The sequence below is a fragment of the Lotus japonicus genome, chromosome 6, assembly GCF_012489685.1.
Source record: "Lotus japonicus ecotype B-129 chromosome 6, LjGifu_v1.2".
Taxonomy (NCBI): Eukaryota; Viridiplantae; Streptophyta; class Magnoliopsida; order Fabales; family Fabaceae; genus Lotus; species Lotus japonicus.
Genome location: NC_080046.1, coordinates 24,658,451 through 24,712,848, shown reverse-complemented (window position 1 = coordinate 24,712,848; position 54,398 = coordinate 24,658,451). Strand labels below are relative to the sequence as shown.

Below are 54,398 nucleotides of genomic sequence, written 5' to 3'. Positions count from 1 at the left end.
ATTCGGTGAATACGGGAATGGTTCACCAAGGGATGGAATAACCGGGAATGGTTCATCCAGGATGGATTTCATCCAGGATGGATAACGGGAATGGTCCATCCATAGTGAAAATGCTTCACTTGTGGCGAACGGGAACGCGTCACAAATCCGGATACATATTGTGCATTTCACGCATACATTCATGCTGACTGAGATTGTGTGTTGTTTGTTTATTGAAGCAATGTTAGAGCCATAACATGCTAGGATTGTTTATATGTATATATATCAACATATATCTATACCCCATATCACATGTTGAGTGTATATCTACTTATTGCTGTGAGTTGACCCTAGCGCCTTGGCTTTGTTTGTATGTTTGTGTTTGGGCGGTCGGCCTGCTGCCAGATGTCGATGGCCGACTGGTGTTCGATGTCTCTCCCTCGGGGGGGATCAGATATGAGCTTGTGGATCGGGATGCCCCCACCGCTTGGGTGGTCGATGTTGTGGGTCATCGAGCGACGTACCGGGGAAGGGTCATGGAGGACCGGACTGACGAGTGTGAACATCTGACGAAAGAAGTTCTACGACGCATGGAGCTGAGCTTCAACTTGCCGTCTTCAGTTCGCCGAGGACTCGGATGTGTGAGCAGTTATGGGTTGGTAGAGTTAGGCAGGCGTCATATTTGTGTAGAGCTCTGATTCGTTTTGCTTTTGGGACGGGGTAGGTTCCCGACGCATGGCTTTTGTGTGGTTCTCTTATTGAGGGATCACAGTGAGTCAGTCGGACTATAGGGGTCTTTGCTTAGGCCATTTTGAGGCCGACTTTCTCCCAGTGGATTGTAATTATAACCTTTTCACTCACACTTCTGGATCTGTAACTATTTGCCTACGGGCACACTACTTTGGAGTCACTGCGAGTGCGCGTGACATGGGAGTGCAGCTGAGGCTGTACATGTGTAAATATTTGTGTGTTGGTTGGGTTTTGTCTTTATTTTCTATTGCTTGATTTAAAAGGTATCAAACGAAAAAATTACCTGTTTTCAGCGTAAAGTCTATTTTTGGTTACTAAAGTGACACCTGGAAATCGGGGTGTTACATTGTGGTATCAGAGCTTAGTCGAGTCTTTCGGGAGTCTTTGGGGAATAGGTCTTCTGTGCTAGGTTGTGTGACTCTGCAAAGAGTGAAAATTGATTGTCTGCAGAGCGATTTTCGCTCTAATTGCTTGCGTTACTACTCAATCGGATTGAGTGGTTTGTCTAGTGCTACCGTATGGTTAGTACTAATCGGACGTTCGATGGGATATAGGATGGTGGATCTTAACCGGATGGCGGAGGCTACACGTGAGCATCATCAACGACTGATGGCGACAGCAATGTATCAATAAAGAGGAATGAACCGAATTGGAGCTGGGGGACCAATGAGGTCAGGTTCCCAAGGCTACAACGGAAGGAAGAGTTACCATAAGTGGGGACCATATCAGCGTTCCGAGGGAAGAAATCTTATCTCAAGAGAGTACAAACCGACGACTGCTGATACTGGGGGGGAAGCCAGTTGGTGACAAAGGAGTGACATGTACTCGTTGCAGAAAGTTTGGGCATTTTGCTAACAAATGCTCAGTGATTGGACGGAGATGCTTCAAGTGTAACCGAGAGGGGCATCTAGCTGTGAACTGCAAGACCAAAGAAAGTCTATGCTTCAATTGCAACCAACCGGGACATTTCTCCCAAGATTGCAAGGCACTCAGGGGCGAATCATCAGGGAATGTTGGGAAAGGAAAACAACTTGCTACAGAGGAAAGGATTCATATCAAGGGAGGAGCAAGAGTTGAGGAGTCGAACGAGGAAGAACGTGGGAACGATGGTAATATTTTAACTGTTCTCGTATTCTAGAATAACTTACTCTTTTATATTCAAGCGAGTGTGACGCGCCTAACTTGTATTTACTACTTAGACTATGATCCTATGATTATTATCCCTAGTAGGACCTTATTCGAAGTTGCTCGTGATTTAACTATAGAGGTTACACGAGATCTAGAATAGCACGCGGAGCTAGGGAGTTGTTTTACCGAGGCGTTGATAAGGAAGCTAGGATCTCAGGGAAATTCCTTATGGGTACGAATCGTAGGATTTTAGGGCGTTTAGTTTTGAAGCGGATTCGTTAGAGGATCTTTCGGCAAAAGGGATTCATTCGACCGAGTGTTTCACCATGGGGAGCGCCAGTGCTTTTAGTCAAGAAGAAGGACGGAAGGTCGAGATCGTGGGTGGATTATCGACAATTGAACAAGGCAACGATCAAGAACAGATACCCGTTGCCGAGGATAGATGATTTGATGGACCAACTACGAGGGGCTACCGTATTTTCCAAGATAGATTTGAGGTCAGGCTATCGTCGGATCAGAGTGAAGATTGAGGATATACCGAAGACTGCTTTCAGGACACGTTAAGGACACTACGAGTACCTAGTGATGCCGTTTGGAGTGACGAATGTACCTGCTGTTTTCATGGATTACATGAACCGCATCTTTCAGGAGTTCTTAGATCGGCGTGTGGTGGTGTTTATTGAGGACATATTGATCTATTCGAAGGACGCGAATAAACATGAAGGACATTTGCGCCAAGTTTTACAATTGTTGAGAGAGAAAAAGCTGTATGAGAACCCTTCCAAGTGTGAATTCTGGTTGGAGGAAGTCAATTTCTTAGGCCATGCTATCTCGAAGGAGGGCATAGCTGTGGATCCGGCGAAAGTGGAGACTGTTTTGGCTTGGGAGCAACCGAAGATGGTGACAGAGATCAGAAGTTCTGTGGATTTAGCTGGATATTATAGACGCTTCATTGAGGGATTTGCCAAGATTGTTGGACCTTTGACTCAATTGACGAGGAAGGATTAATCTTTTACATGGACTGAGGGTGTGTGGTTCCGTAGCGGAATCGTTAGGAACTTGATATCAGGATAATTGTGGTTACTGGATGTTAGGATCTCATTGTCTGTTCCAGTGGGTTTTTCTAAATTTCCACCTTCGATGTATTAGGCCTGATCAACCTAATATTGAGGGGGTGATATTCGGAATCACAGCTGGTTATGGACTTTGATAGAAGGACGGGTAAGATGAATTTGAATTGATTGAGGATTAGTCGGATTTGGGAGGAAAGTTCGTGTTAAGCATTTGATTGTACAAGATTAAGATTTGAACCTTTGGAAGTTGATGATTTTCGTATAGACATTGATTGGTTAGTTCGTGTGATTACTCCAAGTAGAGGTAGACTAAGCCAATAGAATTGATGTTGGAAAATCTTTAAGTATTTTCTCGGAAGTTATGAAGTCATAGGTTATGTGATTTCTGACGTGGGATTATTAGAGATTAGATAGGTTGGATTTAATATCCGGTTATAGATGATTGTTTGATGGTAGCGAGATTGAGAAGAATTAACTCTGAACTAGATTGTTATAGTCGAGTTCGAGGAATAAGTTTTGCTAAGCGTTGGATTAATATGTGGAGACATTATAGTCTTAAGAGATGAATTTTCGCTTGAAAAGTGTTGAATTAATGATTAAGTTGGAGAAAGAAAGTTTTAGCATAAGTTGAATACTTGAGGTTGGTGATATGGATTCCAAGGTAATATGCTGAGATTACTAAGTGAGATTTACTAAGTTGGATTGAAATCTTAGGGTTAAGATTGAATCTTGAGAGCCGAGAATCACGTACGAGTAGGAGATCTTATGGTTGTAGGTGTGACAATAGGAGTTGAATCTTAGAAGATTGAAGACCTGAAGGTGAGTTTCGGGTTAAGACCATTGAGGTGTAGTATAAGAGAGATCTTGAAGTAAGGGAATTCTGGGTTGTGTGGAGTGTTAAGGTTGGTGATCGATTGATGTTGATTATGAGGTTGCGGACATCATGACCATGTGATAAGATTTGAATGATGTTAGCATAATAAGTTATGATTATGGATAGCAGGATCAAGTGGTGAGTGTGGAAGCATGACGACACTTATCAGGTCGTTTGGGTAAGTGAAGGAGTTATAGTTTTAAGGAACGGATATTCATTTAAGAAGTATTGAAGGATTAAATGTTATTAGAGGACCAAACTTGGTGAAGGTGTAGGTTTTAAATCTATGAATGTCTGTCTAAGGTGTAGGACTCGAAGTTTGTCAGAATTTGATTGAGAGATTAAGAAGTTGATTGACGAGATGGTGGTTGAGTCCCAAAAGGAGGGTGTTGGTGTTAAGATGAATACTTGAAGTTGTTATGTTTGGACAAGTTTCTTAGAGCTTAAGAGTGGATGAAACTTTGTTATGGATTTTGATGATGCATATTACGGTTAACAAGTGAATTTTACTAAGGTTGAATGAGAATCCTAGGGCTAAGGTTGACCTAGTGAGTTGAGATTCATGTACACATACGAGATTTAGTGGTGTTAGCGGTTACGATAGAGTTAAATCTCAGAATGTTGAAGGATCGGATGATAAGATGGCTAGTTAAGTCCCTTGAGGTATAGTTATGATGTAATCTACTAGAGGATAAGTCTCGATTTATGCGAAGTGTTAGGGATTTCAGTAAGTGTAAATAGGTTTGAGTGAGGGAAGTTCTAAGGAAGAAGACGATAATAATGGATTGTTAGATATTAAGAAGAGGATTATCTTATAAGTTGTTGGTAACTTGATGTTGAAAGGGATAAGATTAGTGAAGGACAAGAAATAAGGACATAAGTCGATTTTTAATTCGAATGGTGACTAAGTAGGAGATTGATTTCATTGTGCGAGTGATGATAGTTACGAAGTTGGATGTGACGTTAATGGACTATTAGATTCCAACGCAATGTTTCGTCTAAGAGTTATCGAACGAACAAGTGATGGACTGTAGATGAAGATCACGAGGACAAGTTGAGTATCTACTTTGAGATGACAGAGAGGCACTGAGTTTAAGAAGAATTCCGGACGACCGAAAGTAAAGAAGTAAGTGGCTAAGGTTGTGCGACTGCACGGAATGCCAACCGGTATCATTTCAAGCAGAGGTCCGACGCAAGTAATCGAGTCAGACGACATGAGGTTGAATGATGTTTTGTCTTTTGAGACGCCGATAGTTAGCAGTGGGGATAGAAGAGTGAAACAGTTAAGGGGAAGGCAGATTGCTTAAGTAAAGATTTTGAGGAACAATGACACAGGCACTACTACATGGGAATTGGAAGATAAGATCAAGGAACTGTATTCCGAACTTTTTGCAGAGCTCTGAGTTTCGAGGACGAAACTTTCTTTTTGGAGGGGAGTATTGTAAGACCTGGATTTTCAGAACAAGTTAAGTTTCCGACTCACACGTAGAAATAGTGTAAGCGTGACAGGAGTTTGACATTTGAGAAAGATTAATGAAGAAGAAAGTTCAGGAATTGCTTGAGGAATGTTGCGTAGCTGTTTTCGGAGTTAGTGCGAGTCGTCTGCACACCTGCCTTATGGCAAGCGTGTCCAGAATAGGCTATTTCGCTCTTAAAGCAACGTTTTGAGTGAGATTTCGAACTCTCGGAAAATTTAAAGATTCTTTTTATTTTTCCATCGACCAGCGTTTCATTTCGGAACTCTGGACTGTACGCACGATAGGTTTCACTTTTCGGATGTCCGCCGACGCTAATTTCTTTGCTTCGAAACCCTATTTTCGAGCAATGGATGAATACTTTTTCTATTCGGGACTTCTAACGAAGATTCCGTCCGCGTTGCCAGACTTGTTTCGACGTTTCCAATCTTTCTTCAGTTGGAAGTTTTGTCGTTTGAGCATCACAGCAAAAAGTAGTTTTTCGGGGCAGATTAACCGACACCGCTTTTGAATTTTTCGATATCGTTTTTCCCAAATCCTAGATATTTGTTTTGAGTTCTGGAATTCCGACGCCAGAATCTCTCTTAGAATTTCTCGGTGATCGTGCTGCAAAAATCGGAATCGCGAAATTTTCATTTTCCCGCGATTTCACCCGCCTATAAATAGCGCGAAAAAGCAAAATCCTCTCATTTTCTTTCCATTTGTGGCTGATTTCGTGGAGAGCAAGGGGGGAGGGGATTTCCGCGAAAACTTGACCAATCTTCGTGCAGTTCGTCCCTACTTCTAGGTATCGAGGTAACTATCATGAATCCTGCCTCTGATTTCTGTTTCTGCTGAGTTTCTGAAGTCGTTTCTGTGCTCTAAGTTTTGAGCTTTTTCTAAAATTGTCCGATTTCTCTGATTTCTCGCTTGGGTTATGTTCCTTATGTTCCCCTGAGTCTAAAACCTCTGTCAGTAAACTCTGATTGCGATTCAGTTGTCCAGGATCTGAAAAATTGACTCAAAACTCTTTTTGTCTCACATTTCGAAACTTTATTGTCGAAAAGACTTAATCTGACTTCGTGCCTTTAGGATTTGTTGTCACGGATATCATGAGGATCGTTGCTGTCAAATTTGTTTTCAGAACTGATAACTTTGAAGTTTTGAGCCTTTATTTTGGACCAAAATGCCCCTGCGTAGTCGTATTTCGGCCCGATTGTCCGAAAATTGTTCTGACAGTTTCTTTGCCTTAGTTTTACCCTAAAACTACCTTGTAAACTGATTTGATCGAAGAAAAAGAGCCGAAGCCCTTTTCTCCTTATGGCCGTGGGTTTTTCCTAAGGGGAGGGGAGTTTTTCGTTTTCGAAAACTTGTCCTTTCGTACCCGTTTGTCGTATTCTGAAGCTTTGATGCTTTGTCTATCGTTTATGTATTGTATTGCGATCGAACTAATCGATTTTGTGTGGATTCTGCTTTGTTTTTCCTCCGAGGTTCAGTTGAAGGAACTTTGGAAGTTTCAAGGCATTCCTGTGAAGGAGATTTGATTTGCGAAGCTGGATCAGCTCGAGGTTAGGGCAACTTACTATATATTAGCTATGACTGCATGATAGGCGTCGATAAATTCGACTTATGTTTTATCTGATGTTGTTTTTGATGATGAGTTGATGTTATGATGCTTTTCCATACTTGTGATGTTGTGCTTTTGTTGGATTGAGCGTTTTGACGCAATTTCGGAGTGGAGATTCATTGATCTGGTGATCTTTGATATTTCGGGTTGGATGAACAACCCTAGGCAAGTCCAAATGTGGGGTTTGAGACTTAGCCATATGTTGGAATTCTTAGACTTTCCCCGGGAAATGTATTTTGGGTGGTTGATCTTTGAAAACTTAGAATGATAGAGCTTTGAAAAACTAAAGACTTGGGAAACTTAGACTTTGAGAAATAAACTCATAACTTGACTAATTCGAATTGAAACAATTTTTATTAACGTTTAAGCATAGGAGAACTGAAGGGGAAAATATTTACGAAAGACGGGGAAAAGTCGACTTTGTTGTGGGTTTGGAGAGTTATCGGAATTGGGGGAAGCCACTAAGGTGAGCTATGGTGATGATTGAAAGTCACCGAGTACTCTAGTACTCTTGGGGATTGTTGTGGAGCCGTGTTGTATTGACCGACACCTAGTGCTCTTGTTGTTTGGGCTGTGTTGTATTGACCGACACTAGACCCTTGTGTATTCTGTGGATGGAGTTGTGTTGTATTGACCGACACTTACTCCGAGTTGTGTTGTATTGACCGACACTAACTCATGGGTTTGTTGAGATTGGGTTGTGAGCTAAACACTTTCGTGGTAAGGACGATTCGTTGTTTGGCTAACCACGTTGCATTCAATCGGGTGAATAACGGGAATGGTTCACCTGTGCATATCATGGTGAATAACGGGAATGGTTCACCTTGCATTAATGATGAATAACGGGAATGGTTCATCATTCGGTGAATAACGGGAATGGTTCACCAAGGATGAATAACGGGAATGGTTCATCCAGGATGGATTTCATCCAGGATGGATAACGGGAATGGTCCATCCATAGTGAAAATGCTTCACTTGTGGCGAACGGGAACGCGTCACAAATCCGGATACATATTGTGCATTTCACGCATACATTCATGCTGACTGAGATTGTGTGTTGTTTGTTTATTGAAGCAATGTTAGAGCCATAACATGCTAGGATTGTTTATATGTATATATATCAACATATATCTATACCCCATATCACATGTTGAGTGTATATCTACTTATTGCTGTGAGTTGACCCTAGCGCCTTGGCTTTGTTTGTATGTTTGTGTTTGGGCGGTCGGCCTGCTGCCAGATGTCGATGGCCGACTGGTGTTCGATGGTCTCTCCCTCGGGGGGGATCAGATATGAGCTTGTGGATCGGGATGCCCCCACCGCTTGGGTGGTCGATGTTGTGGGTCATCGAGCGACGTACCGGGGAAGGGTCATGGAGGACCGGACTGACGAGTGTGAACATCTGACGAAAGAAGTTCTACGACGCATGGAGCTGAGCTTCAACTTGCCGTCTTCAGTTCGCCGAGGACTCGGATGTGTGAGCAGTTATGGGTTGGTAGAGTTAGGCAGGCGTCATATTTGTGTAGAGCTCTGATTCGTTTTGCTTTTGGGACGGGGTAGGTTCCCGACGCATGGCTTTTGTGTGGTTCTCTTATTGAGGGATCACAGTGAGTCAGTCGGACTATAGGGGTCTTTGCTTAGGCCATTTTGAGGCCGACTTTCTCCCAGTGGATTGTAATTATAACCTTTTCACTCACACTTCTGGATCTGTAACTATTTGCCTACGGGCACACTACTTTGGAGTCACTGCGAGTGCGCGTGACATGGGAGTGCAGCTGAGGCTGTACATGTGTAAATATTTGTGTGTTGGTTGGGTTTTGTCTTTATTTTCTATTGCTTGATTTAAAAGGTATCAAACGAAAAAATTACCTGTTTTCAGCGTAAAGTCTATTTTTGGTTACTAAAGTGACACCTGGAAATCGGGGTGTTACAAAGCATATAAGTCATTATAAAGCATATAGGTCGCCAACATGGCGTCATAAACATACAACCCGCCGCAAGGGGACAACTAATAAAATTAAGTGCCAACAATGGCTTAATAAATATACAACCCGACAAAATGGGCGACTAATAATCATAAGCGTCACCAAACCGTCCACGCCTGAGGAGGTGGTTTGCCAAAAATCGAGTTTGGGAAGTATCTGACCATCCCACCAACCATTCATATTCATATTCATCTTCATCTTTTAAACTCACCTGAAAAAATCCAGCAAGAAAAAGAAACAGAAAACCCAACAACATCAACCCGACCCTTCCTCCTTCACGCTCCCAAACCCAACCTCTGAAACCCCATCAAATCATAAACATGGAAGAAAAGAAATGAAGGAGATGGTGTGGATAGTGCAAATCAAGGTCAGAAACATGGAAGAAGAGAAACGAAAGGAAGAAGGGTAGACCTGGTGCGGATCGAGGTCCCTGTATGTTCCCGTTGCTATGAATCGCGAAGGAGGTGGTTGGTGGAGAGGGGGAGCTTGAGGATGATGGAGGGGGTTTGAAGGAGATGCAACACCATCTCTTTTGAGACCGACGCGGCGAGGATCTACAGTTGGCTTTGATTTTTGGATTTTATGTGTTCAAGTGTTTGTGTTTTTGTTTGGGGTGAGATTTCAGGCTTTGGTTCTGGTTCAGAGGCTTTAAAGGGATGAAGAAGAACAATGTGGGATATGGAAGCTTGTTTGAGAGCTTGAAGACCAGATATGAACAATTTGAGTGTTACAGGGGTTGGTTTTTTAGGTTTGTGTTGGTGTTTTTAATACAAATCTGGGTCATGATGCTCGACTTCTTAAGAGAGAATTATCATAAATTTGAATGAATTGTACATAATTATTGGCAAGGTGATCCACTGGATAGTTCCATGGATGGTGCTCATGCGTATGAAAAATTGACAGCAGGTGGTGTTTGTGATAGAGTGGGTAATTAAGGGTTTTTTTTTGTTAATTTGGGGATGATATTTTAGAATTGAGGGATTAATTTTCTTTTTACATTTTATATTGTTAATTGATTTTAATTTTTCGATGATTCAAATTTTTTTAACTATAAATTAATATGTGTCATTTAAAAGTTAATTAAACTGAGGTGAATAACGTCACATAAGAGAATTTTCAATGCTAAGTTCCTTTTGTTTTAGAAAGATAAAGATTTACTAGCTAAAGGCTTGAGAGCAAGAAACTCAAGCAGAGATTACAATCAACCAGCGTCGGCGATAACAACAAGACCACAGAAAACCGCATAAAAGACCCATAGCGCTCAACAAAAAACCTGAAAGACCTAAACCGGCTAAAAACCCAGCAAAAGAAACCCAAACCAAAAAGAGAGGAAAAGCCTATAGGAAAACTAAACCAGAGCAGAACAACCCAAATGCAACGCCTAGAAAAACACCAAAGAAACCACGCCAATCCCTCAACAGCTAAAGGACTCCAACGAGCCGCGGATGGTTAGCTAGGAGAGGATCAGAAAATCTCTGAATGACTTCTTCCTCATAACCAATGGCGACAACTCCAACCTGTTTGGCTATCAAAAAATCCCTACGAGCTCTCGTCAAAGCCCCAACGACACCACGTGCTTGGGGAAGAATCAGAGACGAGTCGGGCGAAGCCTGGATTGTCGGACTCACGGCGACCTCATCTTGGATCTTCTGACTCATGGCGACCTCATCCGTAGGAGCTCCTCGAACCACTGGTTTTCCTCTCTTCCGGCGCAGGCTCCTCCACAGCCACCAAGCCCACGCCATCTCCATCGCGGGCCAGAGAAGAGGATGAGCAAGGTATCCCTAAAACAACCTTTGCAGCAGCGCCTGAGGTGTCCAACTCGGGAAAAAGGGCCTCAATTGAAAACCTCCCCTCTTCCACCATAGAGGAAGCACGCCGCCCCTACAACTAGAGTCAATAGTCTTAGGGAAAAGAAGCTCTGGCGGGCAGCAGAAGCAGGGAGGAGCACGAAAAAGCCCAGAAAGCATTTCCTCCTCTGTAAAGGTCTCGACCCGGCGTAGCTTCGCTGCTCTCTCACCGGAGCCAACCTCTTCAGGGGAAAAACCTATAACGTGACTCTGCCTTGACCCCAAGGCTCTAGGATACCTGGCCAAGGCAACCGTAAGAGTCGAGCCTCCCAGCAAAGCTCCATTGAACTTATGGATAGCGAGTGAGGTGAGCTCCAACGACGGGTATCTCACAAACCTGAATCGGGAAGCCCTCCCCATCCTTCGTCGGCGCTGCACAAAGACTTACCCAAGCTCCCCACCTGACCAAAAAGACCGCAAATCAAGAAGTAGTCAGCCACCTCCGGGATCCCGTCGATGAACAAGGTAAAGCACGATTTCACCAAGCCTCCTCTGTCGGAACCTCGATCAGCGTTGTCACTCTCCCCCGCCGACTCGTCGTCGTCACCCACATCATCTGCCCGAGCTAGGCCGCCGCCGGACGAGGGCTCTAGCCGTTGCAAGCTAGGAGAAGGGTCTGAAACCCTAGCAGAGTTTTGGGAAAGAGGAGAAACAGAACGTGTCATTTTTTGAACATGAAAAAGTTAAATGCTTTAATAAGTTATTTTCTATGCCAGCAAGAGAGGAGGGGCTAGGTTCTTAGAGCATCTCCAATTGTCGTATCTAATGTTAAATACATACTCATATGAGTATCTATTACCATTGGAGTACATATTCAATTCCAACATGGCAAAGATGAGTATGTGGGAATAGATACTCTACACTAGACTTGAAAAGTGAGCTTGTATTTATTACAAGCACTTACAATTAATATAATTAAATTAAAATGGAGATAAATAGTAAAATATACAAATGTGATGTTGATGGTGGGATCCACTATAGAGTTGCTGGGTTTGAGTAAAAAGTTAGTAAATGTAGATGATGTGGCATTATGGAGAATTGTAAAAAATGAAGTGTAGATATTTTAGTCAGTATGATGGATGTAGATGCTCTTAACTGAACTAAGCAATATTCATGTGGGCTCGTACTGTCACATGTGCTTAAGAAACTCTTTGCAGATTTTGCTCCAACCATCAGTTCTTAGTTCTTAGTACTATTCATCTGGTCCCACAATACCATTATATTACTAATAGTTTTTATTTTCATATAATTTTGCTTTAAATTTAAATGCTAATTCAATACTTAAATTAAATCAATTGATGAATGAAAGAAAAAAAATTATTTTTTTATGCTAAGAACTCAAAAAGTAAAACTCCTTATATAAGAACTAGTTCTTATTTTTAAGAACTAAGAACTCCACATTAGCTCCCTCCAATGGTGAAGAACTCAGTTCTTAGTTCTTAGCTCAGAAATAAGAACTAAGAACCTTGCATTGGAGATGCTCTAAGCGTTCGCCTGCCACTCAGCACACTCGTTGGAGCTCCACCCTCCAGCGAGGACTAAATGCAAACTTGCTGCAATCATGGGGACAAGAATCATAATATTTTTCGGCAAGGGATCAAACTCAAACGACCTTACAAAGACAAGGACCAATTTGATGATTAACCCTGAGAAATATCATCTCTTAACAATAGGTACAGTAACTAAGTCAACAAAAAGCTAGCAAAAACTTAACCACTACAGCATACACCACCCAAAAACCTCGTAAAGAACCCCACAAGTAAAGCCCAACCAAAAACCTCAAACACAAACCCCACAAGCACGCAAGCATGCTCTAACGCCCAACAAACAACCTCATTCTACGCCACCTTGGGAAAGTCTTCATTTGCAATCGAAGAACATGCGACAAATCAAACGAAACTTATCAATTGCACAAAACTTACCAGAACAAGAACCACCCCAAGCGTCCAAACCAAAGACCTAACAACAAGAAACTAACAAAACACCATAGAGTTGAGACCAAGGATGTAACTCCCCAATTTCTAAATTAGGGATCACATTAGTAACCTAACAAGTCTAGGGACCAACTCGAATATTTTTTCAAAAAGGTAATATAAATTTCGAAAAAAGTTCATTGTCACCCAAGCAATAGATTTGAGAAGTTCCCAAGAAAGTGAGGTACATCTTAAAAATTTACTTTCCTTAGACAGAACAACCCAAGATTCAACTTATTTGTTAACCTTCACTTGATAAAAACAATTCAATTTTAAATGTTTTTGAAATTCTAGTTCCCTTACAGTTGATGTCCTACGCAATTCTGGAACAACAGGCACGATAATCGATTAACAGTAAACAACAACAAAAAACTTAAAAGCATAAAACACAACACAAGAGTTGTTAACCTAGTTCGGTGAAACTTCACCTACGTTTGAGAGTTTTCACCCAAAGAAAGGAAATCCACTATCTCAAGATATAGGAACTACAGATACTCATGAACACCACAGCTCATAGTTCTCTTCCTAATCTACCCAGTGTATTTCTACTTAGTATTTCCCCCTAAGTATGAGAGCCCCTCTCACTTTCTCTCAATCACTGCCACAGTGATTGGTAAAGACAAACAACGATCAAAGTTTTAACACTCAACAACACAGAACACAACATTGTTTTATAGAATCAGTGAGCAAGGTTTGTTCACAACGAAACACGGACTAAGACCAATAACAATCCTAAAACACTTGATCTTTTCTCTCTATACTTCAGTCAGTCTTCAGGTTTTAGGTCTTCATATTTATATACTTTAGCAGCGGCACTAGAGTTTGCAGAGGCTGAAGAAAATAGTCCAACAGCAACAAATCCAAATGCAATCTTCCACAGATTTAATTGCGTTACAAATCAATCCACCATTAAAACAATAGAAACAAATCTTCAATCAGAGTTTGTCTCAACAAATATACAGCCCACATTAAATGCAATCATGGTACAACTACTTGAACCGCAAGTAACCACAAAACAAATCTTAACAAGATTTTTCAGGGCACACATAAGCACTCCAAGTAAGGGACTAATGTCTTGTGTTACACGTGGGCAGATGGCACAACATTTGCTTCGACGTCATGTTGTTTTTGACAAAATTCAAGACAACCACAAGAACAACAGTTTTCAAAAACCTTATCATATCGCAATAAATATATGACGAACGCACCTTCGCGGGTGCGTGTCAAAGTAATCCTGCAACAAAACTGATCAGTGCAGTACAAGGTGTAACACCAGTATCGTTCTTACCAGGACTACAGTGAATTATAAACTGAATTTAGAGATAAAAGCAAGTAAAAGGGGTTGATTGGTTGATTATCAAGCAGGAAAATAAAAGATTGAACTATCATATAAGAGAAAACGTTAGCCCTTTGATTATAACATTCAAGTATAACAAACCTTCACTGATCACAAAAGATTAATTCAACCTTTCAACAAGCCTTTGAGTTGAATCTCAACTTACAATCGGGAGATGGAAACCGTGATTCTCCACTAAACAATCGTTCATAATATGATTCGTTAAAGTTAAGAAGCTTGGCAATTGCCACTTCAAAGTACAAGAACTATCTATGCCCACAGCATCCTCACAGCTAACAAGCGATCAGCGTTAGAGATCTACGTTCTTAGAGAACGAATTCACGATCGCTTCATCGTCCCATCATCAGTTAAAGAATCCTCTAACTGACTCAGCTGCTTGGATAATAACAATTAAAATGTAATTACTCTGAATTTGAAAATCTTGAAAACCAAAATAATATTCAATACAAGCAAGAGTTAAGAACGTAGATCGACTTGAATAGAAAGATGAAATTTATTAAAAACTGAACCTCAGGTTTGCAAACACAAGAATATTAAAAATCCTAAGACTAACTAAGGAATTTAGCAACTCATAGTAGAAAAGAGGGAGAGATGAGGTGGTCTAACAAGAGCCTAAAACACACTTATTTATACTAATAGATAAATTTACCCACCAAGTATCAATTTCTTGTTCTCTAAATCTTCACAAAATCGGGCACAAATAAAGTATTAAGCTGCTGAACACTCAACATTCGTGGGTCCCTCAAAAAGGTCGAATCTTTAATTGGGATAAACATGAGAGTTGTAGCTCTTTAAGTCAGCTCACAGGACTTCAATGGTATCTTAATTCGAAGTTTTGTAGCCTAAGCTATGATCATTTTAGTGCAGACTGTTCCAGACTCGTAGGATTAGCGACAGCAACTTTGTAAGGCCATTATGACAAAGTTAGAGGTATGTTATGCAATTTGGCTGAACATGAAAGTTGTAGGGCTTTGAGATAGCTTTCCAAATATATATATATATTACAAGCCCCATTCGGATGACTCTAGCTCCATATTCGACCTGTTCTAGCAAAAGAGTCATAGAAACTAAAAGTATAGAATTAAGCATTTTTCCATGAATAATCCAAATAAGCACTAATGGTCAAAACATGGCTAAGTCATAGCTTAGAAAGACACATATAAAGTGCATCAATTATGCTCTTATCAATATAATACCCAATTATTATAGCGTAATAATACCCCAAGTTAAAATTAAATAGAAAACGACAAAATCAAAATAATATCTAAGTCAACGATGAAATCAAAATAATATCTAAGTTAACGAAGTTTCCAAAATTCAAAAATCTCCTCCGCCTTCACCGCCTCAAACTTCTCGTCGCCTAATAGAACCTCCATATGTAACCTTCGGCATCGCCACGTCAAAAGTTCACGTATCAGACTCAACGTTCTTGTAAAGACCAAGCTTCGCCACTTGGTTCTCCATTGTTTAAAAATTGACGATAGGCACCGAAGTAGAAAACAGAAAGAGTTAACTCAAAGCGAACAATCATATCATCAATTCAAAATTTAAGGACAAGAGATAAGATAACCCACAATTCAATTCCAAGAAAGATAAAACAACAACAATTCAAATTTAACAAGAGAAGATATCAACAATTCAAAATCAATAAGATAAGATATCAACAATTCAAATTTTAACAATTCTCAACAATCAACAAATTCAAATATGACAACCGCATCAAGGGCTAGTCAAAATATTGTAACCCTCTAGCCACATCAACAAGTTCTCAACTTTCCAAAAATCAAGTAGATATCATCAATATTCCGAGGAAAAATTCCAGCAACAAAATCAATCCCAAGTTTTACCCAAAAGTCACATGCTCATCACACAAAGGGTAGGGAATTCCACAAAAATTTCCAGCAAAGTTTTACTTACCAAATCCATCCCAAAATCACGTTTTTTTTATAGCAAAAGACAAGAACAAATTTTGCAAAAATTCCATCCAACAATATAGTGATCGAAGCTTCCAATACACATCCAAACCCGCTGTCGCGACTCATGGGAAATCATTAAACCAAAAACCTATAGGAAACAAGCCGTTGAGGTGGGAAGGGAATCGTTGCCTCAACAACCTCCACAGTCGCATTGCACCCCACAACAACCCTAATGCTCAAAACCACCATGTCGGACCTAGAAGGAGAGCCCAACAACGTCGCCAACCCGGGGCACATTCCCCAAACCCAAAGTGCTCAGCAAACGCGACCCCAATTTCCTCCTCTACCACGACTAAGGACCGCCATCGCGACAATGCATCACAGGGAGCAAGAAAGAACCATTTGAAATTCTGGTTCACGCGAATAACATGCACGGGATAAGTCACAGCAACAACAACAACAACACAGTAAAAATAGAAAAACAATAACAAAGAACACAGAGGATTGGTAACTCAATTCGGTGCAACATCACCTACATCTAGAGGGTTTTCACCCGAGAACGTAAATCCACTATTAGTAATATTGGTACACCCAGTCTTAGATAAACAAGCCCCTTGTTCAAAGTCTTCCTACCTAATACTACCTAGTGATTTATACTTAGTCCATCCCCCTAAGTATGAGACCCCTCTCACTTTCTCTCACAATCATTGCCACAGTTATTGAAATAATGAACAACAAGATAAAGATGAAGAGATTACTACTCAACTAAACAAACCAACTCTATGCATAATGATTTTCAATGGAGGCAGTAGAGTGGTGAACAAAATAACAATAAGGACTCACAAAACACAACCCTAAAAACACAATTATACGGTGCCCAACACACACCCAACAACTAGGGTTAACACTCCTTAAATAGTCGTTCTTCTACAGGCCTTGATCTTCAATGAGCTTGAACGAATATTGAGTTCATAAAACAAATCTGGAACAAATCTTTTAAACCAGTAACAAATTTTATCAAGTAAGATTTGAACACAAAAAATATAATCTTCTACAATTTAAACCAAATCAAATCTTCTTCAACAGTTTGATTACACTTGATATAATTCCCGAAATATATGCGGAAGCTTCTTCAACAACCCTAGCTTGTTGATAGCACCAATCAATCCAAAGCTTCTAGAACAAACACGCAACACACAACAACTGCGCAGGGACATATGTTGCACAAGATCCTCCAGCATCATGTCCCACATATTGACAGACAAAACATCTTAGCTAAAATGTAGAAACTAAGAAAATAAGAACAAAATCATTGATCTAATCAAATCTTTCCAATGCAAGAGAAGTGCGAGCATACCCAACTCGAAAAAGCTCATGAAAAGCGACCCCTAGGTCCTCACCTTCCACGGTCAAAGGCCACCACCGTGACAAGTATCCACACCGAGTAAGAAGAGTAATAGATCTGACAGAGTTTGCAATAGGAGAAGAGCGAGCACATCCAAGGGTAAGGAGAGGCACAGACGACGACAGCCTAGCGGTGCGGGATGAGATGCAAATAAGTAACACAAGAAAGGGGGTTTGAATTGTGTACTTGAAATTTACGTTTTAAAAACTTTGTTTTATGAAAAGAATATTAGTTCTTTTAAGAAAACGTTTAAGTATGACTTTTCGTAAACTGTTCGGTGTAGCGGAAGTTAAACAGTAAGTAAGACAGAACGATCAGCACACAGGGATTTATACTGGTTCACCCTAAACGATTGGGCTACGTCCAGTACTTGGCCACCACCAAGATTTTCACTAGCAAGTTTCAAGGACTTCTCCAATACAAGTATTCTCAGGGACTTCTCCCGCAACAAGTATTCTCAGGGACTTCTCCCACCATGTATTCTAAGGACATCTCCTCCAACGTATTATCAGGACGCCTCCTTAAAAGTATTATCAGGACTTCTCCTAAAACAATCTTTTGCAAGATGTTTTTCTTCTACATGATCTCTTCTTACAAGAGTGAGGTAGACAGTTCGGCTCAAATGAACTACAAAGTGTTTTGGACAGATTTGACTCTTAGGCAACTTTGTGTTCTAGATCTAGAGAGGCTTGAGAGAGTATTTGACTCTTTTGGATCTGTGCTCTCTTTCTAAGATATGACTCTTAAGCTCAATACTTTGAGTGCTAAGTACTTGGAGAAGATTCGAAGTTTGGTTCTCTAGTACATGGTTGAGGAGAATAATTGTTTGACTCTTAGCTTTTCTTCAAAGGATGAAGATCACTTGAAATGAAGGATGGCTGGAATGCTAAGTGATTTCTCCATTCTTTTCTCCTCTCCATCTACATTGTGCCGCACTCTCTTTCTTTTACAAGTCTTCAAGTCTTCCTTTTATATCTTCAAGGCTTCTAGTGGATAGTGATGTGTTGGCACATTGAGAGCCTTTCAACATTCTAACCGTTGTTCCAACAACTCTTTTCTTGAGCATTAAATATCTTGTATCTGCTCCCCTTGACTTTTTGCTCAAAGTGGTACTTTCTCTCTCTTCCTTTTTGTACTTTTATGACAATATTGTAATTCGTGCATTGGAGAGTGTGTAGAGATAGAAATCACGTGAGCTTCTTTGCTTCTTCTCTAAGCTGATTTGACAAGTCCCCTTTTTTATCAGAAGATATTTTCAATTTGAATTTTCCCGGTTCGTTGTCCTGAACGGTAGGATGATGACAGTACCCATCGGACGGTAGTCATCAGACGAATGAAACTTTGCATAGTGTAGTCTGAACAGTCTAGCTCTTCCTTCGGACAGTTTGTGATGATGCCATGAAATATCTTTCACGCTTTAACTTGAACTATTTGGCGAGACTTGTCTTCGGCTTCATTTCTACTAGCTTGATCAGTTGACGATGATGATCCCATGGCAGTGCTTCCATGCTTATGACTTGAACTATCTAGCTCAAGCTTTATCACTCTTTCTTCTTCTTCCTCATTTCACAGTGGCTTCAGATGATGCACTGAAATTTCTTTCATGCTTTAGCTTGTACTGTTTGGCTTGATCCTTGATCTCTTCTTCACCAAGTAGTCTAAGATATTTCCAAATATGAAGATGACACTTAATCTGTAGACTTCGCAGCTTGCTCCGTTGGATAAACTTTCTTTGGTCCTTTAGAAGGTCCTATTGCTTTAGACTGTCTTCTTTCCTTAGACGGTCTTCTTTCCTCAGACGTTCTTGTGACTAGACAATTGACTTTGGCCAACTCTTCAGGGTTTGAACTGTCTTGCAGATTTTGCACTTTTGCTTGGACAGTACACATAACAGGTATGGATGATAAGACATGATATTTCCTGAAATACACAATATATGAAATTTTTAGTATTTCATTTATACCCTTGAAATTGTTATCATTCAAAACATGATAAACGATATGATGAGTTTGAACCTTACACGGGACGCCGAAAGGAAAGGACGGTGGGGCACGTTGGCGTCTAACGAACACTGCAACAGGGAGGAGAGATTAGAGAGCAACGAAACTGGTTGCCCGTCATTGAAACTACACAGGGAAAAGGATGGGAGACCCAGGGAGAAGGAGAAGAAGGGAGAAAAGAGTTTCCGCCACGAAGAGATGCGGCGCAGCGACCTCTGAGCCGCACCACTGGTGTAGATCGTGAGAGAGAGAAAGAGAGAGAGAGTTAATGAGGGTAAGTTTTTAGAGAGAGGATGGCTTAATGTAAGATTATGATGGTTGATGGACATGTTTAGCACACTCTCGTTATTAACTGGAATTGATGTGGTTTCAGTCACTACTTTAAAATATCCATCTATTAACTAGTGATGTAGCAACCAAATGACCACATCAGGATCGACATATGTCTAGATAATCATATGGTGCTTACTTTGATCAAATCACATCAATGACCAGCTCTTTCTACAAACAAATTTCATCTTATGTAAGATTATCATTTTTCAGTATCTAGGATTTTTTTATTGAGTGGTAACTATTAGATGTGACTTGGAAGTAAAATTACTCTAGACACATATAATATTAGTCACATCACCAGGTAACAATGTAATATTATAAAATGAGGATCATTATCGAAGTTATTTATAAAAGTAAGAACAAAAAGCATTAAAGCTAGATGGTAGAGACTAAAACTAATTTTGAGTGTAAAATGAAGCTGTAAAACTTATTTAAGCCTTTATCATACTATTATAATATTGTATCCGATACATTTTTCATACATCCTCTAATTATGCATAGGTTAAATATGTTTTTGGTCTTTGACTTATACGCTCGGATCTAAAAATCTTATATTTTTTCCTTGAAAAACTTTGTTTCATATAAAATAGTCATTATGACGTCATAAATTTTGAAATATTTTTACTCGGTCAGTAGCTCATATGGCAGACCTAGTCATATTATATTGATGTCCACATGTAATTTTCACATCATTTTAATTTTTCAAAACTCTCTTTAATCATTGTTTTGCCTTTTTCGTCCCCTTCTACCTTTTCCCCCTCTCCTTCAATATATATACTTTATAACTCATAATTGTTGTATAGTGACGTTCATTTGGACTTTTTAAATAGGCATGAGTTTTCCAAGTAACAATTTATGAACCTTGATTACAATGACATAAATCCTATTTAGAGACTAAGTTTCAGCTGCCCTGACAACGGTCAATTAACTAGACTTACACATCTATCCCTGGTCCTGGGTTTTCATTTCCCACATGTCTTGACTTTGAATTCCTTCAACTGCCTAATTGCAAGCCGAAACTCATATTCTTCATGTTACATCAAATGGTTCCTATGCATCAAATTTTCAACTACACTACCAATTAGAAAATTCATCTTATTGCCATAAGCTTGAAAAAATGATCTTGTCACTACCTTCCTAACTTAGCCAACTTGTGACTATTTACATGCTTCTTAATCAAACTGTCATTCTTTCTCCTATTGGCTTAAATCTAAGCCATAATTTACACTCAGTTAAATTTCAGGCTAAACCTGAGAAGGAGAAAGGGAAGAGGAAGAATGGGAAGAGAAGGAACAAAAATTATTAAAGATAATTTTAAAGATATTTTTTTGAGTACTAAAGCTGATGTAAAAGTTACACATGGATACCTATACATGACAAGGATTGTCACATGAACTCGTGACTGGGTAAAAAATATTTTAAAAATGTTTTATGATATCATAAAGACTATTTTAAATTGAACAAATTTTTTTAGGGATAACACTAAGATGATTTTTTTAATTTTAGATTCGAATGTATAAGTGAAAGAAAAAACAAAATTTAACTCTCTTTCTATGTATTTATTTTTGTTTTTATTTTTTGAGTTTCACAATAACATAATCAATAAGTTTCAACCTTTCGCATTTGTTTTCATGTTGGAAAACTATTGGAAATTGTTGAAACTCATTATTTAAAAAGATTAATGAATATGCACGATTATGACTCGTTTGGTGGACAAGATATGATAGTGTAATCATATCCTACTCTTATCTGTTGTTTGTTGCGCTGGCATGAAAAGATATCACAATCCTGCTTCCTATCCTGTGTATCATGTGTAAAAATTATTCTGAGAGAGAGTTATGATAAACTATTCTGACAGGATAGGATAACAATTCGGTAATTATAATAATATCAATTACTAGTTGTTATTGCTTAGTTAAAATTACTATTGATTCCGCACCATATACGGATGGAGTAAGAGTATGAATATAATTTAACTAATAATATGACATATTTCTATGGCTGACTATAACAATCAATATTTTTTAATTTGAATTAAATTTTGTTAAATTTCTACATTACTTAATCGTAGAATAGTTATTTATTTATTTTTTAATTATATTTAATTCAAAATTATAAAATAAAAGGGATGTATGACATCATATTACTAATTTTGTGATTATTCTAACGAAGCTTCAAATTTGGGTTCGTCAGCTTTCAGGTCAAGAAAGATGGGCAGTGAGCGATTTCTGAACTACACCAGAAGAGGTACAATGGGGTCTACTTAACAATGAAGATCGCCAGATTTCCTGAGCAAAGGCTTAGCAGAAGCGGGGAGAAGAACATACACAGAAAAGAGAACAGATGCAGAAAAGAGAAGGTGTTGAGTCAGGAAGGAAAGAAGTGGACGCAAAGATGGATTCCCAAGAAGAAAACATCCTTCGAAACAAATAGAGATAAGAAGAATCAAATGGAATGGAGGAAAAAGGATGTTCAGACTAATAACCAAAACCCAGACCAAAATACTGATTTCACTTGGAAAAAAGGAGAAAGTTGGGAAGAATAAGAATATAGCAAAAATGGAAGTTGCTGTGCTAAAAGATATGGAACGAAGTTCAATTATTCAGCAACATGTTGAAGAAATGGGGCTTAGAGGAATGCAAGTCAGGCCTTTTGGTGCAAAGGAAAAAAATATGAACTTTCAATCTGAGGAAGACTGTCAAGAGTTTATCAATCAAAGCAAAGGAGAAGTCAGGGACTTTTTTGAAACAGTGGAACCAATAGATTCATCGAGAGTACCTAACAGGTTTCTAGTTTGGCTAAAACTATGGAAGGTACCAATTGAATTTTGGAATGTGGATTTCTTCGGCAAAGTAACTAGTAGCATAGGGTCCTTTGTTTGCATGGATCCGCAAACAAGCAAGGAGACAAGATATGATTATGCTAGGATCTTGTTGCTTTCATCTGATCCTTTGTTGGAAAATGTCAAGATTTCGATTAATGTGGAAAATAAGGAGATGGAAGTCCTAATAGACTTTGACAAGCCTTTCTTGGAATATCCTTTGGAAGAAGATCATGGTAGGTCTGATTTTGTGCTGTATGAAAACTGCTCGCCGGAGAAGTCCTGGGTAGAAGATTCCATCGCCGACGTTTCGCCGGAGATGGTCGGAAAATTAACCCATGAGAACGTGGGCAGTGACTCATTGGAAGTTGGGGGATCGTGAACTGTGGCGGTGCCTCGGGGAATGCTTTTTTTTAATGATTATGCATGCTCATGACTTAATGAGTTGAGAGGCACGAGAGAACTGAATGCAACTGACGGGGGGCCTGGTCAATTCAATGAAGGTATGAAAAACACTAGAAAGGGGGGTTTGAATAGGGTTTTGCAATTAAAACGTTTCCTTTTTAAGTTTCACGTAAAATACTTGGCAACAAAGAAGGAAGGGTGCAAAGGATAAGAGAAAAGCACAAAATGATTTTATCCTGGTTCACTTGAACAAATCCTCAAGCTACGTCTGATTTCTTCCTTCGATGAATGAAGACAATCCACTAATCAAAGGTTGTTACAACTGCACTAGCACAACTTGCTCAGTGACTAACACACCTATGAACTAGCAACCACTAAGACACACAAGTCTTAGTCTTCTCAAGGATCTTGACCTAACCGGTCCCTTAAGGAATACAAACAATATGATCAAAGTTTGGGTTTACAAAGAGTGCTTCTAGAACAAGCAAGGTGTAAACAAATTTAGAACAATGAAGAAAATGTTTGGTAAGGTATTCGCTTGAGTGTAGGTTGATTGGAATAAGTTTCTTAGCATTTTCTTCATTTCTTCAGCTTTTAAATACTCCAAGCCTTGAGAGATTTTTCCGTTGTGAAATTCTATCCGTTGGAGGGTACATCTGGAATTTCCAGATCGTACAATGGATGATCCTCGTTAGGTGGTGGTCAGGATAGTACACTGCAATTGTATTATTTGATAGTGACCTTTGCCATTTACATTTGAACTTGTGAAACTTCTAGCCAGAGTCACAAGGATGCTTGGATCTTTAGAACTTCAAGTCTTCAGCATCTGGACTATTCCCTTCAAAACTTCTGGTCTTTAGAATAGAAGCACTTGGTCTTCAGAACTAGCTTTCTTTGGGTCTTCAAAATCTTCAAGTCTTTAGAGTCTTTGACAATTCACTCAGAACTTATGATCTTCAGAGTCTTCAGCACTTGATTCTTCAGAACCCACATCAGAGCTTTTATCTTCAGAACATCTGAAGCAATAAACTATTGTTCATCAGAACGTAGTGAGTGCAGAAGCGGTTTGTTGGTCAACACTTTGGTATTTGACTTCTGATGAATTCCACTTTTAATCATAATCAAAACCTGTTTGTCAATTACACAAAAGACAAACGTTAGAGTACCAAAGTTATTCATACACAAAATATATACTTGTTATCATCAAAACCTAGAGATGTACACAAAACCAAATCTTGGTCTGACATTCAATTGGAGACAAGTGGACGAGAATGATGACTTTTTGAATATCAGTACTGCAGCTTCAAGGAAGAACTCAAATGTGACAATATGGAAAGTGCGAATATTAACTGAATGGTGGAACTTATTTTGGTATGGATGCAATTTTCGAATCTTATACTTGTTGGGAGTAAATGGCCCTATTAACTTGAATCAGATTGGAAATAATATCATAAGATCCTGGATCATCCTATCAAGTAATGAAGGGCTCAAAGTCAGCAACTGTGGAACCTTTTGGACCTGTTTCATATGTCGAGAGTCCAGTAGCTATTGAAGGACTAAATTCAGCAATTGTTGAACCTTCTGGGCCTATTTCATATGTTGAGAGCCCAGTAGCTATTAAAGGTCAGAATGCAGTAATTGTTGAACCTTCCGGACCTGTTTCTTATGCTGAGAATCCAATAGCATTTGAATCTGAGAGAACCGATTCAGTCGAGGAGACCCTTGTGGACCTAGAATGTTCAGAGGATTTTGATGACTCCGTCTTGAACAACCACCTTCAAAATGCTGAAAAGGGTGTGAATAGGAGCCACAAACTACAGACCCTGGCTGATTTAGCCCCATTAAAGGCGAGGAAAGATCCAGAGAAGAAAAAGCGAGAGAGGAAGCCAAGATCGAAGGTTGGTCCTTCAATCTTGAGAGAGGTAACAGAGTATGCTAGAGGTCTTGATCCAACAATACCATTGCTTCAAGCTGCTGTGGAAAGCACTGGTTCGGGAGGTTATATCACGAGGGCTACGAAAGCTTGGTTCTTGTGTAAGCCGGCTGGACTTTCTTTCCCAGGAAGTGACAAAGACGCAATCAGGGGCTTTGCTGCTGAATGGGAAGAAGATAATCCGAGGAATCTGTTAGGTCAATGATGGGTAGAATTCATAGATCCGTCTTGGAATGTAAGAGGGCTTGGAAGTGATGAGAAAAGAAGGTCAGTGAGGGTCGCGATTAAGAAGGCAAAGCTGGGATTATGCCTCATTCAGGAGACAAAGTTGGATGAGAATAAACGAAGAATTGCGGAAAATTTGCGAGCTCCCTAAATATGCAATTTGATTTTGGTCCTGTTAGTGGGAGTGGGAATGCTGGAGGACTCATCTTTTGCTGGGATCCAGCAGCTATTATTGTGGAAGAGACTTTGAAAGATCTTCGTTTCTCTAAAACTGAGATCAAAGGTTTCTTCTCAAAGAACATTGGCCTTGGATTTTCCTTTGAAGCTGAAGTATTTGCTATACTTGAGGCTCTCAATTTATGCCATCAGTACGTGATTCATAATATCATCATTGAGAGTGTCTCCACTCTAGTTGTTAAATGGGTTAATCATAACAACGATATGCCCTGGAAGCTGCGGAATGTACTGAATGAAATAGATATCCTTATCAGCTCAGCAAATAAATTCGCTAAGCGTGGTTCTAACAAATTAAATGATTTGTATTTCTTAAATATCAGCATGTGATTCTTACTTGGAGATTTCCTCTCTGTGATCATGGAGCATATCTTAAGCCTAAGGAAGGCGTGAAGTGGGGCTGGTTAAAAGCACATGCATGTCATAAAGGCTATAGCTGAATTAGTTGATCTTCATGGAGATTTTCTTTGTTGTGATCATGGAGCATCTCTGCTTTCTAGGTAGTCGTGAAGTGGGGTTGATTTCTAGCATAAACGTGTTTTGATTACTATATCTAATTTGGCATGAATCTCTTAGTGGTGCAGATCCAAATTACTATTGGAGCTTGGACTTACTTTCATTTGTATTTTGTAGCAGCCACAAGATGATTCGACTACCTATTGCGTGGCATTATTTTCCAACTTCTGTTATTGTCTACTTTGGGTGTTGGCGTGGGTTGAGTACTCTTTTTCCTCTCTAGGGTTTTTCCCATTGAGTTTTTACTATAGAGGTTTTAATGGGGCTCTTCAGTAGCTATCCTAACCACCAAAGTAGTGCGAGGGTGGCCAAGGCTTCTAGTTGCTTTTGGCTTGGCATGGGTTGTTGTCTATTGTCATGCTCTTTACCCGATCTACATAAGAGGATTGTTCTCATGATCTTTCATTTTTAATTAATATATTCTTCTATTTCTCGAAAAAAAAATAGATAATGATCTTTGATTCCATTTATAAAATAATAGACATATATGACATTGTATAACTAATTAAATGAATGGTTCAATAGCATCATATTCAGTTTTTATAATTAGTTTAAAAATTAAATTTATATTTAATTAAATTTTAATTCATCAAATATTCATAGCTATAAAAAAATTGTAACTTTTTATATTTAACTCAAACATTAAATATAGATTTAATAAAAAATGTCAAATACATTTAATGGTAGAAAAATTACAATTGACTTTTGTTAATTATTATAATTATAATATCATTCATAACCATTAAATGTCATATTTATACTATAGTTATTTTCAAAAATATGGAATTTTTTAATATTTAGATTACTGAAAAATAAAAAATATAAATATAATATCATCTACTTAATACTCAAAAAAGACAAAACATGAGGGGAGCACTTGTCGGAATTACCACTATTTGGTTTCAAAAATAGTATACAATATAAGATAAGAATAATCATAAATTTAATTAAAAATGAACTAATTTATTAAAGGTGGAAATATTGAATTTACTCTGATAAAATAATTCAATTATCATCATCACTTGCAACTACTTAGTTAAAATTATTTTTTATTCATATTATAATAAAAATAAATAAAATTATTATTCACTAACAGTTAAATAGACTACTCACTTATAAATATTGATTTATTAGTAATAAATATAAACTAATTTTATAATTTATGTTTTATTATTTAAAATTATTTCTCTACTTATGTAATAAAAATTTATAATTTAGATATGAAGTACTCCTGAAAAATAATATTCTTAATAATATTTGTTAAATTTAATTATTTTTTATCACTTGCCACTATTAAGTTAGAACCAATTGGTTAAATATATATTTTTTACATTTAATTAAAATAGGCTCCCTATAGGAAAAAAATTAAAATTGACTTAGCTGGCGGAATTCCAACTTCGGACGCCATTAAAATAAAATAGGACCCCATTTATATTAAATAGCTCCCTTTGGACGCCATTAAAAATTCCAGTTTCTCAAAAATTAAAATTGGACGCCATTAAAATATATACTTTTTTTTACAATAAAAGGGAATATTATTAATAAAAAATGGATCATGAGAACAACCCTCTCATAGATAAGTCATTTCAAAATACCCGCCGAAGAAAGAAATCTCGTCTAGCATTGTGCCTCATTATAACCTCCCTAGGAAAAATCCAATTAAGATAAAAACTTAGGGTAGGAAAAAGAGTACACCAATTGCTGAAGTGCCTCAGATAAAAAGTTATGTATTTATAAAAATATAAAAAGTTAAATTTAATAGAATAATCACTTTTCAAAAAAAAAAGTTAATTTAGAAACTTAATTTTCAAATTTTTTTTTTGTATTTTTATTCAAATTGATATAGTTTTCACTGTTATATCATATCTTATTATTATCATGTCCACTTCACACGGAAAATAAGATAAGAGTTTATCCTGCTCGTATCATATCTTGTCTTTATCCAACTCTCTATTATATACTGCTCTTATTAGGGATGTACAAGATCCGGCCCTACCCGCCAACCCGTCCCGGCCCAAGCCTTTAGGGCCGGGTTAAACCCGACCCGATCATTAAAAGAGACCGGGTTCGGGTTGATCATTGAGTTGTTCGACTTCGGGTTGACACTCGGGTCACCCGGCCCGTCCCACATATATATTTTATAAAATTTTAATTTGATATAATGATTAAAATGTGATAGATAGTGCTCAAATTTATCTTACCATGTAGATGAGATGAAAATGTTTAACATCTACCTTATGAATTAAATAAATGTTGGTCAAAAGATGGATACTTTCATGCTCTAACAAGAAAAAAATCATGCATGTGCATTATGAACATGTGGGACAAGTGAAGAGAGATCAAACAAAGTGAGTGACGTGTGCATATAGATCAAACAAAATGTAAATCTCTCAAGTACAATAGATTATGCAAGAATTGGATCCTTTCAAGTTATTTCTTCTAAAAAATAGTTCCAACTTATGACTCTTTTAGTATGTTATTATCTTTAAATTTTACAATTAATATCAAATAGTCTTAGACTTGTCCCTCGGGCTAACCCGGCTCTATCCTACATAAACCCGTCCTAAATTGGACCCGCATATTGTCGGGTTGTTTCGGGTCTAGGGACAGGTTAGGGTCTATAAATTGACCCGGTCTATATTTAGGGTCGGGTTAGGGTTAACCAAAACCCGTCCCAACCCGTCCCTTGTACACCCCTAACTTTTATGCTATCTAGACCACCAAACAGACTCTTAGTGTAAATAAGTTTTACACTAACATTCAATCATATTATGTCATATAGGATTAAATGATTATATTAATTTTTTAATTTTAATAAAAATAAAATAAGTTTGATGCTACACAAATCAATTGAATGCATGTATATTGACAATGTACCAGCCATTTTCTCTTAATTAAAATAGAAATTTATGCAATTGGTTTTTTTTTTTTGGAGTGATAGTCAAACTTTTGATATGAAATGAAACCTCATTCAGTCATTCCACTTGCACACCATTCTAAACCTCCAATCCAAAGCCCAGTAGAGTTCATTTTTATACTAACTTGTATTCTATTCTACTACTTCTAGCTAGGTTTTCTTTCTTCCCCTTCCTTTGGGATACTCTATCTCTACAACAGTCTCTTACCCTTCAACCATTTCAAAAGAAGAAGAAGAAGCAAAAACTCACACACTCACCTCAATTTTCTTCTTCTTCCTTCGATTCCAATGGCGTCCAAGTTCGGCTTAGCTGGTGGAATTCCAGAGCGCAAGGTTCGTCCCATATGGGACGCCATTGATTCTCGCCAGTTCAAGAGCGCTCTCAAGCATGTCACCACTCTCCTCACCAAGCACCCTAATTCCCCTTACGTTCTCGTAAGATCCTCAACCTTCAATTCCTTTATCTCTTCTCATTTTCACATGTTTTTACCCTTTTTGGTGATGATGATGATGATGATTTCGGTTTTCCTTCATTAGGCTCTCAAAGCTCTCGTTTTGGAACGAATGGGGAAGCCCGACGAAGCGCTTTCGGTTACCCTCAATGCTAAGGAGCTTTTGTATGCCAAAGAATCTCTCTTGATGGATGATCTCACTCTCAGCACACTGCAGATTGTTTTCCAGCGACTGGATCACTGTTAGTGTTGTTCAATTTGGTTTTAATTTTTGGCTGCTTGTTGGGTGTGATTTTGTTACATGCAGTGTTTTGTTGTTGACTGAGTTTTGTTCATTTGATCAGTGGATTTTGCTACTGAGTGTTATGAACATGCCTGTGCTAAATTCCCCAATGACAAGGGATTAATGATGGGGTTGTTTAACTGCTATGTTCGCGAGTACTCATTTGTGAAGCAACAACAGGTTTGGCTTTGTGTGTGTTTATTTTATTCTGTTTGTTATTTTTATGATTTATGCTTTGTTGTTTTCTGATTGGCAGACAGCTATTAAAATGTACAAGCTCTTTGAAGAAGAAAGGTTTCTTCTTTGGGCAGTTTGTAGCATCCAACTTCAGGTTTTCCACACTTCTTGTTTTCTCTCTTCATGTGCAAGTTAACTTGGACAACTTGAAAGTGATATGTCATGATATGGTATATAGATAGAACTAAGTCTTAGTGTTTGTTTCACTAAGATATGATGATTGCAGTAGCTCAACAGTCTGGTCTGGTTTCAGGTTCAAGTAGTTTTGGTCTCATTAATAACAAAGTTGTACAAGTATATATATGCAAGGCAGTAGTGTCTTTTGCAAAAAGACTGAACAGTTGCTATTAGGTGAATGGTGATAAATTATGTTCATGTTGCATTGCCTGCACATCAAGGAATATCTGACTGAAGGGTTTGAGGCTAAAGCCTTCTACATCATTCATTAGATTTAATATGTTACTAAGATATAATCTTGAGTTCGGCAGTTTGTAGTTTTTATGGATATTTATAATGATGGATGACTTTAGAACTTCTTCTGAACTAAACTCCTGAATGCTCGTGACTCCTGTGCCACTTATTTGTTACTTGCTTTAAAATTTTAAAACATGCCAGACCTTTTTCATCTAGATTCCTAGTGAAGCTTTCAGCAATAGTTCCTCACTGACATTGAAATGTTTTTCTTTTAGATGTATGGAATTATTCATTTCATGGTGGCAGGCTAGATATAAATCTGTCTAAGTCGTACTCAATTGACTTATTATATTGGAACTGGACTTCTGATAGGTACTTTGCAGCAATGGAGGAGATAAGCTATTAGTTTTAGCTGAAGGCTTACTTAAGAAACATGTTGTTTCACATAGCTTAGATGAGCCTGAAGGTGATCTTCTAATTTTTTCTTATCTATGATGATTATAATTGTGGTGATTATTATTATTATTATTATTATTATTATTATTATTATTTTGACGAAGAAGAATTTCAATTATATCATTAGAAATACTAATATGAAACCATTTGGGTGTTTTAGGCCAACAGTTTTATGTTTTTGGGAGAATTGGTTCATGACATGGTGTCTGAGCTTCTATGATCAAGTGGTCTAGAGAACCTTGTTGCTCCTATTCTTCTAAAAATAGTAGAGTTTCATCATAAGGTGGGTAGGCCTGGGCAGTGTCTATGTTATAAGTCCAAAGGGGTTTTGATGAGAGGGCATGTTGAAATTAATAATATAAAACCATTGTATTTTGACATAAAAATTTAGGCTTTTGGGATAATTTGTTCATGATAGACAAAAGAATATATGATTTGATAAGAGATCCTTAAAAAACCTTATCCTCCTGACAAGAAATTACAAACAGAAGAGGTAAGAAACATCTATGAAGCAAAGCTACCCAGTCCATCTTGATGTATATACGGGAACTCTAACAAGCCACTAGCTTTACACCAAGTAGAAGCCAAAGACCATGCCCTATCTGTTAGAAGCTTCTCACTCAGAGCTCTTCTCAAAGATACAAGAATTACACATCAACCAAATGCTTCAAAGAATAGCACAAGTGATTGGCTTTTAACTATCAACAAAAACCAACAACAATGCTTATTGAAAACTGGTCCAGGGACCTAGCACTCGCAACATTTTCAGAAGATGCTTAGTAAAGAAATCCATTAAAAAGCACCTGTTGATAACAGTATAGAATTAGGTGCCGAACTGACTCTGAGTTTGCAATACACGTGGCATCTGTATCAGGTAAAATAACCTTGTGTGTGGCCAACAAAGTTGCATGTCATTTGGTATTGATTCTGATATGGACAGCTGCACAAGTAAAAGACTTGATCTTTAGATGGAACTCTAGACCTCCAAATAGGTTTATGAAGATGGAATGAAACTGTATTTAAAGAATTATTTACATATTGGGAGAACCCAGGATCAGGAGAGACCTCTGCTCATAACCATTCCATTTCATTTTAGTTACAAAATAATGTTGTTTCCAAGATTGGAATCTTGATCACTTTGGCTCTGTTTTTGAGTTGTATTTTGGAGGAGAGGGAAGAGAAATGGGAGGCTTATGAGAAGCCCTCCCCTTGTATGAGTGTTATTTAATAAGGGGGAAAGGGTTTGGGGGAATTTCCGAAAACCCTCCAAGACCCTCCTTCAGTTATTTTATTGAGTTCCCCTGAATTGGGGGTTTTGTGAAATTTTAAACTTCCAAACAAGGAGAGGGTTTCCCCTCCCCTTCCCTAAAAACTTACAAGCAAAGCCTTAAAAAAATTGTGGATTGGAAAATGGTCTAAGAAAAAGATGACAAAATGTCAAAGTTAAATAGGAGCATGAATCTCCTATTTAGTGATTCTTTGTTATCTATGAACAACCATAATACTCTACTGTTTCATTAAACAAACCATAACTGTATTTTAAATTTCCAATTCCAATATTGGTTGCAGCTCTTATGGTCTATATTTCCATATTGGAACGTCAAACTAAGTTTGGGGATGCTTTGGAAATTCTTTCTGGGAAATTGGGATCGCTATTGATGATTGATGTTGACAAGCTACGGATGCAGGTAATCTCTATAGTTTTCTTCTTGTTATCTAACTTCAGTTTAACTTTTGAGTTTTGTATTTCACTTGTTTTGAATATAAATGGCCATCCAATTAAACTAAAAGAGTACTGGTAGTGGGAGAGGATGCTTGATCAATGGTAGTTGTGGTGGAACTCATGGTTATATTAATGTATGTTCCAAAGTTAGTGGAAAATCTTGCATTCCTTGAAGTAATTTCAGGATATAATATGCGGAAGTAGACTCCTTATTCACACTCTTTCTAATGCCTACTGTGAATAACTTCAAAATTTGTACAGAAGTGCATTATTATTTAGAGTTGAATCACTGATGCACTTTTGAAAGTGGATCTTTTTGAAGGAGTGTTAAAATAAGTGTGCAGCTGTTTTTTAATTAAAGAGACATACATGTATCACAATTCACATAGCATGAAACAAAGATTTGTTAAATATACAAAAATGCCAAATGTCACAGAATTAATCCTGTAAAACATTGTTCTGTAGTGAAAGACGTGTCCTTAGAGGGAGCTTTGACTTTTCGAAAGTGTTTTAATTTGGAGAAATGAATAGAATTTGATTTACAGGAAAATACACTAGAAATCAGTATTTTCAACCCTTTTGTGTGCATTAAAAGATAAAGTAAAGTATCTGAATCAATCACTTGCTTCGAAAGCTTTTTGTCCCCTTCAATCTTCTTTTTTTGCATAGTATTCTATCTCACCCTCCTCCGTCACATTGTTTCTTATCTTTCATAAAATAGAATTAAAAAAAGAAATATGGAGCATTATTCTTATTTCTCTGGTTTGACTTTTCTCATTAACCTCTATAATTTGACTTTAAGTTGACAGGGGAGACTTCTGGCTCAGGCAGGTGACTACACCGCTGCTGCTGATATCTTTCACAAAATCCTAGAGTCATGGTATGCCTTGTATGCTGACTTCTTGTTTAGGACATTTCAAAATCCTATATTGTTAACCGGTGGCAGTTGTTAATGGAAGTGTTCTTGGTACTATTGAATATCTCACTAAAATGATATGTAGAAACAACAAAATAATGAAAACTGTTGAGAAGCCTCACATTGACTAGAGATATGACCAAATAAGTGTTTATAATTGGTAGAGAAACCCTCACCCCTGAGCTAACTTTGGGTTAGAGTTAGGCCTAACCCAAATTCTAAGATGGTATGAGAGCCTATCCTAGATCCATTTATTGGAGACCAATCATGTATGAGTGACCCGCAGATGTTCATTCCTGCAAATTCCACGCTCCAGGTGACCTGCCCTAGTCGTGAAGGGTTATGTTGAGAGGTCCCACATTGACTAGAGGTATGGCCAAATAAGTGTTTATAAAGGGTAGAGAAATCCTCACTCCTAAGCTAGGTTTTAGGGGTAGAGTTAAGCCAAACCCAAATTGTAAGAAAAACCTTTTTCCAGTAGGTGGGGTCAGTTATGCGGATCAAACGAATGTCATAATTTCCTATCTGAAACCATGTATACATCTAAATCCTTCTTAATGGCATGCAATATAGTTTTTCTAGGTCTTTTACTTCAATCTATTGGACTACCCTCCTTATTGGGACTTCTATAGGCCTTTTCTCATGCCCAAACCACCTGAGACAAGATTCTACCATCTTTCCACAATAGGTGCTACCCAACTTTATCTCTAATGCAGTCATTTGTTTCTCTGCTTTCCAGTTGTCACATATTCTTGATTTGTGCCTCTATATTATGTTTATTCTATGATCTAGCTATTAAATTAGTAGTTTATGGCTTTATGCATTGAGTTGTGTGCTCTATATATTTCTCAATTGGGTCATGATTGTTTCTTACAATGTTTGTTTCCTGAATTAAACTCAGTCGCACTTTTATGTTTCAGCGCCTTTTTTTATTATACAAATACTTTAGTTGCCCAGCTTTTTCTACCATTAATGTTGTTTCTTGTTTTGGCAGTCCAGATGACTGGGAAGGTTTCCTGCATTACTTAGCCTGTTTGCTGGAAGATGGCAGCATTTGGTCTGATGAGGCTGTTAATGATCCAGTTCACCCCCCAAAATTTGTCAATTGCAAAGTTTCACACTTGACAGATGAACAGGTGAATGTTTCATCTTTGAGGGTGTTTATTTATCACAGTAATTAATAAATTACTATTTGCATGGAACTTGATTCTTGTATAATTATAAATTACTATTTGAGTGCAGTTTGACAGTCAAATATCAACAGCATCAGTTTTTATACAGAAGTTACAAGCTGATACTGTGAATAATTTGATAAGGTGTCCATACCTGGCATCTATAGAAATTGAAAGAAGAAAACATTTACGTGGGAAGGAGAATGATGAGAACTTAATGGATAGCATTGTGCAGTACTTTTGCAGGTAACTTATAACACAGCACTTATCATTCTTACAATTTCTTACTTTTCTTCTTCATGCATTAACATTTAGATGTAGAGTGCTTTGTGAGGTGGCTGGATTTAAATTGGATAGTGAATGTCCCTGGAGAAAATCTTCTGATGGAATTTGAAATATAGGTTTATGAGTTCTCACTTCTCAGTGATTGTTGGGCAGGGCTGCAGTCTGGGTTTGTCACTTTTATTTGAGGGCTTAGGCTTGTTTCATTATTGTGAAGAGTGAAAACACTTTTTAGTGTCTTTTAACGATATTAACTTCATTCTGTTCGCACGATGTTCGAATTTTGCCAATTTTCTAGGAGGTTGACATCTTGTTTTCAACTCCAAGTTGGCTTGCCACATAGTTATTTTAATAAATTGTTTCTTTTTATATTTAAAGTGTGCTTGTAAAGTGTAACTTTGTGAATTTTTTTATGTTTATGTTTTATGTTCATAGGTTTGGTCACTTGGCCTGCTTCACTTCTGATGTTGAGATGTTTGTTGAAGTCCTGTCTACCGATAGGAAGGCAGAGCTCTTGGAGAAGTTAATGAAAAACAGAAGTGCTTTATCAGCTCCACCAAAGAAGACACTCGAGCTTTCTATAAGCCTTTTCAAAACTAAACAATTATTGCTAGGGGACATGTTCAAGTGTTCTGAAAGTGGTGGGTCTCATACTTCTGCATCAGAATGTTCAATAACTTTTATTTATTCTCCTTGAAATTCCAACTTCTTCCTTGTTAGATATATAAACCATGTCTGAGCCCTCACATTATGGATTAAGCTTTTAGGAAAGTTAGTCTATGACATGGTGTTAGATTCTCTGTAACCTAGTGATGGTAATTTGATCCTTTTTGCCACCATTCTTTTGTTAAATTTTAACAATTCAATCATGACTCCAGCTCAAGGCTGAGTGGACATGTGCTTGATCCATATATAAGCCCAAAGAACACTCCTTCGTGAACACTTGTAGGAAAAAATTGTATTTGATACACTTGATTTCACTCTAACAAATATAACTAATAGAATTTGGGTTTGGCCTAGCTCTGCTCCAAATACGAGCTCGGGAGTGAGGGTTGTTCTACCCTTTTTGAACTCTTATTTAGCCATATCTCTAGTCTATGTGGCACTTCTCAACACATCCCCTTGCGCCCAGGGCTGGACATCTGAAGCGTTAAGTTTGCAGGAATGAACATCTGCATGTTAAGTTTATGGGATAATTGGTTTATGATATGGTATCAATGCCTCTATGACCTATTGATATGACAAAATAAGTGTTTATAAAGGGTAGAGCAACCCTCACTCCTAAGCTAGCTTTTCAGGAAGAGTTAGACCTAACCCGAATTCTAATAATAACATATCCGCAAGCTTGTCTCTATTGCGGAAATCATAATATCTCATAGCCAATGGTATCTCCACTTTGATGGTCGATGTGCTATTTTTTTGTTTATACAACCAAAATGACCTCTTCATTTAAATGCATTCCCAATTTTTTTTCCTTGAGTGAAGTGAGAAACAAACTTGCCCAGTTTGAGCCTCAGGCTTCAGAACCTGAGATATCATATTGTGTATTAATGTAATTAACGCAAGCTCATCTTAACTTCTCCTAGATCTTGGGGTCTTTTGTGTTCAAATGTTTGAAATGTATTGCAAGAACCTTCCGCTTTCAAAAGATTTGGATCCTCAAGAGAGTATGCATGGTGAGGAGCTGCTTTCAATGATATGTAATCTTTTGGTCCAGGTATGGCATATTACATTTTAGGTATTTCTTTTCTGTATTCAGCATTTTGTAGAAATAATTTTGAAGATCTTCTACTCCCGTTATATTTTTAATTTTTCCTTGTTTAATATACAAATTGTAGTACTGTTATGCTGCAGTGAAATATGTGTCTTTTAATTTTTTGGGTTATGGGTAGTGGCAGGAGAAATGCTAATAGATATGATGATTACTCGAGTGGGTTTTCAATGGAGAGTATGCAGAGAAATCAACAAGCTTTGCTTATTTGATGTGTCATTTTTATTCGACGGGAAGTTGATGTGTCAATTTTAGCTATTGCTTCTTGTGTTTTGTTTTCCCTTTTAAGTGAATCTCTTGTTCTCTGCTCTTGTACATCACTATTTGTTTCTTATTTGAAACAGTTATGACTTTAGCTGGAATTGAACTGGGCTCATATGCTCAACTTTTTTTTGTTGAACATTAAACTTAGTTTTAATTTTTTGGAGCTCACCTTATTGTATTCTATTTGTGTTGATTCAGTTCCGTAAAAAATATATTGATTGAATGCTTCATGTTTTGGCTGTTTTATTTGAATTGAAAAACTTAAGGGTCTTTTATCCCACGGTATGTGGTTTTTTCTCTCCAAAAGATTGTAACTAAGTATGTGGATAAGAAAATTTAAATCTGGGAATTTGTTTGATTTTAAAATGTTTTAGAACCAAACTAGAATTCTTTTTGGTTTGAGATTTAAACATTTTATTCTGCTTGGAATTGTGTATGATTTTCATTCTCATGTGCTACATCTGTAACATTGCTAATCAATTTTGTCTTCTCAAAATGCCTGACAGTTAATATTCCACATTTCAAGTATTTGTACAATGCCCTGACACTGTAAATGTCTTGTGATATTATTGGTATAGTTATTCTGGCGTACTAAGAGTGCTGGCTACTTGATAGAGGCAATTGTGGTTTTGGAGTTCGGCTTAGCCATACGAAGGTCAGGGATAGTTATTTTGTACCATACCTTGGAATCTCATTTGTAAATACATTTAGAAAGCATTTCGTTGGAGTTGTGCAGGTCTTGGGGCTATCATGTGATACATCTGGTCTATGATTCTTTTTGTCTTCATATGTTATGTAGAATAGTATTGTACAATTGTATTATGCGCTTGTGAAGTATCATATCTAAGAATCTGCTTAGTGAGAACATCAACTTTATCATAAGATAATAGTTAAAAACCTGAGCTTTGTCTCAAATTAGTAACTATTCCGAGTTTTTTTTTCTTTTCTTTTTGATGTTTTTGTTATTAGGACTTTTCTATTTTTAGTTTACTACTCTAAAGGTTAGCCATCAGTATGTGGTGCCTTCTGACTCATGAATATGGATGTTGAGATTTGCAATAGGACAGTCTGACGGTGGATTGTTGACTTCCTTGGCCTTTTTACATAACTGTAGCGAAGGATGAACAACTCAATCCTTTGTCTTTCTGATGTTATTACCGCATATCTTCCCTTCTCATTTATGTTTTTCATGCTCCCATTGTCACAACTAAAGTATGAACTAAATTTTTTTTTCTTATTCTTAATTGAAATTTTCAAATTTAGTTATTCGGTTGAGTTGAGACAATGTTAAATAAAGTCTCTATTGTTGAAATAGGATAGTGCACTGTATCTTTCACAAGGATGGATCGATGTTTTCCTTGTTTTAATTACTTCCCATGTTAATTCTATATTGTGCTTATACTACTGGCTTTGAGGCATTAGATGGTTTGCTAAACTGAGAAGATCTTGAGCTAAATACTTACGATCCTTTTGTGTCAGGAACAATGTTTTTCTCATTCAAATAACTTATGCACCCTTCCTCCTGTCTTTAGCAGATATGTATCACAGTACAAGATCTTGCTGTTGCACTTGTATTGTCACTATGGCGCTCTTTCAGTAGCACATGAATGGTAACATAGTTCAGTTCACTTGGTTTTACATTATTTTATGAAACGTCCCCATAGTGTTTATCCATACTGACTAGTTCATGTATTTGTGCTCCATAGACAATTTGTTGCTGCTGTCTTATGTGAAGCATATTTTTTCTTTTCAGGTATAAATCACTGGATGTGAAGAATATTTTGATGGAAAGTATGTTGCACCATATTTTGCCTCAGATGTTGGTATCTCCACTTTGGACTGATTTAAACTGTCTGCTAAAGGATTACCTGAAGTTTATGGATGACCATTTCAGAGAATCTGCAGATTTAACATTTCTTGCATATCACCATAAAAAGTACTCAAAAGTATGTATACATTTGAAGTAAATTGCATGGACCGTATGGATACATAGATTTGCAATTGCAAGCCTATTTTTTTAAAAGATTTTTTTCATGCATAATGTGCTAGGTAATCAATGCTTAGTTACAAATATTCATTTCTAAGAGGTTTATCAATCCCCTTCTTAAATGATGCTAGGGTCCACATAGGTTTCTTAGTATTATACTTTATAAGAGTGGAATATGTTTCCTTTTGTCAAAAACACTAGGACGTTGTTTGGGAGGGATTTTTTGGAGGGAAGGGGAGGATATATGTTTCAGTTTCATTTTTAAATATATAGCTTCTAATATGACAATTTCTTAAAATGATAAATTAGCATAAATACAATGTCCTAATAATTTATTTATCTTCATAGGTATTATGTAATTTCTAATTTAAAAATAAAAAAATGTCCTCCCCTCTCCTTCCCTCCAAAATTCCCCTCACAAACAACCTCTAAGGAACTTCTTTTCGTTAATGTATATGCCAAACCTTGATAGGAATGAAGTCGAGATTTTATCATGTTTTATCGTATTCTTAGTGGTGTGCCATACTGAAAACATCAATAATGCATCTGCCTCTTTCGAAAAAAAATAATGCTTCTGTCTATTAGGGGCAAAGTTTGATAGATATGGCTCTGCTCGTGTAAGCAAAAAATTATACACATTGTATGATAATCTTTTATTCATGTCGGTTCTACTGTAATGTTGAAACCACCATGTCCATGTTTGAGTTAATTGATCTGGCATATATATATGTCCATTGTTATATTACAGGTAATTGAATTTGTCCAGTTTAAGGATAGGTTGCAACACTCTAGTCAGTATTTAGCGGCTAGAGTTGAAACACCCATTTTACAGCTAAAGCAGAATGCAGATAACATCGAAGAAGAAGAGGTGATTCATATCTTCCAAATTTAGTTTATTATATAAGTAATCACCACTCTTAGTAAATGTGATGGTTGGTTTACAAGTTCATATATTTTCGCAGGGCATACTTCAAAGCTTGAAATGTGGTGTTCACTTCCTTGAGCTATCTAATGAGATTGGGTTGAAGTCTTTGACCTTCAATGAAGACTTGCAGACACGGCCCTGGTGGACACCAACTTTGGATAAAAATTACCTCTTAGGTTAGTGTTTCAATCATATTTGTGGCTCAGAAACCATGCATCTTGTATTCATGCAACTAATTAGGATCGGCATGTTAATATGAATTTTCAGTGTGCGTCAAAGCTAAAATAAATTTCAAATTGCATTCTTACCTTGAAGCAAAGCAAAGAGGAAATACCTTGTCTTTTGATTACAATTACAAATAAAACCTGTTACGCATATAAATAGGGATTGGCCTTGTAATTGAGATATGTTGAATATTGTTGAGATAATGAAACCCCTTCTATCCCTTTGTTCCCTCTTCCCTCTCCCTATTCCCTCTCTTGTCCCTCTCAGAGATTCTGGTTGTAACATTGGTATCAGAGCACCGATCCGGTGCACCTGAACCAGAAAAAAAATGGATGCGTGGTGGATTTCATTCGAACAGATGTGCGAGAAGAACAAGCGAGAAGATGAAGAAAGACGCCGGCGCTTGGAAGCGGCAGCGGCGTACGAGAGACACGTCGCAGAATACGAGCGATACATGGCGGCGTATGAGCGATACGAGGCGAAAGCAGCAGAGGTCGCTGAACTTGAAGCCGCGGCAGAGCGCGAGGCCATAGCCGCAGAGGAGCGAGAAGCGGCAGCGGCGGTAGAACGAGAAGCGGAAGCAGAACGAGAGCGTGCTGCGGCTGAGGCTGAAGAAGACGCGGCGGAGAAGTACAAACAATCGGCGATGGTCACCGTCTTCTTCGATTCTTCAAAGGCGTTTTCGTTTGGGTTCCTGAACGAATCCAGCGTTCTTCCTAAAATCAACGCCGTTCTTCCTCAATTTGATGCCGTTCTACTCCAATTTCGTGATTTAGGGCTCGAAATTGTTCTTCCCCAAATCAGCGATTTAGGATTTGCGGTTTCGCCCAAAATTGGGAATTCTGTGCTCAGCGGCGGTGTCCTGGCTGATTCCGGTGGTGATTCAGCGATTGACGGCGTGGGAAGGCCTTCACGGAAGCCTCCAGATGCGTTCTTTTGCAGCAGCGAACTGTGCTTCTTGGCTGTAGATTCTTGGCGACCGGTCCTTTGTCCACTGTGGAAGCCGCCAGACATCTACCTTTACAGCGGCAATCATGGCTTCTTGATCAACGAGTCTTGCAAGATGGTCACGGCGAGGAGACCACCGGCGAAGCCGCCGGACTTCGGCATGGGATGGGACATGGTGGCGGAGGCACCTGATACAGAGAACAAGAGCGAAGGGACGTGCGTATGTGTTTCATCGCAGAGCGAAGGAAGGGGGCTGGACCCCTCTCCCACCCGAGCGGGCCAGGCCCAAACCGCTGGAGTTGGGAAGAAGCTGGGCCTTGCACCTGTCTTGATCTGGTTTTGGAGCCCGTTTCCATTTTATTTTGTTTTGTTTGTTTCCTTTCAATTTCCTGTTGGGTTTGAGTTGTATTTTCATTTTTTTTAGGGGTGTTTCATTCCATATTGTTGCTTAGATTCTTGTACTCTTGTTTCATTTAGTTTAGTTGTTCATTTTGTGGATTGGATTTTGATGAGTTTCCTTGGGGACAAGGAAAATTTTAAGGGGAGGGATATGTTACGCATATAAATAGGGATTGGCCTTGTAATTGAGATATGTTGAATATTGTTGAGATAATGAAACCCCTTCTATCCCTTTGTTCTCTCTTCTCTCTCCCTATTCCCTCTCTTGTCCCTCTCTGAGATTCTGGTTGTAACAAAACCCAATAGATTAAACTATCTTAACAATGTTCCGACAAGCTAAAGTCCTTTGGGCTTGATAGGAGGTCAAAGCACAGGGGGAAATCCCGCTCAAGAGGAGTAGGTCTAGTATAGACGCCTAAGCTCTCTTTCTCCAAGTAACCTAATTTAGAGCTTGAACTCGAGATCACTAGTTAAGAAAATGGGGTATATAACATTTTTTAAAGAAAGACCACGTGTGCAGCAGTGTTCTCGTAATATGTTGTAAAATAAAAAATAAACAAGTTCAGTGACAGTATTTTAAGCTGTGCAGCAACCATTGCTCAAACATCCAAATTTCAAAGATACAATCAAGTATTCCATAAAAAAAAAGATACAATCAAGTAATATTTTAGAATGTATCATATGATTTGTTTCAACTTAGTGTTTATTAGAATTTGGGAGGCCTAACTCAACTACAAAAGCTAGCTCTTGAGTTGAGGGTTGCTCTACCCTTTATAAGGTTATCTATGCCATATCTCTAGCCAATGTGGGACTTCTAACAGAGTTATTGGACAGACTGGTATGGATGTGAATGGGTTTGGTTTGTTTTGTTTTGATGGATGAATGGGATTGTTTGTAAAAAATCCAAATATATTTGAAAATAATTGGATATAGCTAGTGAGTTTCCAAGTGCCGTTCTAAACGCTGTGGTTGTTTGGACTTCAGATTATAATCTGGTATTGTATTCCATGTAATTTGTGTTTGTTGATCACAATAATTGACTTCTGTTTCAGGGCCATTTGAAGGGATTTCTTATTGTCCTCCTAGAGAAATACCGGTAAGACAATTTTGTTCTTGACATGGTGCTGGTAATGTTTGTTGCAGACTTGGAGTAAAACCTAAACTATCATTTCTTTTAATATTTCCTTCCTTTATTGTATGGTTTCTCAACCATTGTAGACCAAAGAGAGGGAGGTGAGTTTAAAGAGGGTCATTCAGAAGAAATCCCTACTTCCTCGGATGATCTATCTTTCAATTCAAAATGCCTCAGCATCAATCAAAGAGCATGTTGAGGTCAATGGTTCTGTTACACCAGACATCACTTTGGAGCTGAAATTATTGCTTGAGCGCTATGCACAATATTTGGGCTTTTCTTTTAATGAAGCAATAGAAGTGGTCATGGATTTCTCTAATGGTCAACGTTCTTCCGTGGTATGATTGCATTAGGTTTTATTCTAATACTGTTAAAGCATTTTGAGGTGATCTGTGAAACTGAGACAACTTAGTAGTGTCACTTTCATGTTTTGGCTTGTTTTCCCCACACAATAAACATTTTGAATAACTATATTTCCAATGGAGAACCAAATTGAAATAACTGCCATGATATAAATATTTCAGAACTAAAGTGAAATGGGAAGTCATTCTTTATGTTGATATGGGAAATATACTTGCACCCTTGGGTTATTTATTGATGCATAAAAGTATCTGTTATATATAGTTGCATATAGGAATTTGATGTATAACTTCCAAAAATTGTTGCAGGTCTCTGACTCCAACTTAATTGACTGGTTGAATTTCATGGTATTCTTAAATGCGTGGAGCCTAGGTTCCCACGAACTTGGGCACCCTGATAGCAATGGATGTAGGCCTCGTATTTGGAATACCTTAGACTCTTTGCTGGAGAAGTATATTTTGGAGAAGGTTAGGTCCATAGAGCCCCATCTCAGTTCTCCTTGTAGTGACATTCAACTTTTGATGCAATTAGTTACGGAACCTTTGGCCTGGCATGGACTTGTGATACAATCTTGCTTGAGATCATGTCTTCCATCGAGTAAAAAGAAAAAGAAAAGTGGATCCGCTCATCAGTCTAGCTCAAATCTGGTGCATGCAATCACAGATTCTGTCCAGAATTTATCTCTTGTCTTGGAGGATGTTATGAAATGGATAAGTGAATGGAACAGAAGGCCTGAAGATCAGAATTTGGAGGACATTCTCTTGCTTCTTCGGAAAGGTGGTCAAAGTGATGGGCCAGGGAAGGTCTTTCACATTTTAGAAACTTTCATTTCCTCTATGAATGATGAGGAACTCGGTGATCGCATCTCCCAATCACTCAAGTCTTGGAGTCCTGCTGATGTTGCCAGGAAAATGATCACCGGGAAGCTTAAAGTGTTGACAGAATTTTCTGCCATCTGCGAGTCAAAATTGAAGTTATTACAATCTGTGAAACAGCAGCTTGCTCAACTTTGAAGAGATTATACCATTTGCTGTTGCTGAAGTTTTATTTCAGCTTGACAAACGGCTTTACAGAATACCATTTCAGAAGCTTCTATGAATTCAATATGGTTTGTTGCGAGGTGACTATTGGCGTTTTTTGTCATCTTGTAAAATTTTCTGAAGAGTGTACATTGAATACCCCCTTTTTGAGCTGTTGTCGGGTCTCTTTGCCCGAGCAAAAATTTTGGCATTGTATAATTGGTTTCCTTCCTTGTTTTGAAAAATATTTATGACGAACATTATGATCAGAATCAGACTCTTCAGTCATCAATCCAACAGCACTTTTTGGTTAGCAGATGCAGGTAAGAGCAACGGTATTATCTGTGAAGTGTATCTTTGCAGATCCCTATTGATTCTGAAGGTGCCATGCTATGCACCCAGTGAAACTGAATATGGTTGCTTTGGAGTCATTAGAAATAGAAACAAGGTTAGTAAGCAATCAATATGACAAATACCAATTCCCTATCAAACCTGCGTTATTATTTAGGCCCATATCAAACCTGCATAAGAATTAAGAAATATGTGAAATACCTTATGTGAAAGAGATGAACTAATCAAATCAATTGGTGGTTAAACAAGAACTTCTGTTGAAGAAAGGTATCAACCAATGCACGACAATTAAGCTTTACTAGTCAACTAATGAAGTAAATGTCTGCTATTATTTGTGCTAGGTTACATCTTTTATTTATTTTCCTGCTGGCCCTTTGATTTCTCATCTTCTATTGATTGTAAGTGTTAAACCGTCTCAACTCGTGTATGGAAAAAACTCCTTGATTAGTCCCTTAGCGTGTAGTATGTTGATCGTGAGGTAAGAAATTAATCTCACCGTCACTGGTTGTGGGGATACTTTGGTCAAGACAAAAAAAGTGTTGAACCTTTAATTCTCGTCCACATTACAAAAAAGTAGTGGCTATAAGGATACTTTGGGAAATAGAGTGCCTAGCCGTTAATTATGACCACGTAATGAAAAAAGTTGTGTTGATTCTTTGAACTATCCCATGACAATGATGACATGATATTGCACTCAAGATTTTTATGTAAAAAAAATATCTCACTAGTTAATATCCATAGCTTTCCATATTTAGATATAGTGCAAATATAATAACTTCGCTAATTTCTTATACAAGTTATTTGTTATGGAATGAACACTTGAGGAGGGTATAGGCCCTAAACTCTATCAGAGCAAGGGTGAGGTAATAACCTAATTCGTTTGATAGAATGACAAAAGTCCCTTTACAATGGTAATAAAGTCTCATTTTAGAAGGAGGTTACACGGAGCCCTAATCCTATCACTAATGGGGCTAGTTGGATCTTAACACTCTCTGCACAACTCCCTTACACATCACAACCACCCCTAGCATTCATCCTAATGGTATTGATGGGTAATATGCAAATGCACAGAATCCGTCCGGTTTTAAATATCGAATCCACAGGGATTGTGAGTGATAGACCTTGGTTTAAGCCTAAAGCTTGCAAGTTTAGAAAGCAACTAAAATTCTGTTTTAGAATTGTTTGTTTCTGACAAAACGATGTCGTAGTATCAATGGTAAAAATGTGTAAATCAACAATGATAAAAACGTCTAGGGTTTTCGTTCAACTAATCCATTTTAGTAAACCTATCCTATACATGTGAATTCATGAGTCTCTCTTTGATGCTATAGCCTAAGCAACTACCTATTGATGCCTCGCATAGATAATTCTTTTAAACCAAAAGATAAGCACAATTCCTTGCGTCTTTAACATTTGTTTGAAGCATAAAGCATGTGATGTTCAGGCCAACAAACCTCAACCCTTCCTCTATTCCTAGCAGCAAGTATAGAAGGGGAAATCCCAAAACAGATCCCTAAACTACAATACAACTTCTGTTTTGATTATAGATTAGCAAAAAGCAAGCGTGCACTCAAGCTTAAAAAGAAAATCAGAAATGAGATTCAAAGACTAACTCAAGAACACAAGCATATAGATAGGAATTAAAACTAAAACTTCATAGTATCACTTAAACCCAAAGCAAAAGGTAACTAGCCAGACATGGCTAGAGAATCCATACCAGAAATGTAAAAAGAACCTGAGTTACAAAGCCTTGGAAACCTCACACAAGCACCAAAATATACATCAGCTCTAAAACAACGAGTCTGGGCGCTCGAGCGCCAATAGGCCACGCTCGAGCACCAATTGATTCTAAAACCTCAAACTACCATTGTAACTCCTGGCACTCGAGTGCCAATGTCCCACGCTGGAGCGCCAATTGCCTTTGCTGCCAGACTCTTGCTACTGTAAGTGGTGGCGCTCGAGCACCAAAAGCCGCGCTTGAGCGCCAATTGCTCGCCATAAAACTCCTTCAATTCACTTCAATGCACTCTTCATGACCCAAACCTCTTGATCTTTCCCCTTCTTCAGTTATAACCTGCAAACCTTCACTAGGGAAAATATCAAGAATACCAACCATTTAATTACCCAAGAGACCCTAAACAAATGACAAATGCTAAAAGACCCAAAACTATACTAAAATATGAAAAAGGTCTCCATAAAACAATGAAATTACCAAACCGATGCAAAAACACAAATAAAGATAAAAAAATGCATGGAAATGCATGAAACACTACATGAGAGCGATAAAGGGTAGGGGGTCTCGCCCATTCCACAAGTCCACAGGACACCGAACTTGAAGCATGAGAGCGCAATGTGTCTAAAATGCTTTGATCCCTGATTCTTTTCAATTCTTAGCCCATCTCCAATGGGTACATGCCTTTCACCAAGCCCACAAGACATCGAGCTTGAAGCATGAGAGCGCAGTGTCTTTAAACCGGCGGCGATTTCTCAAGCAAATCACCCATTGCCACTTTCCACTTGGTACAACGTTCCTCGGCTGACGGTTTTGACCAACGCGCATGAACTATTCCCAAGTTACAATAACTTCTCCGCCAAAGGATTCACGCCATGCTCGCCCAAATCCCTGTTTCCCTTATCCTTCAAATACATTTTGCGAGAAATACAACAATTCAAATTAACAATAATTCAAAATTTTCACGGTTTTGGTATACCTTTGTTAGCTGTTGTACTGACTGCGAAATACATATGCAACGACACACTCTGAATAGGCTTTGAGAGGACCGGTGGCGTAGATAACATCTCTTTCTGGCGAGAAAAAGCCACTTCACACTCGGTGGTCCATTCCAACGCCGAAGTTTTCTTCAAACACTTAAAAAATGGTGTCGCTTTATCGCCAGAATGAGGGAGAAATCTCAATAAAGCGGCGATGCACCCTGTCAAACTTTGCACCTCTTTCACATTGCTTGGACTCTTCATTTGCTGAATCACCTTACACTTGTCAAGATTAACCTCAATTCCCCGTGAAGTGATCATGAACCCAAGGAACTTTCCCCTTGGATTCCAAATGAACACTTCTCTGGATTTAGGCGCATGTTGTGCTTCTTTATCTCGCCGAAAGCTTCTCCCAAATCTCTGCAATGGTCCCGCCAATAACTGAATTTACAATCATATCATCGACATAAACCTCCATATATTTTCCAATCTACTCCACAAAGACCCTGTCCATGAGCCTTTGATACGTTGCTCTTACATTTTTCAAATTGAACGGAATTGTCCTGTAACAATAATTGACCCTGGAGGTCATGAAAGTTGTTTTGTCTTCATCCGCCCGATGCATGCAAATCTGGTTATACCGTTTGCCTTCTTCACCATCACCATCACCACGTTCGTCATTTACCGTTTGCCTTCTTCACCATCACCACGTTCGCCAACCACATGGGATACTTAATCTCTGTGATAAACTGTCTAGCCAAAAGCTTGTCGGTTTCTTGTTGCACCGCTTTATCTTTCTCATCCCCCATCCTGCGGCGAGTTTGCGAAACGGGGTTCATTCTCGGATTTAAGGCTAATTTATGACATATAAAATTAGGATCTATACCAGGTACACCATGAATTGTCCACACAAACAAATCCATATTGTCGCTTAGCAGATTCTCCAGCTGCGCCTCCTAATCCTTGGAAAGTTTGGTTCCTGTAAGACTCGGTTTAGGGATGTGCACCGACAAGCTTTAGGATGAACACTTCACTGCCCTTGAGTCCAATTTTATCAAAAGATCGCCATAAATTTAGTACGCCGAGCTACCCTAGTCCCAAAGCACTCGCTTGATGTCAAATTTTTTCACCCGCAATTGGACCACTATCGTTTCATCCTTGTGTGGCTTGATGGCTTCAAAATCTCCCTTTGTGAACGTGATATCGGGATGGTCAAAACTGAACGACAACTCCTGAAATAAATTTACGGCCCGAACATATTTCTTCCACTTGGTATTGGTTTCAACACCCCCACCAAATCCTCCAACGATCGTGTTGATCGTTCCTGAGGGTGGCCCTAAGCCCTAGGCGAACGTCTCCTCTACCCTGATAGTTCTTGTGGCCAAAGTCTCTCGGTTTTCCTGTCTTTCAAGTACTTCCTGGCGATCATTCCGCTTCACACACTTGCCGTAGTGCCCTTCCTTAATCAACTTCTCAATTTGTGTCATGCCTAACTGCACGATGGTACTCACACCACTAATTCATGTCTACATTCCTCGGTGGGCGCGTAGGCATCTCTGGATCACCAATCATACTGGTATCTTTAATTTCGCGATAAATGCTCGCCAAGTTGGTGTTAAGCACGAGACGAAGATAAATCTTCCCGTCGTGGCGCGTTATATTTCTGCTGCCAAGGACGACGATAATCATAAGTTCCACGTGATTTTTACGGAGCCTGTCAAGATTGCTTCGCCGCTTGCGGCGCTTTCCCCTCTCTCTGCTTCACCTTCTCGCCATGGTTCCTTGCTAAAAAGTGTGCAACATAATTGCTAGAACAATAAGTTGCCCCTTTCTTCCACCACGTAAAGAGCTGAAGACAATCCGTATCAAAGCACACCGAACGGAAGCCAAAATCCACAGTCAATTGCATCGCCCAACAGAGACTTGAAGCTTCTCCAAGAAAAGGGGAAATAAAATTAACTGGGTAAAACACACCTGCTCCCAAAACCTCTCCATTTGAATCTTGAGCCACCATGCCATAACCACACACACCATCCTTTATAGAGGCATCCACATTAACCTTGATTAAACCAGCAGCTGGTCATTTCCATGTTGCTGCGGGAGCTCCCTCAACCGTACGCTGATTGTGTTGCTCGACGTCCCTAGGATTAAGTGTAGAGAAACTTCGAAGCACCTCCCTCACGTCCAACCGTCTACCTCTAAATACCATGGAATTTCTAGCTTCCCATGTCGCATATAAGAGAGTTTGAACAACAGCCGTGAACTCAGGTTCATCTTCATGCAATACCGCCACCATGAAATCAACCATGGAAGTGAAATTCTCCATCCTTATTGCCAATTTAGAGGCAAACCAAACTCTTTCCACAGCTGGGCACTTGAGAAAAACATGTTCACATGTCTCCACCTCGGCTTCACAGAAAATACAACAAGGGTCTTGAAGCATCCCTCTCCTTGCTAACGCACCTCTTACCAGAATGAAACCTTGAACCGCTCTCCAAGCCAACTCCTTACATCGAGGAAGAGCTGGGCTAGCCCAAAACTTCCACCAAAGATTAGCATGCAAGAGTGGCACGGAAGAGGACGACGCCTCCTCACGGAGCACCATATCCCTGATAAATTCATATCTTGATTTGCACACATAAACACCATCAGTGGTATCATACCAACAAAAGAGCATCAGTATTACCTTGATTGGAAAGTGGAATGGCAAAAAAAATTTGCACTATGGAAGGACTAAAAACCTCCTCTAAAAGCTCTAAGTTCGAACGCCCATTAACCAGTATGTCCGACACTTTCTCCAATCTCAGTTCTGCAATGGCCTCATGCATGTACACCAAAGATGATCCATCTGGAAGCCACTTATCTTGGAGCAAATTGATGTGGGAACCATCCCCCACCCCCCCCCACCTCAAACCCCCCTCAATCTTTCCACCTGCCTTCAAAATGCTAGACCTATGCTTGGTCTATACCCTTTTTTCGCCACTAAGATCGAACTAGAAGGGAAATAAATCGCCTTAAAAACTCTCCCCATAAGAGACTCAGGGAACATATAAATCCTCCACCAGTTCTTAGCCACCAAAGCCTCATTGAAAGCTCTGAAATCTCTAAAACCAAGACCTCCGTCACATTTATTTTTGCAAAGATTAGCCCGTCTCGTCCAATGAAGGCCTCTCCTAGTAACATCTCCGTCCCAAATGAAGCGAGCAATAATTCTGTCAATATTTGCACAAATACCACCAGGCAAAATAAAACAGGACATAACATAAGAAGGAATAGCCTGTGCAATAGATTTAATAAGAATTTCTCTTCCAGCTCTGGAAAGTGATTTTTCCTTCCAACCTTTCAACTTTTTCCAAACTCTCTTTAACAAAATAAAAAATTTATGTTTTTGACTTACCAATAATCGTTGGTAAACCCCGATATTCTCAAATGTAACACAAAATATAATTAAGATAAGATTATTTATGTAGTTAAAATTGAAAGAATAATGGCATATAAGTTTCCATTCAAATCTTTTTTTTTTCCGTTTTTCCATTTATGTCATCATGTGTCAAAGAACTTTATTGTGTTTTAAAACTATTCTTTCAGTTTCATAGCCTTTTTGATTTCCACCGTTAGAAGCTACTTTAAGGCTTTTAAATTTTGGTTGGTAAAACGGTCAACGGTCAACGTTATTGTCTTTTATGACAATTAAGTTTTATGGTTTACATCCGAAAGAATGAATAAGTTTTCGTGGTCGAGGCTTATATAAAAGAAAGGGAGAAACTTAGATCAAGTTCTTTAAATCGATTTCATCAGGTTTACCAACTGAGTTGTTGTCTTTTTCAATTGTAGTTGATGATTGCCAACAAAATGTATTGAAAGTTGTTAAGGAGGAGAAATAAGCTTTTGAAAGTTGTCAAGAATGAGAAGATATGATGAATAGAAAGTGATGATAAATTTGTTATCCAAGTAGAACAAGAATAAAGATTTGTTAAGGAGGAGAAATAAGTTTTCCGTTCATGGTTCTCATATTTGTTATCCAAGTAGAATAAGAATAAAGATTGATGATAAATCATCTCTCTTTTGCTACTGCTTTTTACCAATGTTCTGAAAACCGGACCGGCCATCGAACCGGTCGAGGCACTGGTTGAAGGTTTAAAGGTCGAACCGGGGTTGAACCGAGGTCGAACCTTAAAAGTAAATATTAATTAAATATACCTACTTATATATAAATTTCAAAAATTACATAATATTATTGAAAGAGAGCATTATTTTAAAATACATATTTTAATTACATATATAAACAGTAAGTAGTGTAGCATTGTTAGTTTCAAAAAAAAAAGTAGTGTTGCATTGTTAAAAAAAAAAAGTAGTGTAACATTAATTTTAACTTTTTAGAAAATATTATAACTTTTTTAAAAAATGATACGGTTATTTTGAAGAGTTTTGAAATACATATATACGAATATGAATATATATAAGAAAGTAAATTAAAGGTTAAAGTTTAAAGCCCATTAAGCAAAAAGAGATGTTGGAGCCCACTTAAATCTTTAAATAAAAAGTCATCTTCTATCAAACCCTATAATTTTTTTTTGCTGTTGGTTCCTTGGCCGTCAACCATTGCACACTACCATCTCTTTCTCTCTTTACTGGTTCATCATCTTCTATCATATACTCCACATGACCACATCATCGATTCTGATTTATTTCTTTGTACAAGTGAGATCGTTCTTCAAATGGAGCATCAGATCTAACACCACCCCCACCATGTTAGTTCACCAAATTAGGATTCTAGCAATGGTGCAAGATGAACGTGGAACTGTGGAAGATACACTTTCAGCAACTTTGAGCCCCCAAACTTCAAACTCTGCATTTCTATTTTCTACTTTTTTGGTTTTTTTTTTCGAAAATCATAATCTAAACCACGTCGTTTGGGGCTGAAACAAATAGGTTGTGCCAAATTTACTCCGAAACGACGTAGTTTTAGCTTACTTTAACATAACCGAAAAAACCGGCCAACCCGCGGTTTTTACCGGTTCGACCGGTTTAAGTCCGGTTTTCACGGTTCATTTACGGTTCTCTGCACAGCCGGTTTTAGAGGTGTTCCGGACAGGCACTAGGTCCGGTTCCCGGTCGAACCGGTTGGACCGGCCGGTCCGGTTTTTAGAACATTGCTTTTTACATTTCAAGTTAGTTTTGACATTTATTTTTGTTTTCGATACCAGGAAACGAAAAGTGTTTGCATTTATGTTTTGCATATTAGTTTTCAAGGTTTATTAATAAATTACGGTTTATATTTACAATTGCTTCTTTTATGATTATATGTTATTATTTTAGATGGATTCAAATCTTTCATTCTACATGTGTTTACAATTTTTCCCTATAATGAACGAGTCTCTGTTTTGAAATACAAGATATATATTGAGGTTGTGTAATTTTATATACTAACAAACATTTTTTATTAATTTCCATCATTTCAGAGCATCAACGACATATATTCTTAAAATACATAATTTACGTGTGTGGAAAATCAATGAATAAAGCTGATGGTTTTGCATCATTTCTTTGATTTAAAATGATTTCAATTTTTAGAATGGAAAAAAAAACATTTTAAAAAATTAATTACTTATTAAATTCAAAAGCTATCCATTTAAGGAAATTACTATTCGAAATTAATTTTTAATTTCTTTCATTTTTCTTACATAAACAACTTAACTATAGTAATTTGTAGTCAACTCATAAAAGATCTAATAAATGCTATATGGAATAAAAGTTGTATTCATTTTCTTTTTAAAAGCATCATTTAAAACAATTAATTACATTTTAATGCAGTAATTATTTAGTTTTTCCAGTCAATTATTGCTATAATGGTTTTTTTTAAAACCTCATGTAAAATAATTAATTAAATTTTAGTTCATTGATGATTTAAAGTAATTTCCATTTTTTTAATGGAAAAAAAATTTAAAAATTAAATACTTATTAAATTCAAAAGCTATCTATTTAAGAAAATTACTATTCGAAATTAATTTTTAATTTCCTTCAATTTCCTTACATAAACAACTTAATTATAGTAATTTGTAGTCAACTCATAAAAGATCTAATAAATGCTATATGGAATAAAAGTTGTATTCATTTTCTTTTTAAAAGCCTCATTAAAAACAATTAATTACATTTTAATGCAGTAATTATTTCGTTTTTCCAGTCAATTATTGCTATAATCTTTTTTTTTAAAACCTCATGTAAAATAATTAATTAATTTTTAGTTCATTGATTATTTATTTTAGGAAATTAATATTCGAAATTAATTCATTAATTCCTTCAATTTCCTTATATAAATTAATTAATGACGTGAATCAGTGCAAATATATGTTTTGAAATAATTTCCTTTTTTTAAAATGAAAAAAAAACGTTTTAAATAATTAATTACTTATTAAATTCATTAGCTATCTATTTAAGAAAATTACCCTTCGAAATTAGTTATTTATTCCCTTCAAATTCCTTATATAAATCACTTAATTATATTAATTTGTATTTGCACTCATAAAAGACATTAAATCCTATATTCGTGTTTTTTTAAATCCTATTTGAAATAATTTAGGTTTAAATACTCTGGAGATCCCTGAAATTGTCTGTTGTACGGAAATAAGTCCCTGACTTTTTTTTTCGATTCCGAATCCCTGTAAAAAAATTATAAATCAGAATAAGTCCATACTCGTGTTTTCAGTCTATGTGGCTCAATTTTTGCTGATTCATTTATTCCACGTGACTTTTCTATTTTTTTCAAATACACATGGATTAAAAAAATAAAATTAAACATTTAAAATTAAAATCTTATTAACCTAATTAACCATTAATCTAATTAACCCTAAATCCCTAAAAATATTTAATTTTTAATTTTTAATTTTTAATTTTTAATTTTTAATTTTTAATTTTTAATTTTTAATTTTTAATTTTTAATTTTTAATTTTTAATTTTTAATTTTTAATTTTTAAATTTAAAATTAAAATCTTGTTAACCTAATTAACCCTAAATCTAATTAACCCGAAATCCCTAGTAGATTTAAATTTTAAAGTAAAATGTATAATTTAAAATTAAATTTTTATTAACCTAATTAACCCTAAATCTAATTAACCATAAATCCCTAAATCTAATTAACCCTAAATCCCTAAAAATATTTTAATTTTAAATTTAAATGTTTAATTTTATTTTTTTAATCCATGTGTATTTAAAAAAATAGAAAAGCCACGTGGAATAAATGACTCAGCAAAAATTGTGCCGCATAGGCTGGAAACACAAGTAGGGACTTATTCTGATTAAAAAACATTTTTCAGGGATTCAGAATCGGGAAAAAAAATTTCAGGGACTTATTTTCGTACGACAGACAATTTCAGGGACCTCTAGAGTATTTAAGCCAATAATTTATTACATTTTAATGCATTGACAATTTGTTTAAGGAAATTATTATTCGAAATTCATTGATTAATTCCTTCAAATTCCTTATGTAAATAAATTAATGGCATGAATCGAGTTTTCTTTGATTTAAAGTAATTTCCATTTTTATAATGGAAAAAAATAATAATTAAATACTTATTAAATTCAAAAGCTATCTATTTAAGAAAATTACTATTCGAAA

The 54,398-nt window shown here is 37.5% G+C and overlaps 1 protein-coding gene across 1 annotated transcript; it reads left to right on the top strand.

The window, feature by feature from the left end:
* Window positions 1-28,841: 28,841 nt before the first annotated feature.
* Window positions 28,842-44,036, top strand: LOC130722324 (N-terminal acetyltransferase B complex auxiliary subunit NAA25). Its single transcript, XM_057573016.1, has 19 exons — window positions 28,842-29,190; window positions 29,293-29,449; window positions 29,552-29,670; window positions 29,747-29,821; window positions 30,514-30,607; window positions 32,167-32,285; window positions 33,130-33,200; window positions 34,231-34,372; window positions 34,479-34,654; window positions 35,126-35,331; window positions 36,277-36,407; window positions 37,304-37,380; window positions 38,261-38,335; window positions 38,479-38,671; window positions 39,461-39,580; window positions 39,675-39,813; window positions 42,262-42,305; window positions 42,428-42,679; window positions 43,010-44,036. The coding sequence occupies exons 1-19, from the start codon at window positions 29,044-29,046 to the stop codon at window positions 43,712-43,714; spliced, it is 3,042 nt and encodes a 1,013-aa protein (XP_057428999.1). The 5' UTR covers window positions 28,842-29,043; the 3' UTR covers window positions 43,715-44,036.
* The last annotated feature ends 10,362 nt before the right edge of the window (window positions 44,037-54,398 follow it).

Excerpts from the sequence above, each read along its gene's own strand:
- LOC130722324 (XM_057573016.1), top strand. The coding sequence starts at position 29,044 with ATGGCGTCCAAGTTCGGCTTAGCTGGTGGAATTCCAGAGCGCAAGGTT. Across the intron at positions 32,286-33,129 it reads TTGACAAGCTACGGATGCAG|GGGAGACTTCTGGCTCAGGC; the intron begins GTAATCTCTATA and ends TTAAGTTGACAG. Across the intron at positions 38,672-39,460 it reads ACCATAAAAAGTACTCAAAA|GTAATTGAATTTGTCCAGTT; the intron begins GTATGTATACAT and ends GTTATATTACAG.